The following is a 72089-nucleotide window of genomic DNA, read 5'->3' on the forward strand; positions in this document are numbered from 1 at the left end:
AATAAACTCGGTGAAGACAGTTCCACCAAAACCTCCACCCAGGTTGGATGATCCGGGTGAATTTATTGTTCCTTGTCTACTTAGTGATTGTGTCATTTATGATGCACTAGCAGATTTAGGTGCAAGTGTGAGTGTTATGCCTCTTTCATTATATAAGAGATTAGTGTAGGTGAGTTAAGTCCAACGAAAATGAGTGTTCGACTCTTTGATCAAACCATTAAGCACCCAGTTGGAATTGCTGACAATCTACCCATTCAAGTAGGTAATTTAACCTTTCTAGTCGAATTCATTGTCATTGACATAGAAGAGGACTCAAACATTCCTCTAATTTTAGGTCGACAATTCTTAGCGTCCAACGGGGCGTTATTTGATGTAAGAGAGGGTATAATGACACTTAGTAATGATGAAAAATCGATCAACTTTGTGAGTTAAAAGTCTAAATCTCCACCAACCAAAACCGTTGAACCAACAAAAACGATCGATAAGAACCATATTGTTTTACCAACTCCAACGGTAGTGCTTAACAATAATAAAACGCCTAAGTGTGGGGAAGATGAAGTAACACCTAATGATGACCTGATAACAAAGAACCCCGTTGTTGATACGAAATTAAACGACCCTGTTATTAATAGTTCAATGAAGAAACTTATTAAACGGATTCGTGATGCTAGAACCAAGGGGAACTTTAAGTTATGTAACCGGTAAGTATCCAATCTATCGCCTAAAGAAAAGGCAAAACTTGTTGAATTTGTGGATATTACACAGGAATCCGACCAATGGCTTAAAGCAAAAGTCACAGATATGCAAGTTGATTATGGTCCAAGAGAAATTGACAATGAAGTTAACCATAATTTCGACACCACAGTTACCTAAGTGTAGGGAGATTCAAATGTTTTAAGGAAAAAAATTATTGTCTAGAGTTAGTTGTTCTGTTCTCGTGTAGTTCCGAGAATAGAATCCGATTGGTCTTTTTCACTAGCAGACACTAAAGAACTAGTTTTCTCCCCCCATTCTGAATTTTTATTTTGTAGGTTTTATATGAAATTAATATGCATTTTTTAAATTTAAGTTTTGTGTGAATTTAAAAACAAAAAAATTACTTTATTTCATTAAGTTTAAAAATGATTTCTAAAATTCATCGTAAGTTGAAGACTAGGTCATGGAACCGAAATTGCTTTACCCGAAGGCGGGGCGAAAAATTTTGTTATCATTATTTTTAATTTTATTGATCTAAAGTATACCAAAAAAATTAAAAAACCCAAAAAAAAAAATCTTTGCTTTTAAAACAATCGCTTTAAAAACGATAAATTTTAAATTTTGTCGAGGGACAGACTAGGTAAACATACCGAAACTACCTAAAGTAAAAGGAAACAAAATTTTAAAAAAAAATTATTCATTTAAATTGTTTTAATAAATAAAGGTTTTTATAAATATATATATATATATATATATATATATATATATATATATATATATATATATATATATATTATATATATATATGTTTGTAGTTTATCTTATGTACAAAACAGGGTAAAACAGCGCACTTTCAAATACTGACATTAAGTTCAGCAAAATCTACTAATTTTAACGACAAAACGTAAAATATCAAATGTGATATAAAACAATATGTTTGCAAACTCGGTATTTTTAATCACTTTTCTACACTAATCACCCTCATGAATTTAAATTTTTACTGATTTCTTGCAAACGAGGGCATTGCAAGATCTCAAGTGTGGGGAATGGTTATAAATTCTCTCGGGCTTACACTTAATTTAATTTCCAAATTTTGTGAAAATTGAAAAATTTTCAACTAAAAGAATTCAAAATCATGTTTATACATATTTATGGACGATAAAACTAGGTTATAATACCGAAATTATTGTTAACTCGTAGAGAACATAAATGGAGAAACAACCCAAAACGCTAGAATTCATTTAAAATGGAATAAAAGAAAATAAAAAGGCAAAGAAAAGAATAAATAAAAGCTAAGTGTGGGAATAATTTACCAAGTTCTTCAAAACATATATTACATATTTGTACAAGATTATTGCAGGTACTTTTGCTTTGGACTAAACTAATCATTTTTACCCGATTTACTGTAATATATTTGAAAGAAAGATGGATCTACAAGATGAATCAATTCCATCATTAAAAGGAAGTAAAGTCTTCTGAAAAAGACACGCGCTTCTTGATTTAGGTCAGGAAGTTGTCGTCCAGACCAGTTGTAGAGTCTACGAAAAATCTTGAAAAGTTTTCTCGAAAATCAGCTGGAAATCGACGGACCACAGCATCAAACAGGGTCGCCATGTGGTCAGACTTATCCTAACCATGAAAGGATCTGTCTCGTAAAATGGGGAGGGCGCCGTACAAATTAGATTGATAAGACTAATGAATCAGACCCCCAGAAAGGATAATCTCCTTAAAAGATTGAAAATCAGCTTTTAAGCCTGATATTACTCAATCCTTGAGATTGACTTTAAAGATTGAGAATTGCAAACTCATGGAATTCAATGATATCTAAACTCGAGCTTGAACGAGAAAATATTTTGATCAAAATTACAAACCGATTTGATTTCTGAAAACTCATTTTCAATGCGTTCATTACCATTGAACGTAAAATCCTAAGAATTCACCAGGAATTCATTAGGTCACCTGAACCAAATCGGGTGTTAACCGTAAGAACGGTGGTTGAATAGCATGGTCGAAGACAGAACCTTGTGCCAGACCGAAAAACTATAGGGTGATCTTTACTATTGCTCCTACAAAGGATAGTAATTGCATCCAACATGTTATCGACCATAATCAAAAGCATGTCATTAGACATTGCCTTAACAGTTGCTTGTTCAACGCTTTCCTTTACAACCGGACGATAGTTTACTGAAAGGTAATATACAGAGCAAATATACTGGATGTGTGCTTTCCTAATACAAGGTTAGCAAGTGGGTGACACAAAACCGCAAGTTTTGAGCTAAAATTTTAAAATCTGAAACCCACAAAACCCACAAAAACGTTTTGTAAACACCGGTGAAGGGTTATTTCGGAAAACTTATCTAGGGTAAAAGCTAGAATGAATTTCCAAAAGATCAAATGTTTTCATAGAGATCCAATTTCCTTAAAGGATCTAAATTTTCATAGTCATGTGGGACTGTAAACCACATCGTTACTATCATTGTTTATACCGCTGTATCAAAATCACTAATGTATAAAGTGTGAAGAATAAAGAAGTGATTCGTGTGCTTTAATTTCAAGTTCTGTATTGCTTGAGGACAAGCAACACTCAAGTGTGGGGATATTTGATAGTGCTCCAAATGAACATATATTTAGGCACAATATCCTTCCAATATGTAAAGCTTTTAGTTGCAATTGTTCCATTTTTATGTAATATTTGTTTAAATAAATAAGTGCGAAGACAAAAGAAGAAAACGACGATTTGAAGATGCAAATGACCAAAAAGCTCAAATATACAAGATATAAATCAAGTGGTTCAATTTAATGATGAGAAACGTCTAAAAATTACAAGAGTGCGAGCCGCGGAACGCAAAGTACAAGATATCTCCGCGTACGAAAGGACGTTCGAAAATCTGGAATCGGAACCTAAGCGAACTATCAATGCGCGACGCAACGGACCTAAAATTACAAGTCAACTATGCACAAGAATATAATATAATATATATTATATATATTTAAATAAAACGTCGGCAAAACTAGAAAACAAAGTGATTGAGCTGGATCCAGCTGGCCATGCGATCGCATGGCCTGGCTGCCTTATTCCCATGCGATCGTATAGTAGGGAAAAGGTGGCCAGGTCCTATAAAAGCCAGCGAATTCGATGAGTTTTTAATATCTTTTTCTTTTCCTTCCTCTGATCAATGTAATATATATTTATATTTATAATATTAAGTTTAAATTAAGTTTAATAATAATTGGGTTATTGTAAGAAATGTTTTAAGGTTTTGTAAGTCGAAATTCTGTCCGTGCAATGCTACGCAATTAATCACCACTGTAAGCTATGTTCTTCCTTTTTAAATTAATGTCTCATAACTAAGTTATTATCATGCTTATTTGAGCCAAATTAATCGTGATGTTAGACTAAATATTAAGACGGGGTTATTGGATTTTGTACCATAATTAAGGTTTGGACAAAAGACCGACATTTGTGAACATTGGACTATTGACTATTAATAGGTAGGGGTATTGTCTAATTAAACGACAACTCATTGGAACCTGTCGAACCTGTCTTCAAATTAGTTAATCTAATAATTATTAAATTGATTACGAATGTCCTATTTAGTGACGTTTATTCGACATCGTTTACAATCATTTAATTAATTATTCGGGTTGGGTAATTGATTATTCATTCTGATCAAGTGGGTAAATTAATATTCATATCTCATTAAAACAGGGGAGGATTACATACAAGGATAATTGGTGTAATTGTTAACAAAGTATTAAAACCTTGGATTACACGCAGTCGATAACCTGGTGTAATTATTAAACAAAGTATTAAAATCTTGTTACAGTTCGAATCCCTAATTAGTTGGAATATTTGACTTCGGGAATAAGGTTAATTTGATGAGCATTTTATAATTATGACCGATGGACTATTATGGACAAAAACTAGATAGGTATCAAATAAACCAGGACAAAGGACAATTAACTCGGGTAACAATTAATTAAAATCAAAACGTCAAACATCATGATTACGGAAGTTTAAACAAGCATAATTCTTTTATTGTATTTCTCATCGTACTTTTAATTACTGTCATTTTATTATTCGCAATTTTATATTTCGTCATTGTTATTTATTTTACGCATTTTAATTATCGTCATTTATCTTTACGCTTTATTTAAAATCGACAAACCGGTCATTAAACGGTAAAAATCCCCTTTTATAATAATAATAATATTACTTATATATATATATATATATATATATATATATATATATATATATATATATATATATATATACATATATAGTTTAAAAATATAGCGTTAAACTTGGCTAGCTCCCTGCGGAATGAACCGGACTTACTAAAAACTACACTACTGTACGATTAGGTACACTGTCTATAAGTGTTGTAGCAAGGTTTAGGTATATCCACTCTATAAATAAATAAATAAAACTTGTGTAAATTGTATCGTATTTCGTAATAAAAATAATAGTATTTCGTACACCTCCGCTGCATCATCAGTTGTTAAACAGTGACGGATAAAAGTCTTAATATAAAAAAAATCTCATATTTTTAAATTAAATACATATATTCATTTTGGTCATAACATTTGTAAACCTGGTCATAAAATATAGTCCGTCACTAGTTCTCAGTCCCAAATAATATATGCAGAGTATTACAATTTAAAAATAGGTAGTAAATATATTTTTAACAAACCTTTAATATACATAATCTATTAACGGACCAACGTTTATTTTTATATCCTCAAAAGTTTATATTAAACTTGTTTAATAATAATTGAATTAACAAACGCGTGTTACAGTTACATAATAACTATATTCGATATACCTTATATATGGATAGATACATTTTAAATAACAAATTTTATTATATACCATATCTATTTACAAACAGTTATTCGTGAATAGTCATGAATAGTCAAAGGGTACATGAATGTGTAAACTAGTTCAAAAAGTTTCAAGACTCCACATAATAGGTTCGCTTATCGTGTCGGAAATATTTTATCCTGTAATTAATTTAATTAAAGCGGAATTTTCTGGGTCATCATAATTACCTTTCGGTAAACTACCGTCTGGTTGTAGAGGAAAGCGTTGAACAAGCAACTGCTAAGGCAATGTCTAATGACATGCATATGTTCATGGTCCACAACGTGTCGGATGCAATTACTATCCTTTGTAGGAGCAATAGTAAAGATCACCCTATAGTTTTTCGGTTTGGCACAAGGTCCTGTTTAGATATCATCAAATTCCATGAGTTTGAATTCTCAATCTTTAAGTTCAAACTCAAGGATTGAGTAATATCAGGCTTAAAAAGCTGATTTTTACTCTTTAAGGAGATTATCCTTTCTGAAGATCTGATTTATTAGTCTTATAAGCTAATTTTTACGGGGCCCCCCCATTGTACGAGACAGATCCTCTCATGGATAGGATAAGTCTGACCACTTGACGACCCTGTTTGATGCTAAGGTCCGTGGATTTCCAGCTGATTTTCGAGAAAACTTTTCAAGGTTTTTTGTAGACTCTAAAACTGGTCTGGACGACAACTTCCTGACCTAAATCAAGAAGCGCGTGTCTTTTTCTCGGAAGACTTTACTTCCTTTTAAATTTCATTTATATTGCAATAAACTGTGTAAACTGATTAATATCGTTCAAAACAAAAGTATCTTCAATTATTTGTACAAAAATATGTGATATATGTTTTAAATAACTTGGTAAATTTTTTCCACACTTGGCTTTTATTTTTCTTTCTTTGCCTTTTTATTCTCTTCTATTCCATTTTAAATGAATTCAAGTATTTTGGGTTGTTTCTAAATTTATGTCCTTTCCGAGGTAACAATAATTTCGGTGTTAGCACCTAGTTTTATCGTTCATAAATATGCATAAACATGATTTTGAGTTCATTTAGTTAAAAATTTTTAAAATTTTTACTAGAAGTGGGTAGTCAGTATATAAGACTAGGGCTGTTTTTTATTATCAGAGAGCACTAGATTCTAATACAACTACTACTTTACTAGTATTTTAACGGTGGATATTAAACCAAGTGTATAAGTCAAACCTTTAAAATCCAAAAGAATTTAATCCCTTCCCACACTTAAGATCTTGCAGTGCCCTCATTTGCAAGAAATCAGTAACAATTTAAATTATTGAGGGTGATTAGCGTAGTAAAATGATTACATCCATATTGTTGTTTGTTTGAATGATAAATGGTGCACATCATTTGTTCATTCCTGCAGTTGTTATATCACATTTATTTTGCATCTTGTCGTCAAAATTAGTTGCTTTTGCTGAACTTAATGCCCGTGTTTGAAAGTGCGCTGTTTTATCCTGTTTTGTACATGAGATAAACTACAAACATATATATACATATTTTTGAAGTTTGGAATATCGCCCCACGTTCAAAAATTATTAAAATCTAATAATAAAAGTTAGAAAATTATAAAAACTATTACAGTATCAAAAGAAGTATTAAAAGTATAAAATTACAAGTGACAAAATAAATAAAAATAGGAATAAAAGAAAATTACGGTTGATGAGGATGGTTCCAATAGGGATTCCATTCATAGCCGTAAGTGCTGTAGAATGCTTGAGCGGGGTTATATGTAGGGAACGGTGGTCGGGTCTGTATAGTCCAGGGAGGAAATATGGCCAGTTGAGTAGGAATGTAGTTTGTATTTATGTAGACACAATGGCTTATGATTTGGCTTTGATGATATTTCCAATCTACAAATGCTCGTTGTCTAGCCATTTCATACTCATTTTGGGCCAATAAAATTTGCATTTCTGTCATCTGATTCCTTCCTCCCGCATTACCTTGCTCTTGATCTCTTTCTACCTGTGGATGCGTGCCATCATATGGTACTGCAGCGTTATGTCGTTTCTTTAAAACCTTTGCACCATGATACACGCGTAAATCTATTCTATCACGGGGTTCTGGTACTGCAATTAATAATCCCCCTGACTTCTATCCACATTGAGATACTCAACAATTAAAGTAATAAAGATACCACCTCCTATTATACTATTAGGCCGCATACCCCTAACCATAACCGATAAGTAATAACCTACATAATAAGGTATACTCACAACGCTCTGTGGGTCTCGAATACACATGAGGTAAAATAAATCATTTTCATTCACCTTTTCTTTATTCCTACCTCGTTGTGTAATCGAGTTTACTAAATACCTATGGATCACTCTAAGCTCAGCTCTATTAATATCGGTATAAGAGTGAGTTCCCCCACGAAATCGGTTATGGCTAGTCATTCTACTCCATATTCTATTCATATCAAAATTTTCATCAACCCTTCTACCATTAATTATCAACCTTTGACAATCAGAAGATGCTAGTTCCTCAGGCGTATATATACACAAAGCCTGAGCCATATCTAGTAGAGACATATGGCGCATCATACCTCCTAACAAAAATCTAATAAAACTCTGATCGGTTAAGCTAGATACCCGATCATTTATTTCAACACTACTTAATAATTCTACACACCATTCTCTATATACAGGCCTACGTATGGTGAATAAACATTCCCAATCGTTAAAAGTAGAATTACCATACCTTTGGTAAAGTAATTCCTTGATTCGTTCGGCTAATCCTACTGTTTCTAACGGTTCCCAATCTAACACCCTGGGTACTTCAACATCCTTTGACTGAAGAATGTGTAAGTTCCTCTGATATTTTGGATAATCTATCCAATGTCTATCAAATCTTAAATTAGGGTGTAAATCTGCCAATTGTATATTTGAATATGAAATGAATTGATGCGGTAGATTTTGTCTGTATTGGTCGTTAATCTCCTGTTCGTCTGCATTCTCAGGAGGAGCATTGTGAGCCTGGGACGCGGATGAAGATTCACCCCTTTCAGTCTACAAAACACATTAAACACAATTTTTGTGCATCCAAATATGCATTAGTGTTAGCAAAATCATAGATTGAAACAATCATAATGACATGTTTAATTCAAATTAAACTTTATATGCATTTTTATAATATTAACAATTCTACATTTTTTTAATAAGCATATATGAAAATGTATACAAAGTTCATAAGCATTCTACTCAAATAACATGTCAAAATAATCATTACTAGCAATTAAACAAGTTTCAAATGGCATTCATATCAAAATAATCAAGTTCATGAATTTTAGACTTAAAAAGTCCACTTTAATGCTCAAAAATCATGTTTAGGATCAAAGTTTTGATCATTTAGAAACCTAAACATGTTACACTACTTAATTAAGCATGAACTAACAACAAAATTCGGCCATAACTTGTTTATATCAAAAAGCCCCAATTTTGCTCAAGTTCACAAACCCTAGATTGTTAAAAATTTGAAGTTTAAGGCTTCTAATCATGTTAAATAGCATCAATCTAGGTTATACAAGTATAATATACAAACAATTTAAGCACAATTAAACTAGAAATCATCAAAATCAAATTAGGTTAAAATATGCTCAAGAACACTTAAAATCCGAATTAAAGAGTGTTTGTGTGTAGAAATTACCGATCTTCTTGAAAAACTTCTTGGTAGGATTCTTCTCAACATGATTTTAACAAGAAATTTGATGATTAACGGTGAAAAATTGCGAATTTGAGAGTGTTTTTGTGGGTATTTTCGCAGAAAATTGTGTATGTGTGTTTGGGACTGGTCTGTCGACCAGTTTAACTAGTCTGGATTTTCATTGCTCCGCGACTGCGGATGTGGGGTCACAGAAACCTCTGCGACTGCGGATATTTTATATATATATATATATATATATATATATATATATATATATATATATATATATATATATTATAAATCCTTTAACTATTAAAACAATTAATTAATTAATTTTTAAAATTTTGTTTCCTTAGATTGAGGGGGTTTCGGTATGTTTACCTAGTTCGTCCCTCGACAAAATTTTAAAATTTGTCTTTTCAAAGTGTTGTTTTAAAAGCAAAGATTTTAGGATTTTTTTAATGTTTTTGGCATACTTTAGATCATTAAAATTAAAAATAATGATAATAAAATTTCTCGTCCCGCCCTCGGGTAAAGCAATTTCGGTTCAACGACCTAGTCTTCAACTCACGACGAATTTTAGAAATCAATTTTTTTTAACTTAATGGAATAAAGTAAATTTTTGTTTTTAAATTCACACCAAACTTAAATTTAAAATGCATAAAATTTCATATAAATATTAATAATATTTATATACATTAATTTTACAATCTTGCATTTGAAAATAATATAGTTATATATTTTAAAAACAAGGTAAAAATGAAATAAATTTTTTTTTGGTCTTTTATCCCACTTTAATCAATCAAATATTAAAAAAAATATACGTCCCTCTTTTGGGTAAAGTAATTTCAGCTATATTTCCTAGTTTTACTCCTGACGAATTTCTGAAATATGATTGATCGATTAAAGATATTTATAACTTATGAATAAACGGTAAATTTCGCAGTGATGCATTAAATTTGTGTAGGATATCAATAATTTCGGTTTATTATACTTAATTTTATTGAATATCAATTTAATACTTTATAGCGAACGATTCAGCATTTATTATCAAAAGGTTAAAAGCAATAAAATAAAATAAAAACTAAAAACTGTACATACTTACCTAAGAGATAAAATTCTCAGAGACCTGCTTTAGTCGACTCATAGGAGAGTCGTTCGATTTGGTTTTCCATTGCTACATAAGCGTAACCTCTAATTTTCAATAAATTTTCTTCTAAACATATGAACGGTCCTTCTCTGCATAAAGTAACGAATTCAGAATTGGAATGTGTTTGATTGTTCGAACATTTACCTTCGTGTGACCATTTTCCGCATTTATGACATCTTTCAAGGTGTCGTGCTCTTCTTTTTGTTGCGGATTTTGATTTTCCTTTACCAAAATGTGTCTTATTATGATTCTTCCTGAGTTCTTTCCTTACTTCGTCCATTTTTCCTCTTATGAATGATACCAGTTCACTCGGGAAAGTGTTATTATTACATTTAGTAATCATAGCGTGTATTAGTAAACCATGGTTCAGATCAAAGGAATTCTTCATCTCGTAAAACCTAAAAGAAATAAAAATTCAGAATGGAAGGAGAAGACTAGTTCTTTAGGGTCTGCTAGGGAAAGACCATTCGGATTCCATTTTCGAAAACTATACGAAAATAGAACATCTAACTCTAATAGAAATACAGGATCTTAAAACATTCGAATCTTCCCACACTTAGTTAGCTGTGGTGTCGAAATTGTGATTAACTTCATCTTCAACTTCCATTAGATTATCTATATAATGTTTAACTCTGTGACCATTAATCTTAAATTCAATCCCATTTGAATTTATTAACTCTACTGTTCCGTACGGGAAAACTCTTTTGACTATGAATGGTCCAGACCATCTTGATTTCAATTTTCCAGGAAATAGCTTGAATCATGAATTGAAAAGAAGAACTCGGTCTCCTTACTTGAATTCTTTTGAACTTCTGATTCTTTTATCATGCCATTTCTCCATTCTTTCCTTATAGATTAACAAATTTTCATATGCATCATGTCTTAATTCTTCTAATTCATTTAGTTGACTTAACCGTAGACGTCCGGCTTCATGTAAATCAAGATTACATGTCTTCAAAGCCCAAAATGCTTTGTGCTCAATTTCTACTGGAAGGTGGCATGCTTTTCCGTAAACAAGTTTAAAAGGTGTGGTTCCAATTGGAGTTTTGTAGGATGTTCTAAAAGCCCAGAGTGCATCCTCCAATTTCATGGACCATTCCTTTGGATTCGATCCTACAGTTTTCTCTAGAATATGTTTTAAAGCTCGGTTGGTATTTTCAACTTGTCCACTTGTTTGTGGATGATAAGCGGTTGAGATTTTATGAGTTACTCCATATCTTTTGAGAACTTTCTCAAGTTGATTATTACAGAAATGAGTACCCCGATCACTTATTAAAGCTTTCGGTGTTCCGAACCTTGCAAAAAGACGTTTTAAGAAGTTGACTACAACTCGTGCATCGTTAGTTGGGAGAGCTTGTGCTTCCGCCCATTTAGATACATAATCAATGGCAACGAGAATGTAGAGATTATTATGAGATTTTGGAAATGGAACCATACAGTTAATACCCCAAACGTCGAATACTTCACATACTTGAATGACATTTTGTGGCATTTTATCACGTTGACTTATTTTTCCGGCCCTTTGACAAGCATCACAGAATTTACAAAGAAGGTGTGCGTCTTTGAAAATTGTAGGCCAATAGAATCCAGCATCATAAACTTTTCTTGCGGTAAGCTGAGGCCCATAATGCCCTCCTATTGGTCATGTGTGACAATGGTTTAAGATTTGACTAGCTTCATCTCCAAATACGCATCGGCGTATTATTCCATCGGGACAACTTTTGAATAAATGTGGATCTTCCCAAAAATAGTGTTTTATATCACTAAAGAATTTCTTTCGTTTTTGGTACGACAACCCTTTTTCAAGGAATCCAAAGGAATGGTCGGCGCATTAGTGAGTTTTTCTTTAAGAATAATAAAAGATTTGATGCATTCATCTGAAAAGATGAATGGAGCATCCTTTTCTAGGAGTTTATTCATAGGAGTGGCAATTTTAGAAAAGTCTTTTCTGAAACGTCGGTAAAAACCGGCATGCCCTAGAAAACTCCTAACTCCTCTAACATTGGTGGGATGTGGAAGTTTAGCAATTACATCTACTTTAGCTCTATCCACTTCAATTCCTTCCTTTGAAATTTTATGACCAAGAACGATGCCTTCTTTAACCATGAAATGGCATTTCTCCCAATTAAGTATTAGATTTGATTGCTCGCATCTAATAAGCATTCGTTCAAGATTAACTAGACATGTTTCAAAAGTATCATTGAAGACTGAAAAGTCATCCATGAAAACTTCCATGAATTCTTCTATCATGTCGTGAAAAATCGCCATCATGCACCTTTGAAAGGTTGCAGGGGCGTTGCAAAGTCCAAATGGCATATGTTTGTATGCAAAAGTACCATAAGGGCACGTGAACATGGTTTTCTCTTGATCCTCGGGTGCTATTGGAATTTGAAAGTATCCAGAGAAACCGTCAAGAAAACAATAGTAACTGTTCCTAGCTAACCTTTTCAACATTTGATCAATGAAAGGTAAGGGAAAGTGATCTTTTCTGGTTGCGTCATTTAATTTTCTATAATCAATACAAACTCGTCATCCTGTTACAGTCCTAGTAGGAATAAGCTCATCTTTTTCATTTGTGATGACAGTCATGCCACCCTTCTTAGGTACGCATTGAACTGGGCTTACCCATGGACTATCAGAGATTGGATAAATTAAACCTGCATCGAGCAGTTTAATTATTTCTTTCTTAATAACATCTTGCATATTAGGATTTAGTCTTCGTTGGCGTTGCACATATGTTTTATGACCTTCTTCCATAAGGATTTTATGTGTGTAATACGAAGGACTTATTCCTTTAATGTCATGAATCTTCCATACAATAGCTGGTTTATGAGCTTTTAGTACAGAAATGAGTTGAGATTTTTCATTTTCTGTAAGAGAAGACGATATTATTACAGGTAATTCAGATTCACCATGTAAATAAGCGTATTCCAAATGGTTTGGAAGTGACTTTAACTCTAATATCGGTGGTTCTTCTATCGATGATTTATATCGATATCTGTCTTCATCTTTTAGCATTTGAAGTTCATCTGTTGTTGGTTCGTAATCATTAGCCATGAGTGTAGCTAACATTTCAGCTTCATCAATTGGTTCAGTTCCTTCTCCTAAAGAACATTCTCCTGTTCCTTGTAATTCTGGAAATTCTTCTAACAATTCTGCATGTGAATCTATAGTTTGAATATAATAACATGTATCATCTGCAGATTGTGGTTGTTGCATGGCTCTATCAATAGAAAAGGTAACACTCTCGTCCTCTATACTTAGGGTCAGTTTCTTACCAAACACGTCTATTATTGCTTTAGCCGTGTTTAAGAATGGTCTTCCTAATATGAGAGGAACTCGAGAATCTTCTTTCATGTGCAGAATAACAAAGTCTACTGGAAATACTAAAGTACCAACTTTAACTAGCATGTTCTCCATTATCCCTCTAGGATATTTTAGTGATCGGTCTGCTAGTAATATGCTTATTCGTGTTGGTTTTAATTCTCCAAGGTCTAGTTTAACGTATAATGAATACGTCATTAGATTTATACTAGCACCTAAGTCTGCCAATGCTTCTATTGAACTAAGACTACCCAGAAAATATGGAATTGTGAAACTTCCTGGATCTGATAATTTTTCTGTTAGTTTATTTAACAGCACTGCAGAACAATTAGCATTCATTGTAACAGCCGAGAGTTCTTTCATTTTCTTTCTATTTGTGATTAGATCTTTCAAAAATTTAGCATATCTTTGCATTCCTGAAATCACATCAATGAAAGGAAGATTGACATTTATTTGTTTAAACATATCCAAAAATTTGGATTGCTCGGCTTCAAGTCTTTCTTTTCTCATTTTACTCGGGTAAGGAAGCGGTGGTTGGTATGGTTTAACATAAGGCTTTGCCTTAACTGTGTTATCTTCATTAACCTTTTCAACTACCGGTTCTGGTTCCTTCTCTTGCTCAGGTTATGGTGCTTGTGGAGTAGGAATAGAGTCATCAGAAATTACAGGTATTTCAGGTGGTTTAAGTGTAATACCACTTCTTGTGGTAATGGCTTTAGCTGTTTCATTCCGGGGTTAGCATTTGTATCGCTAGGTAGACTCCCTGGTTTTCTTTCACCTATCAACCTTGCTAGGTTACTTACTTCTTATTCCAGATTTTGGATTGAAGCTTGTTGATTTCTAAATGCTTGAGCATTTTGTTCATTGGTTTGTTTCTGAGATGTGAAAAACTGCGTTTGAGATTCAACTAGCTTCAATATCATATCTTCTAAATTTGGCTTTTTATCATCGGTTTGTGGTGGTTTAATTGGAAAAATAGGTCTTTGCTTGGTTGTAAGTATTATTAGATACTTGTTGATTGCTAGGACCTTGTTGGTTGTTGTATGGAACATTTCAGTTATAATTCTGATTTTGATTGTAGTTTGGTCTTGGCGGTTGATAATTATTTTGATAATTATTTCCAGGCCTTTGGTTCATGTATGAAACATTCTCTCTTTGTTCCATTGTTTGTTCAATACTGAGATAATCTTTTGTCAAATGTGGTCCTCCACACTGTTCACAACTAATGCGTATTGCGTGAATATCTTTAGTCATCTTTTCTATTCGTATCTCGAAAGCATCTAACTTTGCGAAAATGGAATCAAAGTCATGGCTAAAATCGGCTCTAGCCGCTTTAGATGTTCTAACGATGTCTTTTTCTTGATGCCACTCATGTGAGTGGGAAGCTGTGTTATCAATAATTTTGTAAACTTCAGTTGCGGTTTTCTTCATAATGGAACCACCAGCTGCTATGTCGATGTCTTTTCGTATAGTAATGTCGCATCCTTGGTAGAATATTTGTACTATTTGATAAGTGTCTAAACCATGTTGAGGACATCCTCTCAACAACTTTCCAAATCTTGTCTACACCTCATATAATGTTTCATTTGGCTTTTGTGTGAACGTAACAATTTTTCCTTAAAGTCTCACGTCTTTAGATGCCGGAAAGAATCTTTTAAGAAATTTCTCAACTAAAACATCCCATGTATCAATCGCCCCTTCAGGTAACGATTGTAACCAATCTTTGGCTTCTCCCTTTAAACTCCAGGGAAATAACATGAGATAGATCTGTTCATCCTTAACTTCTCTGATTTTGAATAGAGTACAGATCCTATTAAAGGTACGAAGATGTTCGTTTGGATCTTCTTTTGGCGTACCACTAAATTGGCATTGATTATTTACCATGTGTAGGATTTTTCCTTTGATTTCATAATCTGGCACATTAATATCTGGTTGAGTAATTGCGTAACCTTGGCCAGTGCGTGTAGCTCTCATTCGGTCTTCCATGCTTAGAGGTTCCTGATTTTCCATGATTGAATTTGTTGAATCTGAATCACTAGGGGATTCTGATTTAATGGTTTCTTCCTCGACAATCTCTGGATGAGTAATTTGTGGTTCAGGAGGAATGATTAGTGGTTCAGGATCTCTGAATTGTCCCTGAATATCTTCCGGGTTCTCAATTGAGAGGTCGGGTTCAAAAAATGGATTATCGAAAATTTGAATTGGAGTACTTAGTCGACTAGATGACGATTCTAAAGAAAAATCAACGGCGACAATATTGGCTAGTTGTCTTGATCGAGTTACATGTGGTGAACATATGAAAGGTGGTGAACGTTTTGCTCGGTGCATTCACTGAATATCCTATTAGTTATAAAAATAAAAAAAATTATATAAGTTATCAAATTAATAGACTTTTCTAATTTTGCCCACGTTTCAAACAGCCAATAGATGCAGCAGGTGGCTCTCATTCGATCTTCCATACTTAGAGGTTCAGTTACTTCCATTATTGAATTTGTTGAATACGAATCACTAGAGGATTCTGTTTTAACGGTTTGTGGTTCAGGATCTTGAAATTGTCCTTGAATATCCTCCGGGTTTTCAATTGTGAAGTCGGGTTCAAAAAATAGATTATTGGAAACTTGAATTGGAGTACTTGTTCGACTAGATGATAATTCTAAAGAAAAATCAACGGCGACAATATTGGCTAGATGTCTTAATCGAGTTACAGGAGGTGAACGTATGAAAGGCGGTGAACGTTTTGCTCGGTGCATTCACTGAATATCCTATTAGTTATAAAGATAAAAATTATATAAGTTATCAAATTAATAGACTTTTCTGATTTTGCCCACGTTTCGAATAGCCAATAGATGCAGCAGGTAGCTAGGACCCTTTAAATCGGAAGCCCACAACTCGCCACTAACAAATCCAACTATTACTACGAACCAGAAAATTTTGGATGTCTATCAATTTAACCGCTTAAAATAATTTTTCGTCGAAATTTAAAGAAAATAAAGAAAATTCTATGTCCTAAAAACTAGAGCGTAGAAATGAGAAAGAAAAAGAGTGCGTCGAAAAATAAAAGGTCGAAAAATAAGCGTCGAAAAACAAACTAAATCTTGCGTCTAAAGGTATTAAAGCTTTGGCCAGTGCGTGTAGCACTCATTCGGTCTTCCATACTTAGAGGTTCCTGATTTTCCATGATTAAATTTGTTGAATCTGAATCACTAGGGGATTCTGATTTAATGGTTTCTTCCTCGACAATCTCTGGATGAGTAATTTGTGGTTCAGGAGGAATGATTAGTGGTTCAGTATCTCTGAATTGTCCCTGAATATCTTCCGGGTTCTCAATTGTGAGGTCGGGTTCAAAAAATAGATTATCGAAAATTTGAATTGAAATACTTAGTCGACTAGATGACGAATCTAAAGAAAAATCAACGGCGACAATATTGGCTAGATGTCTTGATCGAATTACAGGTGGTGAACGTATGAAAGGTGGTGAACGTTTTTCTCGGTGCATTCACTGAATATCCTATTAGTTATAAAAATAAAGAAAATTATATAAGTTATCAAATTAATAGACTTTACTGATTTTGCCCACGTTTCAAATAGCCAATAGATGCAGCAGGTAGCCAGGACCCTTTAAATCAGAAGCCCACAACTTGCCACTAACAAATCCAACTATTACTACGAACCAGAAAATTTTGGATGTCTATCAATTTAACCGCTTAAAATAATTTTTCGTCGAAATTTAAAGAAAATAAAGAAAATTCTATGTCCTAAAAACTAGAGCATAGAAATGAGAAAGAAAAAGAGTGCGTCGAAAAACGTCGAAAAATAAAAGGTCGAAAAATAAGCGTCGAAAAACAACCTAAATCTTGCGTCTAAAGGTATTAAAGCTTAAAGGAATTCTATATCCAAAACGGCAATAACTTAAATAGGCACTAAAATCTATTAAATATTAAAGCGATAAGTGACGTCGTAAAATTCTAAAGCGCCTAAATCTTAATCTAAAGAAAATGCACTTAAGGGATTTTACGGCAAAGCTTAAGAATCCAGAAATATAAAATTACTATGGCAAAATACTAAGTTTAAAACTTATTACGAAAAAAAATTATAAAAGTTACGAATTAAACGATTAAAATATACAATAATGATAAAATTACTTATTTTTATAAAAATATTATTTTTATATTATTATTTTATAAAAGTATTAATTTATATATTAATAAAACTAATTAAAACTTAAAAATACAAAATTAAATAAAACAAATACTAATTATTATTATATAAACCCATAATTAACTAATTATTAAATAATAATTATTATTAATCCGAACCCTAATTCGACAGTCAAAGGTTTCAGACCAGTCAAATCACCTCATACGACCGCATGAGGTTTCTTTGGTTTGGTCATGCGATCGCATGGCTTCGGGTTCCAGGCCAGAAGTTTGGGCTGCTACAGTACGGCCCGTATTCAGTTTTACTTATTTTTTTCCTGATTTTTAATTTATAAAAATAAAATAATTTAAATAAAAATTATAAATTAAAAAAAATAATTTACTTATTAGTTTTTATAACTTTTAACAATAAAAATATAAACTTTTTTTTAATTTAACTAAACTTTAAAAATATAGATATATATTTTTTTCTTTTTCTTGTTTTTATATTTTTGTTTTTTAATATTTAAAACTTATGTAAATATATTTTTACAAAAATAGCTTAAAAACTAAAAAATTTTATAGCGTTCTATGGCGTCCCCGGCAGCGGCGCCAAAAATACTTGATGTGTGCGAGGGGTAGTATGTAATACTATTAATTTTACTACGAAATACTATTAAATACGATACAAATTCACACAAGTTATTTATTTATTTATAGAATGGGATATACCTAAACCTTGCTACAACACTTATAGGCAGTGTACCTAATCGTAGAGTAGTGTAGTTTTTAGTAAGTCCGGTTCGTTCCACAGGGATATAGTTGAGTTTAACGCTATATTTATTTTAAACTATATTTGTATAAAAATATATATATAAGTAATATTATTATTATTATAAAAGGGTGGTTTTACCGTTTAATGACCGGTTTTTCGATTTTAAGTCTTAATGCAAAATATTAACTTAATTTAAAGCGTAAAGTAAATGACGATAAATAAAATTGCGATAAAATAAAAGTACGATAATTAAAAGTGCAATAATTTAAAGTACGATAAATAAAATGACGATAAATAAAAGTGCGATGAGATATAAATTAAGATAATTATGCTTATTTAAACTTCCGTAATCATGATGTTTGACGTGTTGATTTTAATTTATTACCATGGGTTAATTGTCCTTTATCCTGGATTATTCGATATGTCCATCTGGTTTTATCCATAATAGTCCATCGGTCATAATTATAAAGTGCGAGAGTCTTCGCCAATTTAACTTTATACCCGAATTCAAATATTCCAACTAATTGGGGACTTAAACTGCAACAAGGTCTTAATACTTTGTTTAATGAATACACCAGGTTATCGACTGAATGTAATCCAAGGTTTTAATACTTTGTTAACAATTACACCAATTACCCTTGAATGTAATCCACCCCTGTTTTAATGAGTCCAGTGACTATTAATCCATCCCCGTATCCGGTCAAATGAATAATTATTAGTATTTATAGATATCCCGCCCACCGTGCCCAGTCAAGCTTATGTGGTTATATATAAACACGTCAAATTATAAATCTCTATATTAAATCAACGAGATATCATTTAATTAATATAAAGCCCATTAATAGCCCATAGTCCAATTTCCACAAGTGTCGGTCTTTTGTCCAAACCCCAATTATGGTCCAAAGCCCAATAACCCCGTCTTAATATTTAGTCTAACATCACGATTACTTCGGCTTAAATAAGCATAATAATAACTTAGATACGAGACATTAATTTAAAAAGGTTGAACATAACTTACAATGAGTATTAATCGCGTAGTGTTACACGGACAGAGTTTCGACTTACAAACTTAAAACATTCGCCACTATAACCTTATTATTATTAACTTAATATTAAAATTATAATTATAAAATATAAATATATATATATATCGTATGTGATCAGAGAAAGGAAAAGAAAAAGGTGTAATGAAATCGGCAGAATGCGCAACCTTTTATAGGCCCACTATGAACTGTAGAGCTCCGCGACTGCGGTCATTTTGTTCCTCACAGCTCCGCGATTGCGGAGCTATGGATTCCAGCTCACCATAGTGAATTAAACGTGGGCTGCTGATAAATATAATATATAATAATATATATAATTAATTATATATTATATTATATTCTTGTGCATAGTTGACTTGTAATTTCAGCTCCGTTGAGTCGCACGTTGATAGTTGGTTCATGTCTCGATTCCAAATTTTTGAACGCCTTTTCGTATAATTTAATATCTTGTACTTTGCTTTTTGCAGCTTGTACTCTTGTCATTTTAGACGTTTCTCATCAATAATTTGAACCACTTGGATTGTACTTTGTACTTTTTAGCTTTTTGGTCATTTGCGTCTTCAAATCGACGAATCTGTCTTTTGTCTTCACCTTTTATTATTTAAACGATAATTACTTGAAATTAGAACAATTGCAACTAAAAGCTTGTCTTTCTTGAAGGATAATGCTATGAAATATATGTTCATTTTTAGCATTATCAACTTGCTGAGAGGCTAAGGCTTCAGGAAGAAGAAGCTAAGCTGGCTGCTGATAGAAAGCAAGAGACTGAGTCCTTCAAGTTAGTCAAAACTATTGTTAAGGAACAGGATAAAGCTTTTGATGAACTGGAAGCGGCTGAGAAAGCACCTGCTACTGCCCCTATAGAAACTGAAAGAACAATAGAGCTATCTGATCATTATTATAGGAGCAAGTATGGTGATGTGCTGACCAGAAGATCAAATCCCAGCAAGATCATCAAAGTGCACAGAGGCATAAAAAGAGCTTTCAGTATCAGCAGGGAAAATAACATTCAAGAGAGGATAGACTACACTGAATTAAGAACCTTAGGATTCAGTGAATGGATGGAGATATTGGAGTTCTTTATTGGTAAGGGTAAAAGTGGTATTAAAGATACATTGAAACCTGAACTCCAAGAACTCTTCAACAAAGCAACAAAATTTGAGAACGCACCAGTAGTGAGTGTAGAAGAAGTACTTTCTCAAAAGCCTAAAAGAAAGAAATCTACTGGTGAAGGCCCACACATAAGAGATCCCATCATTCTACCTCCTCATGTTCCAGTTTATGACCCTGCTGAGCTACATATCCTATTTCCTGAAGCATGGGCAGCTCTCAAAGTTAAAGAAGAAGAGCTATCTGAAGATGATCAAGATAAAGACAAAGATAAAGACAGATAGCCTTCTAGTGCTCAATTTGTATCTTTTGATTATTTCATATTTCATTATGATGTTTTGTAACTACTGTATATACTATGTTGTATTGAAAATGAAATGAGTTTATCTTCAAAATCATATCAAGTTATAAGATATAGATAACTCAGCAAAAGATCCCAAAATAAACTTAAAAGGGACAAATTTACTGCCTATTTTTATTAGGTCCCTTAGTACTGGCTTTAGTGTTTTCTCTTAATGTCATAGGTTTTGTCATCATCAAATATGGGGAGATTGTTGAGTTCCCAAAATAATTAAGGATTTAATTATGACAAAACTGTAATTTATTTGTACTAAAATGTTATGTGCAGCCAGCACAAGTTTGTTTATGTATAGACAGCAGATATTGATGTGTCGAGTGTTTAGTTTGATGCTTAGTCTACCAGCACAAGGTAGACAGTGTTCTTCAATCAGCACAGGATGTATACTCAGCAATTCAATAATATCAAGTGACTCAGCAATGAAGAACCAGCATAGCTGGAATGCAGCTTACTACACAAGACAGCTATGCTTCATTACAAGCATAGTAGTTTCCTGAGTGGTCTACATCAATTGTACTATTCAACAGAAGTCAAAGACAAAGTTGAACAGGAAAGGACACGTGTCTGCGGCTGACAAGTGACCTTACAAGACCACGTGGGAATGCAGAAGTTTAACGCATGTGCAGACATGTGCTATACTTTGTCAATGCCTAGGGAACACAACATTCTATTTGTTTAAACAAATAGTGGTGCCAAACCGAATTGGAGTGTTCCTACAAATAGCTACCAAAGAGAAAAGAGGAGAACACGCTCTCTGATGCAGTTGTCCCCACAAGTACAGACATCATATGTATCAGTAGACAATGGAACAATTACACGGATAAAAGGACTACAATAAATTGTTGTATCCACTATTGTAACAACTAGTGGTGTGGGTTTTATTATTTAGAGTCCAAAACGTGTAATAGCTTTAAGTTTATCCTCATAGCTATAATCTAGGTAAATCTGTATCAACCAACTATCATTCCGCCAAGGATATTTGTAATTCTTTATGATTTAATCAATAAAGAATAACCTTTGAAAAATTACGTTTGACTCTATTTAAATTACATGCTTGAATACTAAATTGTGTTTAACTGTAAGTTAATTAAAAGAAATTGTATTCACCCCCCTCTACAATACTCCTGTTATTTATCAAGGGACCAACAGTCACTAAAAATCCCGTAAATCACTCTAAAACGAAATATATAGGGATTAAATATCATTTCATTAGAGATTGCTATGAGAAAAAGCTGATAGATGTAGTGCAGATAGACACTACAACCCAACATGCCGATCTTTTCACTAAAGCTTTTGATAAACCACGCTTTGAGTTCTTGTTAAAAGAGATAGGTATTAAATTGCTGACTGACGTGGTTCCTGAAACTGAGGCTCCTAACACAGAGGAACCTCCCAAAGAGACTGAGTTGTGAATGCCTTAGGACTGCCTGTATTGTATGTGTATTTTTGCATAGTAGTTAGTAAGTCATTTACATTTTTAATTTTCATTTGCATGATAGATAATTCTTTTCTGATGGTACTGCATGCTAGTTTGTGTTTTTAGTTTGTTTTTATGTTTTTGTACCGATAAAATCAAAAGGCCATAAAAATTATAAAACCAGAAAAAGTTAAAAAATTGAAAAATTCAGAAAATGAGTTGCTTATTCTGACTGTTGGGAAGTGATTGCAATACTGAACTAACATGTATAAAGAATGATTGATAGTGTATTGGTAGACTTTATTGACATAATTCTAGATAGAGATGATCACAATAACAACGCGTAAATATCAAGATGAGGAAATCATGGAAATGTTTACATCGGTTGAGGGTAGTCACCTACTTATCTCTGAATATGTACTGAGAAATGATTGTTCAGAAACTCAACAGACGGTTGAGGTCTCCCCTACTACGATTTATACTCGGTAGCAAAGGATAATTTTGTGAGTCCCCAAGGTGAGCACACTTTGTCTAGGATGCATACTTGTTTCTATTTACCTTTATTGCTTGGACCGAAAGTCAACAACATACATGTCGGGCATCCAAAGGGAGGTGTTCTCTCTAGACGGGTTGAGAAGTGCAATTTTGTATCACAGACATAGAATAATTTGAACAATGCAACGTCATCGGGTTATAGACTACAACATCAAAAGATTGATTTTCTGTGAAGATACTAAAAAAGTCAAAGACAGTGGTGCATCATCATGAAAAGGTGTATTTATTTCATTTGTTTTATTTATGTTTTGTGATCTAGCATAAAAAAAAAATTGATGCACCATATTATTGCAAGAGAATCATGGATCAAGAATTGAACAAGTTTGAAGGATTCATACGTTATTTTCGTCTGAGACAGCAGATATTTCAATCCGAGAACTGTTTGGATGATTTAATTATCTACATCCGAGGGGGAGAAATGTATCAGATCATCAGATATAGAGAACTTAAATCATTCTGTGATATGGGATTGTACCTATTGGCCTGGATAGTAGGGGATATCGTCTGGAGGATACCTTAGCGTTCCATCACTCAAATATATATCACTACCATCCATCCAACATCATACGATTTCCGTTCAAGTATGGGGTTTATAGCGACCGGTATGCGTCTTTTCAAAGTATGCAATAAATTTGAGATAAACAATGTTATCTGAAACGAAAAGTGTGTTGGGATTTAACAAGTTTCAATATACTTAAAACATTTTATTAACAAATAAAGCGGAAGCATGTAAGTATTACCATTTTAGAACTTGTTATACTTTAACCAATTAAAGTTAAATCCCAATTAGGATCAAGTTGTGAAACATACTTACAAACTACAAGCAAGAAAAGAGTTTATACCTACTCCAAGCTTGTTGATAAGTGATGAAGATGATGATGATGATGAATGGAGCTCCAAAAGTATGAAACCTCAAGTAGTTATACCCCAAACTTGTGCACCAACACCCTAGCTTTGGTTAGGATTTTATGACACGTTAAATGAGATGGTAAAAAAAATAAAGAACCCTATCTTGTGCACCAAAAGGCCACGACCAGCAGCAAGCTCAAAGGAGAGTGCAAAATTTTTTTTCTTGAAGTATAATTGCATGTGTGTGTTTCTCAAAGAGTCATGTTACTTGTATATAGAAATGGGAAAGCATGGGTCAAGGAATCTAAGCCTAGAGCATGTGTATCTCATTCCCTATGCCACTTCCCCATTTGTTTTATAAAATTAGTTTTATATAAGTTAAATTTTATAAAACTCTTTTATAAAACTTCCATATACATTTGTTATGTACATTTATATATATAAAACCAAGTTTTTATAAAATGTAACATAACAAAGTCAATTATTTAACCTATAAATAATTTAACTCTTATTATATAAATTATTCCATAATTTATATATATACACATCAAGTAATATTTCAGAAAACCACTTTTCTTAAAGTTCAAGTGTCGCGTATTTAATCAACGATCCAATCGCTAAGATCAAATACGAATAAGGTGTCGGTAATTTTGTTATTGGGCATGACCCGACTTGGATCAAAACATATTAGCCACGTTAATTTAATATGTCTCTTGGGCATACAAAATACCTTCAATCTCCCACTTGCACGAGTAACATAAGAAATTAATGCAAGTGATGGATACCACCTAACGACCGTCCATCACCCCCAATATGTTATGACTTTGTGCCATTCAATAACATCATCCTTTTCGAGTTCCCATCTCGAATATGAATAGGTGAATCTTTCATCACATCCTTTTGTCCTAGATGTCATGTTTAATCCAAGAGACACAGAGTGATCACTCTCTTCTAGATTTAACTTTATCAGGCCTTAGACATCTGACTCTCAACGAATAAGAGGGACAAATTCCATCTTGACTACATACGTCCTAAATATATACCTTGCATTATACCTGAGCTCTTCCTTATGAACTACCATATTTCAGAATAGCGAAGGAAAGAATCAAGGTACAATACTTGGTAAATATCTGAACCCAATATGTATCTCATGTCAGAGGATATAATGATATTCGCCTTTACTCAAGATTACATGTGATCAACCACAAAGGCTCCATTTAGTAAATCTCGAGGGCGGGTCTTCCAATATTTGTATCCCACAAATATCTATGAACCTTGGTTACAACCTTGGCCCACATTCATCCTGTGAATGTATACCAATCCAAGTTCATAATAGTCTAAACCTCACGCTTGCTCCCACAAATGTGATCGATTATGGAATTTAGAATAATTTCTTATTCATGGATAAAATATGCAAAATAGGAACTTGACTCAAAATAAATTAATACCATAATTATATTAATGAGTTTGAACAATTTCGTTCCATTACAATACTTAAAACAGATCATGACCAATCACTAGAATATCGAAGCCCTAATGCACAAACATGTCCTGCATGTTTTGCTCCATGTAAGAGCTTCGTGAGAGGATCCGCTATATTAAGATCTGTGTGAACTTTGCGAATACATATCTTTCCCTTTTCAACTTCATCCCTTATGTAGTTGAATCTTCGCTCAATGTAACGGGTCTTTTGGTGAGCACGAGGTTCCTTGATTTGAGCAATCGCACCCTCGTTGTCACAAAAGATCTCAAGAGGGTCCTGAATGGAAGGGACAACTCCTAAGTCGTCGATGAATTTCTTCATCCATGCAGCTTCCTGAGCTGCCAATGAGGCGGCAATGTACTCCGACTCTGTAGTGGATAATGCAACAACATCCTGTTTTGAACTCTTCCAAGAGACCGCACCTCCATTTAACGTGAAGACATAACCGGACTGTGATCGAGAATCATCTCAATTAGTTTGGAAACTTGCGTCCACGTAACCTTTTACAGCGAGTTCCTCCTCACCAGACCCATATATTAGAAACATATCCTTAGTCCTCCTAAGGTATTTCAATATACATTTAACCGCAATCCAGTGACTGTTTCCTGGGTTATTCTGGTATCAACTTGTCAAGCTAAGAGCGCATGACACATCCGGTCTAGTGCATATCATTGCATACATGATTGACCCAATAGCAGATGCGTACGGGACTTTCTTCATTCTCTCTTATTCATCTTTCGTGGTAGGGCACTGAGAGGAACTGAGAAGCGTTCCTCTTTGAATAGGTACCAAACCATTCTTAGAGTTCTCCATCTTGAACCTTTTCAAGATGTTTTTAATGTATGCACTTTGATTCAAACCTATCAGCTTCTTGGATGTATCCCTGTAGATCCCAATCCCCAAAATGTATTATGCTTCTTCAAGATCCTTAATGGAGAAGCATTTACTTAGCCAAGTTTTAACACCTTGCATTGCCGGAATATCATTTCCAAATAACAATATATCATCCACATATAGTACAAGGAACATGATAGTGCTCCCATTAGCTTTCTTGTATACACAAGCTTCATCACCATTTTTAATGAAGCCAAATTTCTTGGCCTCCTTATTAAAATGATGATTCCACATTCTAGATGCTTGTTTCAATTCGTAGATTGACCTTTTTAACTTGCATACCTTTTTAGGATATTTAGGATCAACAAAACCTTCAGGCTGAACCATATAGACAACTTCCTCAAGATGTCCATTTAGGAAAGCGGTCTTAACATCCATTTGCCATATTTCATAATCATAATGAGCAGCAATGGCAAGTAATATCCTAATAGACTTTAGCATTGCTACAGGCGAAAAAGTTTCATCATAGTCAACCCCTTGAGTTTGAGTGAAACCTTTTGCTACAAGTCTAGTTTTATATGTATCCAAGTTTCCATGTATGTCGGTTTTCATTTTGAAAAGCCATTTACAATCAACTAGCCTTGAGCCAGTAGGTTGTGCAACAAGTTCCCAAACTTGGTTGTCTTACATGGATTGCATCTCAGCGTTCATGGCTTCCTGCCATTTATCTTTATCAATCCTTGATAAAGCATCTTGGTAGTTTATTGGTTCATCCAAATCAATCACATAGCAACCATCCATGAGAAACCCATATCTCTCAGGAGGATTACTAATCCTACCAGATCTGCGAACGTCTTGTACACTTTGATCATCCATTTGATCATTCTCAACATTTTCATGTTGAGTGCTAGTGTTAACCAATTGTGTGTCATCTACTTGATCTTGAACCTCTTCAAGATCTATCTTCCTTTCACTATTTCCTTCCATTAGGAACTTAGTTTCAAAGAATTCCGCCTTCCGAGAAACAAATACATTTTGCTTGGATGGATCATAGAAATAGTATCCCATATCATTCTTGGGATATCCTATGAAGATACTCTTCGTGGATCGAGCATTCAACTTATTAGGGACGTAACGCTTAGGGTAAGCTTCATATCCCTATACCTTTACGTATGATAGAGATGGAGGTTTTCCAAACCACATCTCATGAGGTGTTCGTTCCACTTTCTTGGTTGGGGCCATATTTAAAATACGAGCCGCAGAGCATAGACAATAACCCCAAAATGATAGAGGTAACGAGCTTCTTGCCATCATAGATCAAACCATATCCATTAGGGTTCAGTTCCTCCTTTCGGAAACTCCATTAAGTTGGGGTGTTCCAGGAGGAGTAAGTTGCGAGATAATCCCACAACTTTTAAGATGATCTTGGAAAGCATCGCTTAGGTATTCACCTCCTCTATCGGTACGAAGTACCTTGATTATCTTGTTGAGTTGATTTTGTACTTCGTTTTGATATTCTTTGAATGCTTCAAAAGTTTCGTCCTTGTGCCTCAATAAATAGACATATCCGAAACGACTGAAGTCATCAATGAAAGTGATGAATTATCTTTCACCTTTCCTAGTCATGGGCTTGAAGGGTCCACATACATCCGAATGTATTAATCCCAATAAGTCTTTAGCCCTTTCATAGGTCCCTTTGAAAGGTGCTTTAGTCATTTTGCCTTGTAAACAAGATTCACATACATCAAATGAGTCTAGCTTACTTGATTTCAAAAGGCCATTCTTTTGAAGTGTATGCATTCGGTTCTTGTTTATGTGACCAAGGCGACAATGCCATAAGTAGGAATCACTCAAATCCCTTTTGAGTTTATTGGTGTTTGCATGGAACATTGAGCTATTGTATGATGTGTCATCATGAACCAATTCATAAATACCATTCGAAGATGAAGCCTTAAAATAGAACACATTATCTAAAGAAACATGGATATCATCATCAATGAAATTGAAATCAAAACCACATTGTCTTAAACGAGAAATAGAAATAATGTTTCGAGTCAAATCATGAGCATACAAAACATTTTTCAAAACAAGCTCCAACCCAGTTTGTAGCTTTAAAACAAAGTCTCCTTTAGCTTCTACATGCACCTTTGCACCATTTCCCATGAAGAGACTTGTTGTTCCCGCTCCTTGTTTACTTCTTTTAAACCCCTGCAAAGAATTGCAAATATGAGTTCCACATCTTGTGTCTAATACCCATGTATTAGAAGAAGTAATACTAAGCTCAATGTATACCATATATACATTACCTGAGGTTTACCCTGCATCCCTCTTTTCTTTCAACTCCTTAAGGTAGATCGGGCAGTTGCGTTTCCAGTGACCCATCTCACCGCAACCAAAGCACGGATCTTCTTTGGGGTTTGCTTTACCAGCAACCTTTTGCTTCTTTTTATTATTGTTTGGGGTAACCATCTTCCCGTTTCCCTTGCCCTTGACTTGATAGGCGGGTCCTTTCCTCTTAGCCACCTTTGGCTTAGAAGTGTTATTGTTTTTGGACCCGCCTTCATTGATCATAAACACGGGTGAAGCCCTTTTACCCATGCTTGCTTTGGCCGTCTTAAGCATGGCATGTAATTCGCCAATGCTTTTATCCCAACCATTCATGTTATAATTTAACACGAATGTGTCAAACCTTTTTGATAATGAGTTAAGGATAAGGTCCGTGGCTAATTCGTTAGACACGTTGCAATTTAGATGGTTCGCTCGATCAATTAGGCTTTTCATCTTAAGGACATAAGATGAAACGGATTGGGTGTCATCCATACGACATGCATGAAGTGCTCGAACCGTTTTGAAGTGCTCGACACGAGCTTGTTGAAGGAACATCTCCTTCAATTGTGTGATCATGTCATATACACTATGATGCTCGAAGTCCTTTTGGAGTTCGGGTATCATAGTCCCAAGCATAAGGCAAGCGACTTGCACCGAATCAGTGCAATACTTATCCCAATAAGCCATGCCTTCCGTATCATCCTCGTCGGGTTGATCGGGAATGGGGTCTTCCAACACATACGCCCTATCCTCAAGTTTGAGGACAATTCTTTAATTGCGAAACCAATCCATGAAATTCGTATGGTTGAGTTTTTCATTTTATAGGATTGACCTCAACGATAGGTTGTTAAAGTTGATTGGTGCGTTTGGAATGTTGTTGTTATTGACGACCATCTACAAAATTTAACAAAGTTGTTTAAGTATCAATTTTAATTTGACAATCAATACCCTTTAAATCCAATTGATATTTATTAAATTTTAGAATCTAACGGTAAACCAAATTTCGGTTAGGTGACCTTTATCCTGTCATTTGATTTAGCTAGGTAGTCATTATATGACAATTGCAATCCTTTTGCAACTTCTAAGTTATGGAATCATGAAATCCTTTTGCATGGCATATTTATTCCATCAACACCTATTTGTTCCTCATGCTTCGGTGACCGTAAGTTCATGATTCCCAAATCAAGTCGTCCTACTTGTGTAAACGTGTAAATTTAACATACAAGTGGTTAGGTGACCTTTATCCCACAAGTGTGCGAAATTCACCTTAATCATATTAGTTTGCTCATAACGGTTAGATGACCTTTATCCCATTATGAGTTCCCTAATTATTTTTAAGTGTCACACAAAAGGATGGCGTTTAACTTGTTTGCCTTGTTAATAAGGGATTTTAAGTTTTCATTATTTCTAGTTTAAGAAAACTTTTATACCATACACCAACATGCATTTAGTGTATGGTTTATTTGAAAATCCGTTTTTCATGTTATGTAATAAAGCCAATTTCATTACATTGATATAAACCATTTTATATGTGTTTTAATAACCAATTATTATAATCCTTTTAGCCATTTTCAATTTAACTAATTAAATAGTCATTTTGCATGTCGTTAATAATGTCTAATTTAACCAATTAATTTGTCATTTTACTTGTTGTTAATTTGTGATTTACTTGTAGCAACCAAACATATAAACACAATAAACAACCATGCATGCAAAACAAATATGTTCACAATTAAGTCATTTTGGTAGACATTTGTTTAGCTGAAAACAAATGCCACCGGTTAAGGGGTTAGAACACAAAGTAGGAGATTTTAAATCTCTCACTTAATATTGCATCCAAATGCTTCTTCTTGTGTTCTTCCAAGTTTTCATCTTGTATCTTCATCGTTTTACAAAATATATCCTAATACATTTTGTCTAAAAAATGAAATTACAACCTAATCTATTTTACATACCAAATATAAAATAAATTACATAACTAAAGTAATATTATTACAAACCAATTGAATAAATATTATTACAAACCAAATTAATGAATAATAAATCAAACATGCAACCATTCAAACACAAGGTCAAGGCTTAGATTGTGAACATTATCATACAACCAAATATGAACAACATGGAACAACCCAAAATCCATTTAGGGACCCCATGAAATTCGGCCAAAATTTGGAACCCACCCAAAACTTTAATTTTTGCATTTTACTTTCATGCATGTACATAAAATGCAAAATATATAGTGAGTATAATAACCATCTCGAAGCATATTTTAACAACTTCGGCTCTAGATACCATTGTTGGGATTTAACAAGTTTCAATATACTTAAAACATTTTATTAACAAATAAAGCGGAAGCATGTAAGTATTACCATTTTAGAACTTGTTATACTTTAACCAATTAAAGTTAAATCCCAATTAGGATCAAGTTGTGAAACATACTTACAAACTACAAGCAAGAAAATAGTTTATACCTACTCCAAGCTTGTTGATAAGTGATGAAGATGATGATGATGAATGGAGCTCCAAAAGTATGAAACCTCAAGTAGTGATACGCCAAACTTGTGCACCAACACCATAGCTTTGGTTAGGATTTTATGACACTTGAAATGAGCTTGTAAAAAAAAAAAGAAGCCTCCCTTGTGCACCAAAAGGCCACGGCCAGCAGCAAGCTCAAAGGAGAGTGCAGAATTTTTTTCTTGAAGTATAATTGCATGTCTGTGTTTCTCAAAGAGTCATGTTACTTGTATATGGAAATGGAAAAGCATGGGTCAAGGAATCTAAGCCTAGAGCATGTGTATCTCATTCCCTATGCCACTTCCCCATTTGTTTTATAAAATTTTATTTTATATAAGTTAAATTTTATAAAACTCTTTTATAAAACTTCCATATACATTTGTTATGTACATTTATATATATAAAACCAAGTTTTTATAAAATGTAATATAACAAAGTCAATTATTTAACCTATAAATAATTAAACTCTTATTATATAAATTATTCCATAATTTATATATATACACATCAAGTAATATTTCAGAAAACCATTTTTCTTAAAGTTCAAGTGTCGCGTATTTAATCAACGATCCAATCGCTAAGATCAAATATGAATAAGGTGTTGGTAAGTTTTTTATTCAGTATAACCCAACTTGGATCAAAACATATTAGCCACGTTAATTTAATATGTCTCTTGGGCATACGAAATACCTTCAAAGTGTAAGTTTAAGATAGAAGCTCATGGCTGACAGGGTTGCTAGAAACATCGTGAGATGGTTCTGTTTAATCAAATTGAAAGTACATTGATGTGATAAGAGGAAAGCGTCAATAGATTTGTGCTCAATTGTTCTACCTGAAATATCGTGTGATCTCAAATGAGGACTGACTTTGTGATCAAATCTAACATTGAAAAATGTTAAAGTAATTAATCTAACGTGATCATCAAAGTCTAGGGTGAAAGTTGGTAAATGTTTATTGATATATTTGAAAGATGTTCTGTTTATACTATGAAAATGAATGAATCATGTCGACATAGTTCAGTTCGGATCCTCGAAATTAAATGATTAAATTAATTTGGTATGTCAACTCACAAAAATATGTGTCATGTTCTTCTTAGTGTTGTTCATGAAAAACGATATCATTTATTGATCGATGAAACTGATGTTAAAAGCTGAATGATTGCAGACATGTAAGGTTTCATATTTACTGAATATGCTTGCTATAATATTGTTTATCATGACACACTGGATCGTGTATAATTTTCTTGCTTTGTAACTTAGCATGTGCTTATATATCTGAAAAACTCAAAAATATTTGCATCATTATTTAGTTGCATGTGCATTTAAGATTTTAGTTATTGAGCATAGCAACTCAGTTCTTTGAAGGGTTCATTGTGAAAGAAATTCTATGTTTTTCTTTAAACCTGAAAATAAGTTGTTTTGAGCTTAATGGAACAAAGCGTGTTTAATTTTATAATGTTGAGATCAGTCCCAGGGGGAGTGAACTAGGAAGGGTTTGTGGAATTTAAATTAAAATTTTCTAAGTTTTAAACCCTAAAGACAGTCGACCGAGTGAGTGTACACACACGACCGCCTGAGTTACTCACACGAAAGACTGAGTGTAAAACAGAATGAGATGTGTTTTGAACACACTCGGCCGAGTGAGTCACACTCACGGTTGAGTGAGTGACACACTCGACCGAGTGTGTCTGAGGGTATAAAAAGGCTTGACCGACGAATGGATCAAAACACTTGGTTGTTTTTAGAGCGAATTTTACCTTGATTTTTCGAAGTTGAAGAAAGAGTTTTTGATCTCGCGTTTTAGATACATCTTTTCCTTGTGATTACAGTGCCACCATCAAGGTATCCTAACTCGTATTCGTTTGTCCTGAATCATTGATTTTATGTTCGAATATAAAATTCTTAATCGAGTGCTTTTAGGACTTGATCTGATTAAATTGATGATATACGTCTGTTTATCGGCCTTGTTAGAGGCTTATGTGACCAGGACTTGAACTAAAAATAACGAATTTGATCGATTTACAAAAAATGGGTGAACTCAGATCTGAAGAACACACTCGACCGAGTGTGTGACACACTCGACCGAGTGAGTTCACACACTTAACCGTTTGTCTACACACACGACCGTGTGTGTATACACACTCAACCTAGTGTACTAAAACCCTAATTTCTGATTCTTGTTGCTTTTAGTTGTTTTGATTGAATTCATGCCATATTATACTGAATGTTTTGTATAGTCTTGCTCTAAGTATGTCAGGTAGTGGGTTAGTTGGAACTTGGGGATTTGATCTTGACCGTAGGAGAGTTTTGGCTAAACATAGACCTATTCAAGTGGAATCCAAAGGTGTTGCCACTCAGACCACTCACGAATAATGGAAGGGTCTAGATTGCTTAACATTCCTTAAGATAGGAGACTATTACTGAAGCATCCCGTTCATATCGAATATAAACGTCACGTACTCATTGGTGTCATTGCGAGGTATTGACCTCTATATGTGACATTTTTCAAAATCTGCATACGTTTTTATAATACAAACCATAACCTTTATTATAATCAAAGGTTCAAACAGCATAATAATGATTATCGTTTAGCGATAATCTTAGTTTTACAAACTTTACATTTGATAATAACAATACGATTTCCAACATATTTCACATTACAAATCTTCCGATATGCAGTTTTATTTTTGACACAAATATGCATAATCCAAATCCTGCTTAAATTCGGCATAATGCAGCGGAAGCTTTTAATTATCACCTGAGAATAAACATGCTTAAAACGTCAACATAAAGTTGGTGAGATATAGGTTTAATGCTAGCAGCGTTATAAATATAGACCACAAGATTTCATATACATAAACGTTTTAATGAAAATATTCTAAGTGGTTGAGCACTTGATAACCATACTTAACATTTAATCAACGTCGCATATTCCCTTTATTATGAAATCTCACTACACCGTACCAAGTATAGATACCGAAACGAAGTACTGTGCAACCGTTGAATACTGGTCGTCCAGTCCGGTTGGGGTTGTCAGGCCCGATAGATCTATCAACAGGATTTGCGTTTACAATACCTCATGTAAATAGTAGTTACCAAGTTACAGGGAAGTATGCCAGTGGTACAACTCAACGTAGAATATATATTTTTAATCACTTGTGTCCATAACGTAAATCATAAAATGCATGTATTCTCATCCCGAAATATTTAGAGTTTAAAAGTGGGACTATATACTCACTTTTGCTTTGAAGATATTTAACACGACTTGGTCTCTGATAGATATCACGAACCTAACCATATATATAATATATTAACATATTTTCCTTTCAAATAATCATTACATATATACTTTTAATACTTTTAATATCTATTAGTCCGTAGTTAGCAGTCCGATGTTAGTGGTCCACAATTAGTTGCTCAATAAAATAAATAAAGACCCCATCGTATTCGTATTGATCAGAATTAATCTTGACCCATGGTACCATGTTGTCAAATGACGTGTTGCGTACATAAAGTACCGTGTTGTCAAATGACGTGTTGCGTACAATCATGAGGTCTTATAATTAATCTTCTCGTGTTGTTTACGGGTGGTCCTGAAATATATAAAATCAAATCATAAGTAAATATATATAAAATATCATATTAATTAGCAAAGATATGATTAGTTTAGTTTTACTCCAATTAATTTCGTAGTTAAACTAGCTTCGGATACCCAATTTTGTTTTAGCCGTAGTTTCTTCAATATAACTCCGTTTTTGTTGGTTCAACTTGCCACTTCCTTGGATCAAGTCATTATTTATGAATATGAACTGTAAATACCTTAGTTTTCATTCAAAATCACAGGTTATAGGTCAAACTTTGGTGAATCTTATGAAAGTGATCATTTCCGTTGTAAAAACAACATCTAGATGATCATTTTTACAAAAATACTTACACTTTGAGTTACACCATGAGATTTTTATATATTAACATATTCATAAGAAATATCATTTTTCCAGAATATAAACTTCCAATTTAAAGTTTAAGATGGTTTTTAATTATCCAACCCAAAACAGCCCCCGGTTGCACTCCAACGATGTAGATTCAGTTTTAAGGTGTTCTTTGTAAAATCAAGTTGTATCTTGTTAAGTTAGCATATCATTATGATATATTACAGGTCTTGAAGTGTTTTAAAAGTCAAGTTAGAAGGATCTATTTAGTTTGCAAACAAGTTTGAAATCATTCAAACTATGTTCTTGTTGTTATGATTTGTATATTCTTTATAAGATAGTTATAATTGAACAAGATGATGAACAAAGGTTATACCTCAAGTATGATGAAGAAAGTTACTGAATAAATAAGATATGAACTTGTTCTTGATGACTTGGAAGATTAAGAAGTAAAATCATGAAAGAAACAAAGGTTGTAAGTAAGTTTATATCTTGATTTAAGATAATTAACTTACATGAATTGAATCAAAGTTTAAACATAGTTTTACCTTGATTATGGAGCTAGAAACTTATGAAGACCTTGAAGAACTCTTGAAGGTTGAAGATAAGAGAGTTTAGAAGATAATCTAGCTTGAAGAAAATTGATATGGAAGTGTATGTATATGTATATATGGCGTGATATATCATGTATATATATAGATTTTATGTTTTGATTTTTAGTTCATAAGTCTTGATTAATGACAAAGGATGGTTCCCACAAGTTGCTATCATGTCTTTTAATCATTCATGGCTGATCATTGGTATTTTCTATTGGTATATACCAATAGTAAATACATCTAGAAGCTGCGTATAATACGGCTACATATACCCTAAGTATACGTGTAGAAATCTTGAGGAAACGGAATGAGAATTCAAATATAACTATCTTTTGTGAATATACTTATATTGTTTTATGTATTTAAGCCCTTTAAAATTGATTAAATATGTATTCATACGATACTTGTATAAGCATTATAGGTTATAGGTATATATGTCAAAGAATGTTACGTATAGTTACCGTTTTGAAAACTTAAGTTAGTAGTTTCAAAGTATACTTATAACTCATTGTTATTAGTACACAATGATATGTTAAACCATCCTTAGATCATATTAAATATGTATAAATACATATATGTACACAATCGTATAATTATCGTATGTTATATAGTTCGTGATATCATCGATCAAATTGGACGGTCAAACGTTGTATAAAACTCTTTTCAAAAACACAAGACTCAACAATTTGGATTGCTTATCATGTTGGTAATGTTTAATTTATGTAAATATTAATCTCATATGTATAAAACGATCAGAAAAATCCGGGTCGTTACAGTACCGACCCGTTAAATAAATTTCGTCCCGAAATTTTAAAGTTGTACCTATTTTGCGTTCTCGGGAAACAAATGTGGGTACTTTTGTTTCATCTGATCCTCTCATTCCCAAGTAAACTCGGGACCCCTTTGAGCATTTCAACGAACCTTAACGATTGGTATGTTGCTCTGCTTGAGTTGTTTAACTTCACGGTCCATGATTTCGACTGGTTCTTCTATGAATTGTAGTTTCTCGTCGACTTGGATTTCTTCAAGAGGAATGGTGAGGTCTTCCTTTGCAAGACACTTCTTAAGATTTGAAACGTGAAACGTATTATGTACTCCGGCGAGTTGTTGTGGTAACTCGAGTCGATAAGCTACCGATCCAATGCGTTCGATGATCTTGAACGGGCCTACATACCTTAGGTTCAGTTTACCCCTTTTTGCCGAAATGTATTACACCTTTCCAAGGTGACACCTTTAGCATAACCATGTCACCGATCTGAAACTCTAATGGTTTCCTTCGGACATTGGCGTAGCTCTTTTGGCGACTACGGGCTGTTTTCAATCTCTCCTTTATTTGTACTATCTTCTCAGTAGTTTCGTGTATGATCTCGGGACCAGTTAATTGTCGATCCCCTACTTCATTCCAACATATAAGGGATCTACACTTCCTTCCATACAGTGCTTCAAATGGTGCAGCTTTAATGCTCGCATGATAACTATTATTATACGAGAATTCTGCTAATGGTAGATATTTATCCCATCCGTTTTCAAAATCGATCACACATGCCCTGAGCATGTCTTCAAGAGTCTGAATTGTTCTTTCACTCTGCCCGTCAGTTTGCGGATGATATGCGGTGCTCATATCCAAACGAGTTCCTAGGGCCTCCTGTAGTGATTTCCAGAACTTTGATGTAAATCTACTATCACGATCGGATATAATGGAAATAGGTATTCCATGCCTTGAAACAATTTCCTTTATGTATAATCGTAATAGTTTCTCCATTTTATCCATTTCCTTTATAGGCAAGAAATGTGCAGATTTGGTGAGACGATCAACTATTACCCAAATGGTGTCATAACCCCATGCAGTCCTGGGTAACTTCGTGATAAAATCCATGGTAATACCGTCCCATTTCCATTCTGGGATTTCTGGTTGTTGAAGTAACCCTGACGGCTTCTAGTGTTCTGCTTTGACTTTGGAACAAGTTAAACATTCCCCGACATATGTTGTAACGTCTGTCTTTAAATTAGGCCACCAATAATGTGTCTTAAGATCTTGATACATCTTTCCAACTCCAGGATGTATCGAGTATCTTGTCTTATGTGCCTCATTCAATATCAACTTCCTTAATCCACCCAACTTTGGTACCCAAATACGTTTTGCAAAATATCGAATTCCATCTTCCCGTATAACGAGTTACTTCTCATACTTCTTCATTATTTCATTTCCTATGTTTTTCTTAGTAAGAGCTTCTCGTTGAGCCTCTTTGATTTGTGAGTTGAGATTCATGCGATTTTTATGTTCATTGCTCGTACTCGAATTGGCTCTCCTTCCTTTCTGCTTAGAGCATCGGCCACCACATTCGCTTTCCAGGGATGATAGCGAATCTCACAATCATAGTCATTTATCAGCTCGACCCACCTACGTTGCCTCATGTTCAGCTGTTTCTGATCGAAAATATGTTGAAGGCTTTTATAATCGGTAAACACTGTGCATTTAACCCCATATAAGTAGTGTCTCCATATCTTCAATGCAAACACTACTGCTCCCAGTTCTAGATCATGCGTCGTATAATTTCGCTCGTGAATCTTCAATTGTCGGGATGCGTACGCAATAACTTTCTTTCGTTGCATAAGGACGCAGCCAAAACCTTGTCGCGAAGCGTCACAATATATCTCAAAATCATCGTTCCCTTCAGGTAACGATAAAATAGGCGCCGTAGTCAACTTCTTCTTCAGTAATTGAAATGCACTCTCCTGCTCAGAGGTCCATTCGTACTTCTTCCCTTTTTGTGTTAACGCTGTCAATGGTTTAGCTATTCGGGAAAAATCTTGAATAAACCTTCTATAATAACCGGCTAGGCCCAAAAATTGACGTATTTGTGTTGGTGTCTTAGGAGTCTCCCATTTTTCAATGGCCTCAATTTTAGCTGGATCAACCTGAATTCCTTTGCTACTAACAACGTGGCCAAGAAATTGCACTTCTTTCAACCAAAAAGCACATTTAGAAAATTTGGCGTATAACTGTTCTTTTCTTAACAATTCTAATACCAACCTTAAATGCTGCTCATGCACTTGCTCATTTTTGGAATAGATGAGAATATCGTCAATGAAAACGATAACAAACTTATCTAAATACGGACTACAAACTCGATTCATGAGGTCCATGAATACAGCTGGCGCATTCGCCAATCCAAACGGCATGACCAAAAATTCGTAATGACCGTAGCGTGTCTAGAAAGCAGTTTTCGGAATATCTTCTTCTTTGACGCGTAGTTGATGATAGCCCGATCTTAGGTCAATTTTCGAGTAAATACATGATCCTTGCAGTTGATCAAATAAGTCTTCAATTCTCGGTAGTGGATACCGATTCTTGATAGTTAACTTATTTAATTCTCGGTAATCTATACACATCCTAAAAGATCCATCTTTCTTTTTAACAAATAAAATTGGAGCTCCCCACGGTGAAGTGCTCGGTCGAATGAATCCGCGGTCCAGTAATTCTTGTAACTGGCTTTGTAACTCTTTCATTTCAGACGGAGCAAGTCTGTATGGAGCAAGAGTCACTGGTGCAGCTCCTGGTACTAGATTTATTTGAAATTCTACAGATCTAAATGGAGGTAATCCCGGCAACTCTTCCGGAAAGACTTCAGGAAAATCTCTTGCCACAGGCACGTCGTTGATGCACTTCTCTTTTTCTTTCGTTTCGACTTTATTAATGTGACAACCCGGAAATTTCCAACCAAATTTAAACTTTAATCTTTATATGTTTCTGACACGATAAGCAATATTTGTTAAGTTAAATTTCAAGAATTTTAAACTATGTTCATACATTCATTCAACCTCGACCAAGTTCCAACGATTCACGAACCATTAAACGAATATGATTATATATGTATATGTGTATATATATTATAACTTGAAACGTAAACAAAATATTAGATTAAATACTTTATATGATTGTATCTGTTTCAAAATGTTTATCAATGGAATTAGAAGATAAGATCAAATGATTGAATTATCAGATATATTGAATTATGATTACAAGTCTCTGTTGAAAGGCCCACGTTGATTTGAGAAATTTTTCCATTTTAACAATATTCGGAAAATGGTAAAGTGATTTATAAATAAGAACAAATTGTCAATCATTGAGAACTAGATAAAGGATAGTGGAAGATTGAATCTCATAAAGACTCGATTGATCTATTTAGTTTTAAACGTACAAAAACGTTTTCAGTTTAAAAAGAACTTTATTATTAAAACGTATATAACTTTTATAAATATCTAGAACCACTTTTGACAACTCATTACTTAACTAGTATGATAAAGATAACGATATTTATATTTTATTTTATATATATAACGATTTAAATTAATATTATATATATTTATACGCGTATTATACGTACATAGTTTTATACTTTTACTATACTTAAACTTTACCTTTACTTTATTTTTACTTTACTTTAACTTTAATAATTCACTTTAATAATTCATACTTTAATAATTCACTTTAATAATTCATACTTTAATAATTCACTTTAATAATTCATACTTTAATAATTCACTTTAATAATTCAAAAATCTATTATAAATAGAATTCAATAGGTTTCATTATTTCATAGAAACTTGAAAATATTTTTCTCTAAACTCTCTCAATCGATTTACATATATATATTTACTCCGTATTATTTCAAGATATTATTAGTATACATAAAATATTACGACGGAGTGCTGTCCGAGTGATTTCGAAATTTTTTTTCGAGTGGGATAGGATTAAGGAAATTATGGGTTATAGCTATGGAGGTGATTGAGTATGGTTCATGGGTATGCTCGTGAGGTCAATATAGTGTTTATCATTTCCGTTGCGTCTACGTACCTTTCCTGCAATATTGAATCTCAATATTGATACGTGAGTACTCATAATTTAACTTTTACATACTAATAGTGTATCCCTGACTAGTGCTCGAGTATTTAGGATTATGCATGCTTGTACTTTTAATATTGCCCTTAGACAGGTTAGGTTGAATGTTGAATTAGTTACACTTGCGGTTGAGATAAGGTATAAGATATGCATGTCCTTGGAAAGCTAGCGAAAAATTAAGAACTTTTCCTTTAGATATCGAATAGTTTCGATGAACAGATTAGAAGTTATAATCAATTGAATTTTCGATATTTTTATTAAAAATGATTATTATTATTATCGTCGTTTTTATTGTCGTTCTAGTTTTATCTTATTATTATGATTATTATTATCTTTATCAATAAAAGGGATTTATCATTAAAAATTGTTATTTTTTTTATTATTACTATCGTTATTATCGTTAAAGTTATAATTAGTATTATTATTATTATCCAATTATTATTATTATTATTATTATTATTATTATTATTATTATTATTATTAGTATTATTATTATTATTATCGTTATTAATATATATATCATTATTTAAAAATGGTTATTGTTATTGTTATTATTATTATTACTATATTATCATTAAGATAATTATTAGTATTATCGTTAATAATGTTATAGTAACTATCATTATTAATATTAGTGTATTTAAAACAAATATTTGTAACACCTAATTATTTTGATTACTATTATTATCATTATTATGAACACGATATAAAAGACGATTAAAAGCTATTAAACGAAACGATTAGGAAATAATGAGTAAGAGTATCATGATGAAATTAAAATATTATAAGATATTGATTTAGATAAAATTATCGTTCTTATTATTTTTATCATTACTATTATTATTAAAAGTATTGTTAGTATTAAAACTATCATTTTAACAAAAATTATCATTTTAATAGAAATGTCATGTTACTATAAAATATCATTATTATTATCATTTTAAATAGAATTATTATTTTAAAGATAATATTAAAAATTATCGTAAATATTAAAGTTATCATAATTAGAATTATCGTTTTATCATAATGTCATCTTAGTAATTATAAATATTGATATTTTTATAATAATAATTATTATTACAAAATAATACAACTTTTACTTACTATCATTATAGATATTATTTTATTAAATAAATATGTGATACAAACATATTTTACTACGTGTAATAACTTACTTTAATAATACCTATCATATTATCTTTATGATATTAAATGAACCCTATAAATTTTATTACTTAATATATATAAAAGTATATTTTATTATATAAATTTAATATAAAATTTTATTTATTAATAAATAAATTATATTATTTACTCTAATAAATCTTTTAAAAATATAAAATGACGATATTTAAACTATATATTAATCATGTATAGATTTTTGGAAATTATTTTGAGTCAAATTTACTTTTGTTGACTTTTGCATATTAGTCTCGAGCATTAGGATTGTGGTACACTATGACTTAACCTAATTTGTTAGACAAATATTGACCAACACATAAATATATATAATTAATTTAGGTTCGTGAATCCGAGGTCAACCTTGCACTTGTTCAATGACGTTATATGTATTTTTACTACGAAATACAGTATGGTGAGTTTCATTTACCTTTTTACCCTTTATATTTTTTGGACTGAGAATACATGCGCTTTTATAAATGTTTGACGAAATAGACACAAGTAATTGAAACTACATTCTATGGTTGAATTATCGAAATCGAATATGCCCCTTTTTATTAAAGTCTTGTAATCTAAGAATTAGGGAACAGACACCCTAATTGACGCGAATCCTAAAGATAGATCTATTGGGCCTAACAAACCCCATCCAAAGTACCGGATGATTTAGTACTTCGAAATTTATATCATGTCCGAAGGAGGATCCCGGAATGATAGGGGATATTCTTATATGTATCTAGTTAATGTCGGTTACCAGGTGTTCACCATATGAATGATTATTTTTGTCTCTATGCATGGGACGTATATTTATGAGAACTGGAAATGAAATTCTTGTGGTCTATTAAAATGATGGAAATAAATGATTATGATAAACTAATGAACTCACCAACCTTTTGGTTGACACTTTAAAGCATGTTTATTCTCAGGTGTTAAAGAAATCTTCCGCTGTGCATTTGCTCATTTTAAAGATATTACTTGGAGTCTTTCATAGCATATTTCGAAGTACGTTGCATTCGAGTCATTGAGTTCATCAAAGATTATTATTAAATCAATTTATAGTTGGATAGTGGATATTATGAAATGGTATGCATGCATGTCAATTTTCGATGTAAAGAAATATTGTCTTTTAAAAACGAATGCAATGTTTGTAAAATGTATCATATAGAGGTCAAATACCTCGCAATGTAATCAACTATTGTGAATCGTTTATAATGTATATGAACGGGTCCTTTCAGTTGGTATCAGAGCGATGGTCTTAGTGAACCAGGTCTGCATTAGTGTGTCTAACTGATAAGTCGATAGGATGCATTAGTGAGTCTGGACTTCGACCGTGTCTGCATGTCAAAAGTTTTGCTTATCATTTTGTGTCGAAAATTAACTACTTATCATCCTCAGGAAATTACATGCTTATCATTTTTAGTCTAAGACACGTCTTGCTGCATTGATTGCATGAATAGTGTATAGACAAAAATTCATATCTTAGCATATCTGCTAAATCATATCTTATCGTATCTGTTACTTTAAACTTTGCCTGACATATCCCGCAAAGTCCTCCGTAATCTACGAAATCTTTTGATCTATATATATATATATATATATATATATATATATATATATATATATATATATATATATATATATATAATTAGAATACCATCCATTAGCCAAAATCATTTCATATCGAAAAAAAAAAATCCTTTATCCAATCGTACGAAATGGAATTCGTCATAAGTTCAAGTCACTCAGATTCCAAAATGGAATCCCATTCAAGCTCCGAAAGCAGTGTGACCGGAATAGATCAACCAATCAGTCATCACCTATTCTGGATGAATTGGGGATGGGTTCGTAGCCTCCTCAATCATCGGAAACAAGAAGAAGGTGATCCCTTCCATCCACCACATTGCCCCCTTGACGAAGAACCTGAAGCACTTACCGGCGAACCTGTCCGAAACACCATTTTCTCGCTCATTTCCAGAGTATCTCGTCACGATTATATATTACATCAAATTTTAGATTTTATTTATCCGCTCGTCCGAACCGACAATCACCCCGGTGTAATAGAAGAAGTCAACGAGCTTCGCGCTCGGGTAGTGGCTTTGGAGAATATGGTGCAGAGATTACAAACACCAGCAGCAGCATCAGCAGCATAACCAGTACCACCATCATCAACGCCAATAGTACCATTACCACCTCCAACCACAACCGCGTCGTAAACCTCAACTTCACAATCTGTCCCACGAGCATCAACATCATACGCACCATAGATACCAAGGAGTACCAATAACAATAACTGATGAAGTATTAATTCATAACTTCATTGGAGAAACATTCTGCGGCGATTATGTAATCTCTAAAGTCTTAAAGATTATCTAATCTAGCCCTAACCATAAATCAGTTAAGCGAACCAAAATGATAGAAGGAAGAGTAGAAACCCTGACAAAAATGGTGTGTGATTAACAAGCTAAACTTGCTTTACCAACAGCATCAACAGTACCATCAGCGTTACCAGCATCGTCAGTACAGTCAACATCCGAATCAACAACACAGATAACATCACAAACTCCGTCAGTTCAAGAATCACTGTGGACATCATTACGAATCAATAACGTGTATATTGTATCAACGAGTTATGAAGAATTAACTCATTCCCTCTCAAGAAATTATATGTATATTATATATATATATATATATATATATATATATATATATATATATATATATATATATATATATATATATATATATATATATCTATATATATATATATATATATATATATATATATATTGAAATAAATCTTTCCGTGCTAAACTATTGTGTGTGAATCTTAACTACTCGGTTAATTCATATTACAAATATGCAATAATGTACGTCCTTCGGCCGCAACTTAACAAGCGTTAACTACAATCTCTGTCGCAATTCAACAAATTCCAATTCATAATAAATCAAGTATATATTTAATTTTACACTTTCATCATCGATGCACCCGAAACTTTTCAGATAACATCATTCGTACTTTGCAAAATTCACAAGAATTCCACGAACCGAACATCATACATCAACAAATAACGAAGTATTGATTCATAATTTCAATGTCATTAAAGAAATACTGCGTAAAAGTTATGTACTTTTTAAAGACTTTAGGGATTATTAAATTCTAGTTTCAACCGTAAATCAAATGAGTTTAATTTAACATTAACTCATTAAATCTATGTTACATCTGAAGAAAATATACATATATATATTTTCATAAAGACTGTAATACAATTCCTTTGTACAAAATATTAATTGTGAAATTTTTTTTTAACGGGTAGGTAATACCCGAGAGATATATAAATTCACAATTAATATGTTACATTCTTCGAATCTAATTCAGCAAATTATCCATTATACTCCCTACTTTCACAACAATATACATTCTTTTATAGAAATCAAAACAACCATACTCATTCAAAATTTAATTACATATTCTGATTTTGAAATCTCAAAATTCAACTCGAGATATGACCAAAATCATCACTCTTAGATCCTTACATCTTTCACAAGCTATATTTTGACTTCAAAACTGTGTTAGAACATCAAATGTATGTTAACGATTACAATCTGTGTTCAAACCCTTCGAAAATATTTGAAGACACTTCGAATGATGAGCAATCGAGATGATGATCCAACCACATGTTACCCACAGTTATGTACCCGAAAAACTCTTGAAACCAAAGTAAAAGTTTAAACAACGTATCCGCGTCAGATTCTTTGGCATTTATTAGCAAAAATAACTTTGCGACTCCTATTCAAAGTAGCCAGTTTTGTCACAGCTCCAGCAAGTCAACTTCGACTTTTCAGTCAAACTAACCTTATTATAACCTTGAGATATACACCATCGTTACCAGAGAACCTTTTACATTCCACCACATTATTAGCAGATGTACCAACAACTTCATTACCCTTTGACTTTAGCCTCTCCAAAAAGTCATTATAATTATTTATTGAAACCCCATCATTTACTCATTCGCATCTTGTAATGAGAATTGCCATACGAATCATTGGGAATTAGCAATCAGTATTTTGAAATCTCGCAGCATGTCTACGCCAACAGTTATATGTGTATATATAACGTCTATCTTCTGGACTTAATTTGAATGTGAAGTTTCTGAAAAACACTCCGAACTAAGAATTGGTTCTCCGAAAATGGAAAAAATGCTGATGAAGCAGCAAAAACTAAAAACGACTTTAAACGGTAAAAGCTGAATGATAATGATGAAGTGTGCTGGCAAAGCGCAGAAAAAGAGAAGTTTTGGAACTGGAAAATGGATTGAGCAAAGTAGGAAGGAGGCTTTGGACAAATTACAAAGACTGAACCTGAATTCAAAGGATCCAAATGATTCAGTACCTGCTGAAGTCATTAACGAATACCTTGCTCCTGACTCTAAACCCCTGCGGACAATATTCTTCATCATCCTCTGATATTATAAATTCTAAAATATCATCATATCTTTCATTATAAATATCCTCCATATTTCTGAAGATATTTTCTTAATTTTTCTTATTTGAAATCATTTATCTCTTTGCGCTATCTGTATTACATCATAAAAGAAAGTATTTTAGTTTCTAAATTCTGAAACATTCAAGTTTAAAATAGGAATATTTTGAAGTAGTGTTGAGAACTGAAACATGAATTAGTATAATATAATGACACTTGATCAACGTGATTATATTACAGTAAGTCATGCTGAGTTTCTAAATGGAACGTGATGATTCACAGATCATAATATCATCATGTGCCATGTTATACGACTCTTGTATTCTATTTAACCTCTAAAATATCAAGAAAATATTTCTTGATGATTCGGCCTTTTCCAAGGTATTCTAGTAATTTGACAAGTCAAGATCGTGCCATCACAATTTCCTTCCTAGAACATTAACAATGTTCATTCTGAAATTCATATCTGTGAATTCTGGACCATTACAAGCGGTGCTTAATCGCAAGAAGAAGAAACAAAAGGACAAAACTCCGAAGTAAAAATTGGGGTATAAATTGCAGCAAATAAAAGAGAGCATTAACTGTTAATGATAATGATTATAGAAGACAGAAGCAGAGACTTTGAAATATAAGGGAACATATAAAGCCCAACGATAAACTAGAAATTATAAACTATATATATCGATGCATATAGCAATATAAAGACACGGGAGAACTAGAAACACTATAAACCCAAGAGTATAGTAGAAGTAAATAGATTCTTTAGGCGGTAGATGAAAAAGAAGAATGATCGATATGAAAGTTAGAAGTATATCGAGAATCAGAACTGGATGGAGCATATTTATGAATACTTTAAAATATGAGTTGAGGGGGAAAGAATAGAAGGTGATGAAACATGACTAGGAACTTATAAATCAACAGATTTAACTCACACAATGGCGGAATAAGTGAATCAAACCCTCTAGTGAATAGGTTATTTTTTTTTGATTAATTTAGTCAAACCACAACTAAATCAAGTGTGATTAGATCAACACCTAGACCTATTATTCACCACCTGGGTGATTTGGACTGAGAGAAAATTGGAGGAGCTCACTAGATCTGAGTGTGTGTAACAAATGAGAGGCTTAACCTAAAATTGAAGAACATAAGACTTTATATACCCCTGTTGTTGACTCACCCATACGATTCATTCATCACACGTACGAGTTGGCTTCATCAGCCGTACGGGTGATCACTTACTCGTGTCTTCTTATTTAGGTTGTAATTGTGACTTAGCTCAGCATCAGCCGTACGTATGAGCCTGTCAGCTGTACTAGTGAGGCTTCACTCATACGTCTAACTAAGTCTAACATAGTCAAACATCTAAATCTCGTTCCTGCAGTTCCTGTAACTACATACAAACACGTATAGGATAATAACGAGCAATCATGGTGGCCTGTAAACTGTTGTACCTGCAATGGACGTGGGTAGATGTCTAGGGACTTGCATAAAATGTATCAACAGAAGGTGTGAGTTGTAAGGAAACGAAGGAGGTGAATTTATAAGAAAATCTCCGACAGAACAATTAAAATGGACGATCGCATTTAAAGCGGATCCTAATTCCCTTGATTACCGGAGAGTCAAATCTTATTAAGAAGATTTTCTTCAAATCCCTTGAAATCTGGGAATCAATCATATCTACGTCAAATGATAAGATGAATCTACACTTACTCATTTCACTCTTCTATGTCAGCTTCATTCGTACTCTTCATATAAATGGATTGTTTATCCAAATTATTCGCTGATGATAAAACTCTAATTTTCGGCCCGCATGCATCATAAAAACATACTTATTATCATTCACGACCTTTCCACTAAAATTTTGGGACAAAATTTCTTTAACGGGTAGGTACTGTGACAACCCGGAAATTTCCAACCAAATTTAAACTTTAATCTTTATATGTTTCCGACACGATAAGCAATATTTGTTAAGTTAAATTTCAAGAATTTTAAACTATGTTCATACATTCATTCAACCTCGACCAAGTTCCAACGATTCACGAACCATTAAACGAATATGATTATATATGTATATGTGTATATATATTATAACTTGAAACGTAAACAAAATATTAGATTAAATACTTTATATGATTGTATCTGTTTCAAAATGTTTATCAATGGAATTAGAAGATAAGATCAAATGATTGAATTATCAGATATATTGAATTATGATTACAAGTCTCTGTTGAAAGGCCCACGTTGATTTGAGAAATCTTTCCATTTTAACAATATTCAGAAAATGGTAAAGTGATTTATAAATAAGAACAAATTGTCAATCATTGAGAACTAGACAAAGGATAGTGGAAGATTGAATCTCATAAAGACTCGATTGATCTATTTAGTTTTAAACGTACAAAAACGTTTTCAGTTTAAAAAGAACTTTATTATTAAAACGTATATAACTTTTATAAATATCTAGAACCACTTTTGACAACTCATTACTTAACTAGTATGATAAAGATAACGATATTTATATTTTATTTTATATATATAATGATTTAAATTAATATTATATATATTTATATGCGTATTATACGTACATAGTTTTATACTTTTACTATACTTAAACTTTACATTTACTTTATTTTTACTTTACTTTAACTTTAATAATTCACTTTAATAATTCATACTTTAATAATTCACTTTAATAATTCATACTTTAATAATTCACTTTAATAATTCATACTTTAATAATTCACTTTAATAATTCAAAAATCTATTATAAATAGAATTCAATAGGTTTCATTATTTCATAGAAACTTGAAAATATTTTTCTCTAAACTCTCTCAATCGATTTACATATATATATTTACTCCGTATTATTTCAAGATATTATTAGTATACATAAAATATTACGACGGAGTGCTGTCCGAGTGATTTCAAAATTGTTTTTCGAGTGGGATAGGATTAAGGAAATTATGGGTTATAGCTATGGAGGTGATTGAGTATGGTTCATGGGTATACTCGTGAGGTCAATATAGTGTTTATCATTTCCGTTGCGTCTACGTACCTTTCCTGCAATATTGAATCTCAATATTGATACGTGAGTACTCATAATTTAACTTTTACATACTAATAGTGTATCCCTGACTAGTGCTCGAGTATTTAGGATTATGCATGCTTGTACTTTTAATATTGCCCTTAGACAGGTTAAGTTGAATGTTGAATTAGTTACACTTGCGGTTGAGATAAGGTATAAGATATGCATGTCCTTGGAAAGCTAGCGAAAAATTAAGAACTTTTCCTTTAGATATCGAATGGTTTCGATGAACGGATTAGAAGTTATAATCAATTGAATTTTTGATATTTTTATTAAAAATGATTATTATTATCGTCGTTTTTATCGTCGTTCTAGTTTATCTTATTATTATGATTATTATTATCTTTATCAATAAAAGGGATTTATCATTAAAAATTGTTATTTTTTTTATTATTACTATCGTTATTATCGTTAAAGTTATAATTAGTATTATTATTATTATCCAATTATTATTATTATTATTATTAGTATTATTATTATTATTATTATTATTATCATTATTAATATATATATCATTATTTAAAAATGGTTATTGTTATTGTTATTATTATTATTACTATATTATCATTAAGATAATTATTAGTATTATCGTTAATAATGTTATAGTAACTATCATTATTAATATTAGTGTATTTAAAACAAATATTTGTAACACCTAATTATTTTGATTACTATTATTATCATTATTATGAACACGATATAAAAGACGATTAAAAGCTATTAAATGAAACGATTAGGAAATAATGAGTAAGAGTATCATGATGAAATTAAAATATTATAAGATATTGATTTAGATAAAATTATCGTTCTTATTATTTTTATCATTACTATTATTATTAAAAGTATCGTTAGTATTAAAACTATCATTTTAACAAAAATTATCATTTTAATAGAAATGTCATTGTTACTATAAAATATCATTATTATTATTATTTTAAATAGAATTATTATTTTAAAGATAATATTAAAAATTATCGTAAATATTAAAGTTATCATAATTAGAATTATCGTTTTATCATAATGTCATCTTAGTAATTATAAATATTGATATTTTTATAATAATAATTATTATTACAAAATAATACAACTTTTACTTACTATCATTATAGATATTATTTTATCAAATAAATATGTGATACAAACATATTTTACTACGTGTAATAACTTACTTTAATAATACCTATCATATTATCTTTATGATATTAAAGGAACCCTATAAATTTTATTACTTAATATATATAAAAGTACATTTTATTATATATATTTAATATAAAATTTTATTTATTTATTAATAAATAAATTATATTATTTACTCTAATAAATCTTTTAAAAATATTTAAAAATATAAAACGACGATATTTAAACTATATATTAATCATGTATAGATTTTTGGAAATTATTTTGAGTCAAATTTACTTTTGTTGACTTTTGCATATTAGTCTCGAGCATTAGGATTGTGGTACACTATGACTTAACCTAATTTGTTAGACAAATATTGACCAACACATAAATATATATAATTAATTTAGGTTCGTGAATTCGAGGTCAACCTTGCACTTGTTCAATGACGTTATATGTATTTTTACTACGAAATACAGTATGGTGAGTTTCATTTGCCTTTTTACCCTTTATATTTTTGGGACTGAGAATACATGCGCTTTTATAAATGTTTGACGAAATAGACACAAGTAATTGAAACTACATTCTATGGTGGAATTATCGAAATCGAATATGCCCCTTTTTATTAAAGTCTGGTAATCTAAGAATTAGGGAACAGACACCCTTATTGACGCGAATCCTAAAGATAGATCTATTGGGCCTAACAAACCCCATCCAAAGTACCGGATGCTTTAGTACTTCGAAATTTATATCATGTCCGAAGGAGGATCCCAGAATGATAGGGGATATTCTTATATGTATCTAGTTAATGTCGGTTACCAGGTGTTCACCATATGAATGATTATTTTTGTCTCTATACATGGGACGTATATTTATGAGAACTGGAAATAAAATTCTTGTGGTCTATTAAAATGATGGAAATAAATGATTATGATAAACTAATGAACTCACCAACCTTTTGGTTGACACTTTAAAGCATGTTTATTCTCAGGTGTTACAGAAATCTTCCGCTGTGCATTTGCTCATTTTAAAGATATTACTTGGAGTCTTTCATAGCATATTTTGAAGAACGTTGCATTCGAGTCATTGAGTTCATCAAAGATTATTATTAAATCAATTTATAGTTGAATAGTGGATATTATGAAATGGTATGCATGCCTTTCAATTTTCGATGTAAAGAAAGATTGTCTTTTAAAAACAAATGCAATGTTTGTAAAATGTATCATATAGAGGTCAAATACCTCGCAATGTAATCAACTATTGTGAATCGTTTATAATGTATATGAACGGGTCCTTTCAATTAACATGTGCTAGGATAGCATAGCACCCTTTCTTCAAGTACTTTTGAGCTTTCAAACAGCTAATGAGTTTTAACTTTGAGTTACTCTTCTCTCCATAAATCATTACTGGCATTTTATCCTTACGAGGAATGCAAATTGCCTTCTTGGCACACACAACTTCAGCTCCTATTTTGGACATCCAGTCCATGCCGACTATTACGTCAAAACTTCCTAATTCTACGGGTATCAAATCAATTTTAAACGTTTCTTCGGCTAAATTTATTTTACAATCACGGCAAATTTTATCGGCTTTAATTAGTTTACCATTAGTTAACACAATAATGTACTTAGCATCTAGAGGTAATGATGAACAATTCAATTTAGTGTAAAAGTCTCTACACACGTAACTTCTATCGGCACCAGTATCAAATATAATAGATGCTGATAAGTTATTAATGGTAAACGTACCCGTAACAAGCTCCGGGTCTTCACACGCCTCTCTAGCATTAATAATAAATGCTCTTCCACGTGCAGATCCGTTATTCTTCTCTGAATTCAGGCACAGGCTCTTATAATGACCCTGTTTCCCACACCCATAACAAGTAACAGTGGCCAAGGCAGTTCTATTTGCATTGGTGGCAGGAGTCTTGGTGCCATTGGTATTTGTAACAGGAATCCTACAATCTTCAGCAAGATGACCCCTTCGATTACAATTATCGCACACCACATTACAATAACCGGAGTGATGTTTGTGGCATCTGTTACATAAAGGATTTCGTCCTTTATAACCTGAGCTTGAACCACTACCCGCACCTTGCGTGGTTTCTTGTTTCTTGTTGGATTGTTGATGATTACCTTCCCACTTTCTTTTATTTTCCGATGTCTTGACATCGGTGTTCTTATCCAGAATAATCTGGTCCATCAACTCGTTTGCCATAGTGATGGCTTCATGAATAGTCTTGGGTTTTGATGCTGTAACATTTGCCTTGACATTTTTAGGCAAACCATCTTTGTAAAGTTCTATCTTCCGTTCTTCGGTTGGTACCAATTCGGGACATAGCAAAGCTAATTCCATGAATCGCTGATTGTAGTTGGTGAGTTCAGTACCAACAACTTTCAGACTTCGTAATTCAGCTTCCAACTTCCTAACCTCGTTCCTTGAACAATACTCGTTGATTAGCATTGTTTTGAATTCTTCCCATGGAGTATCATAAGCTACATCTCCTCCTACGGCCTTCACATAGTTTTTCCACCACGTAAGTGCACTATCTTGTAAGGTGCACGATGCATACTTGGTCATGTCCTTCTCAATACAACCACTGATTTTAAACACAGACTCAATCTTTTCGATCCACCGGGTTAAACCGACCGGTCCTTCTGTTCCACTGAATGATGAGGGCTTGCAACCTTGAAAAGTTTTGTAAGTACATCTCACATGAGGATTTGGGTTAACTGCAGCACCTCTTGCAGCCTCGACCTATAACATTCTGTCGTTCACTCGCTGATTGATGAGTTCCTCGATTTCTTGTTTCGTCATTCGGTTTAATCGCGCCATATTCTTCAATAAGAATGAAAAAAATAATTATTCACATGGAATATTATAGATGTGGTGTGTATTTACAGTACATCGTAGCTTATTAATAATATGAACTAGTTATTATTATAAAAGCCTTTTCTTCTTATTAGCGTTTTATAATTATATCTAGGGTAGTACCTACCCGTTAAAGTTCATACTTAATAGTTTAGTACAGAAATTAATTACTACTATCCAAATAATACTCCACCATGGAAAATTATTGCATTTCACACTTCACTATTTTACATATGCTTATCTTACATCAAACATTAAGCAAACCATACTAGTAATATTATGCAAAACGTTATATGATCCCATGGTTTAAAACAACAGCGCATCATTTAACCCAAAACGTTTGTGTTCAAAGAAATCGCTTAAAGCTTATCCTGGTTGTCTCCCTGCATTTTGGCTGAGGGGCCGAAGAACTGGATGTCGTGATAGAACTAATAGGAATAGCGGGAATAGGGGTGGAGGTGTCTGGTGGAGTTGGTGCCATAACATCCTCACTAAACTCGGGATTTGGATTTTCCAATTCAGTAGCCTTTCGTTTCTTTCCTCGTTCGAACTTGTCTTTCGTAATTTCCTGTATTTCTTCCTCCTCAGGATCACTTTCCGGTTCCTCTTCAATTGATTCATCCGGAAATTGTGAGTCTTCCCCAAAGGTGTCGTTTTCATCGTCGGATAGGTTAATGACTGGAACACTATCTGAGGATTCTGGTTCGGAGTTGCTAAATGTGATAACAAGTTCTAAGCCAGACATCTATCACACAACAACTAGTACGTTAGTACCACATATTATTTACGTATTAATTTTTAACCAACAAGGATAAGCAATAGTTTTCGAAATCAAACATGGTCAAAGTCCAGACTCACTAATGCATCCTAACAAACTCGATAAGACACACTAATACAAATTTTCTGGTTCTCTAAGACCAACGCTCTGATACCACCTGAAGCATCCCTTTCATATCGAATATAAACGTCACGTACTCATTGGTGTCATTGCGAGGTATTGACCTCTATATGTGACATTTTTCAAAATCTGCATACGTTTTTATAATACAAACCATAACCTTTATTATAATGAAAGGTTCAAACAGCATAATAATGATTATCATTTAGCGATAATCTTAGTTTTACAAACTTTACATTTGATAATAACAATACGATTTCCAACATATTTCACATTACAAATCTTCCGATATGCAGTTTTATTTTTGACACAAATATGCATACTCCAAATCCTGCTTAAATTCGGCATAATGCAGCGGAAGCTTTTAATTATCACCTGAGAATAAACATGCTTAAAACATCTACATAAAGTTGGTGAGATATAGGTTTAATGCTAGCAGCGTTATAAATATAGACCACAAGATTTCATATACATAAACGTTTTAATGAAAATATTCTAAGTGGTTGAGCACTTGATAACCATACTTAACATTTAATCAACGTCGCATATTCCCTTTATTATGAAATCTCACTACACCGTACCAAGTATAGTTACCAAAATGAAGTACTGTGCAACCGTTGAATACTTGTCGTCCAGTCCAGTTGGGGTTGTCAGGCCCGATAGATCTATCAACAGGATTCGCGTTTACAATACCTCATGTAAATAGTAGTTACCAAGTTACAGGGAAGTATGCCAGTGGTACAACTCAATGTAGAATATATATTTTTAATCACTTGTGTCCATAACGTAAATCATAAAATGCATGTATTCTCATCCAGAAATATTTAGAGTTTAAAAGTGGGACAATATACTCACTTTTGCTTTGAAGATATTTAACACGACTTGGTCTCCGATAGATATCACGAACCTAACCATATATATAATATATTAACATATTTTCCTTTCAAATAATCGTTACATATATACTTTTAATACTTTTAATATCTATTAGTCCGTAGTTAGCAGTCCGATGTTAGTGGTCCACAATTAGTTGCTCAATAAAATAAATAAAGACCTCATCGTATTCGTATTGATCAGAATTAATCTCGACCCATGGTACCATGTTGTCAAATGACGTGTTGCGTACATAAAGTACCGTGTAGTCAAATGACGTGTTGAGTACAATCATGAGGTCTTATAATTAATCTTCTCGTGTTGTTTACAGGTGGACCTGAAATATATAAAATCAAATCATAAGTAAATATATATAAAATATCATATTAATTAGCAAAGATATGATTAGTTTAGTTTTACTCCAATTAATTTCGTAGCTAAACTAGCTTCGGATACCCAATTTTGTTTTAGCCGTAGTTTCTTCAATATAACTCCGTTTTTGTTGGTTCAACTTGCCACTTCCTTGGATCGAGTCATTATTTATGAATATGAACTGTAAATACCTTAGTTTGCATTCAAAATAACAGGTTATAGGTCAAACTTTGGTGAATCTTATGAAAGTGATCATTTCCGTTGTAAAAACAACACCTAGATGATCATTTTTACAAAAATACTTACACTTTGAGTTACACCATGAGATTTTTATATATTAACATATTCGTAAGAAATATCATTTTTCCAGAATATAAACTTCCAATTTAAAGTTTAAGATGGTTTTTAATTATCCAACCCAAAACAGCCCCCGGTTGCACTCCAACGATGTAGATTCAGTTTTAAGGTGTTCTTTGTAAAATCAAGTTGTATCTTGTTAAGTTAGGATATCATTATGATATATTACAGGTCTTGAAGTGTTTTAAAAGTCAAGTTAGAAGGATCTATTTAGTTTGCAAACAAGTTTGAAATCATTCAAACTATGTTCTTGTTGTTATGATTTGTATATTCTTAATAAGATAGTTATAATCGAACAAGATGATGAACAAAGGTTATACCTCAAGTATGATGAAGAAAGTTACTGAATAAACAAGATATGAACTTGTTCTTGATGACTTGGAAGATTAAGAAGTGAAATCATGAAAGAAACAAAGGTTGTAAGTAAGTTTATATCTTGATTTAAGATAATTAACTTACATGAATTGAATCAAAGTTTAAACATAGTTTTACCTTGATTATGGAGCTAGAAACTTATGAAGTGAAATGTCCCGTTCTTATTGATTAAAAATGTTCCATATTAATTGATTTCGTTGCGAGGTTTTGACCTCTATATGAGACATTTTTCAAAGACTGCATTCATTTTTAAAACAAACCATAACCTTTATCTCATAAATAAAGGTTTAAAAAGCTTTACGTAGATTATCAAATAATGATAATCTAAAATATCCTATTTACACACGACCATTACATAATAATTTACAATACAAATATGTTATATCGAAATCAGTTTCTTGAATGCAGTTTTTACACAATATCATACAAACATTGACTCCAAATCTTGTCCTTATTTTAGTATGCAACAGCGGAAGCTCTTAGTATTTACCTGAGAATAAACATGCTTTAAACGTCAACAAAAATGTTGGTGAGTTATAGGTTTAACCTATATATATCAAATCGTAACAATAGACCACAAGATTTCATATTTCAATACACATCCCATACATAGAGATAAAAATCATTCATATGGTGAACACCTGGTAACCGACATTAACAAGATGCATATATAAGAATATCCCCATCATTCCGGGACACCCTTCGGATATGATATAAATTTCGAAGTACTAAAGCATCCGGTACTTTGGATGGGGTTTGTTAGGCCCAATAGATCTATCTTTAGGATTCGCGTCAATTAGGGTGTCTGTTCCCTAATTCTTAGATTACCAGACTTAATAAAAAGGGGCATATTCGATTTCGATAATTCAACCATAGAATGTAGTTTCACGTACTTGTGTCTATTTTGTAAATCATTTATAAAACCTGCATGTATTCTCATCCCAAAAATATTAGATTCTAAAAGTGGGACTATAACTCACTTTCACAGATTTTTACTTCGTCGGGAAGTAAGACTTGGCCACTGGTTGATTCACGAACCTATAACAATATATACATATATATCAAAGTATTTTCAAAATATATTTACAACACTTTTAATATATTTTGATGTTTTAAGTTTATTAAGTCAGCTGTCCTCGTTAGTAACATACAACTAGTTGTCCACAGTTAGATATACAGAAATAAATCGATAAATATTATCTTGAATCAATCCACGACCCAGTGTATACATATCTCAGTATTGATCACAACTCAAACTATATATATTTTGGAATCAACCTCAACCCTGTATAGCTAACTCCAACATTCACATATAGAGTGTCTATGGTTGTTCCGAAATATATATAGATGTGTCGACATGATAGGTCGAAACATTGTATACGTGTCTATGGTATCTCAAGATTACATAATATACAATACAAGTTGATTAAGTTATGGTTGGAATAGATTTGTTACCAATTTTCACGTAGCTAAAATGAGAAAAATTATCCAATCTTGTTTTACCCATAACTTCTTCATTTTAAATCTGTTTTGAGTGAATCAAATTGCTATGGTTTCATATTGAACTCTATTTTATGAATCTAAACAGAAAAAGTATAGGTTTATAGTTGGAAAAATAAGTTACAAGTCGTTTTTGTAAAGGTAGTCATTTCAGTCGAAAGAACGACGTCTAGATGACCATTTTAGAAAACATACTTCCACTTTGAGTTTAACCATAATTTTTGGATATAGTTTCATGTTCTTAATAAAAATCATTTTCCCAGAATAACAACTTTTAAATCAAAGTTTATCATAGGTTTTAATTAACTAACCCAAAACAGCCCGCGGTGTTACTACGACGGCGTAAATCCGGTTTTACGGTGTTTTTCGTGTTTCCAGGTTTTAAATCATTAAGTTAGCATATCATATAGATATAGAACACGTGTTTAGTTGATTTTAAAAGTCAAGTTAGAAGGATTAACTTTTGTTTGCGAACAAGTTTAGAATTAACTAAACTATGTTCTAGTGATTACAAGTTTAAACCTTCGAATAAGATAGCTTTATATGTATGAATCGAATGATGTTATGAACATCATTACTACCTTAAGTTCCTTGGATAAACTTACTGGAAAAGAGAAAAATGGATCTAGCTTCAACGGATCCTTGGATGGCTCGAAGTTCTTGAAGCAGAATCATGACACGAAAACAAGTTCAAGTAAGATCATCACTTGAAATAAGATTGTTATAGTTATAAAAATTGAACCAAAGTTTGAATATGATTATTACCTTGTATTAGAATAATAACCTACTGTAAGAAACAAAGATTTCTTGAGGTTGGATGATCACCTTACAAGATTGGAAGTGAGCTAGCAAACTTGAAAGTATTCTTGATTTTATGTAACTAGAACTTGTAGAATATATGAAGAACACTTAGAACTTGAAGATAGAACTTGAGAGAGATCAATTAGATGAATAAAATTGAAGAATGAAAGTGTTTGTAGATGTTTTTGTTCGTTGGTGTATGGATTAGATATAAAGGATATGTAATTTTGTTTTCATGTAAATAAGTCATGAATGATTACTCATATTTTTGTAATTTTATGAGATATTTCATGCTAGTTGCCAAATGATGGTTCCCACATGTGTTAGGTGACTCACATAGGCTGCTAAGAGCTGATCATTAGAGTGTATATTCCAATAGTACATACATCTAAAAGCTGTGTATTGTACGAGTACGAATACGGGTGTATACGAGTAGAATTGTTGATGAAACTAAACGAGGATGTAATTGTAAGAATTTTTGTTAAGTAGAAGTATTTTGATAAGTGTATTGAAGTCTTTCAAAAGTGTATAAATACATATTAAAACACTACATGTATATACATTTTAACTGAGTCGTTAAGTCATTGTTAGTCGTTACATGTAAGTGTTGTTTTGAAACCTTTAGGTTAACGATCTTGTTAAATGTTGTTAACCCAATGTTTATAATATCAAATGAGATTTTAAATTATTATATTATCATGATATTATCATGTATGAATATCTCTTAATATGATATATATACATTAAATGTCTTTACAACGATAATCGTTACATATATGTCTCGTTTAAAAATCATTAAGTTAGTAGTCTTGTTTTTACATATGTAGTTCATTGTTAATATACTTAATGATATGTTTACTTATCATAGTATCATGTTAACTATATATATATCCATATATATGTCATCATATAGTTTTTACAAGTTTTAACGTTCGTGAATCACCGGTCAACTTGGGTGGTCAATTGTCTATATGAAACATATTTCAATTAATCAAGTCTTAACAAGTTTGATTGCTTAACATGTTGGAAACATTTAATCATGTAAATATCAATCTCAATTAATATATATAAACATGGAAAAGTTCGGGTCACTACAGTACCTACCCGTTAAATAAATTTCGTCCCGAAATTTTAAGCTGTTGAAGGTGTTGACGAATCTTCTGAAAATAGATGCGGGTATTTCTTCTTCATCTGATCTTCACGCTCCCAGGTGAACTCGGGTCCTCTACGAGCATTCCATCGAACCTTAACAATCGGTATCTTGTTTTGTTTAAGTCTCTTAACCTCACGATCCATTATTTCGACGGGTTCTTCAATGAATTGAAGTCTTTCATTGATTTGGATTTCGTCCAATGGAATAGTGAGATCTTCTTTAGCAAAACATTTCTTCAAATTTGAGACGTGGAAAGTGTTATGTACAGCCGCAAGTTGTTGAGGTAGCTCCAGTTGGTAAGCTACTGGTCCGATACGATCTATAATCTTGAATGGTCCAATGTACCTTGGATTTAGTTTTCCCCGTTTACCAAATCGAACAACGCCTTTCCAAGGTGAAACCTTATGCATGACCATTTCTCCAATTTCAAACTCTATATCTTTTCTTTTACTGTCCGCGTAGCTCTTTTGTTGACTCTGGGCGGTTTTCAATCTTTGTTGAATTTGGATGATTTTCTCGGTAGTTTCTTGTATTATCTCTGGACCTGTAATCTGTCTATCCCCCACTTCACTCCAACAAATCAGAGACCTGCACTTTCTACCATTAAGTGCTTCAAACGGCACCATCTCAATGCTTGAGTGGTAGCTGTTGTTGTAGGAAAATTCTGCTAACGGTAGATGTCGATCCCAACTGTTTCCAAAATCAATAACACAAGCTCGTAACATGTCTTCAAGTGTTTGTATCGTCCTTTCGTTCTGCCCATTAGTTTGTGGATGATAGGCAGTACTCATGTCTAGACGAGTTCCCAATGCTTGCTGTAATGTCTGCCAGAATCTTGAAATAAATCTGCCATCCCTATCAGAGATAATAGAGATTGGTATTCCATGTCTGGAGACGACTTCCTTCAAATACAGTCGTGCTAACTTCTCCATCTTGTCATCTTCTCTTATTGGCAGGAAGTGTGCTGATTTGGTGAGACGATCAAATATTACCCAAATAGTATCAAAACCACTTGCAGTCCTTGGCAATTTAGTGATGAAATCCATGGTAATGTTTTCCCGCTTCCATTCTGGGATTTCGGGTTGTTGAAGTAGACCTGATGGTTTCTGATGCTCAGCTTTGACCTTAGAACACGTCAAACATTCTCCTACGTATTTAGCAACATCGGCTTTCATACCCGGCCACCAAAAATGTTTCTTGAGATCCTTGTACATCTTCCCCGTTCCAGGATGCATTGAGTATCTGGTTTTATGAGCTTCTCTAAGTACCATTTCTCTCATATCTCCAAATTTTGGTACCCAAATCCTTTCAGCCCTATACCGGGTTCCGTCATCTCGAATATTAAGATGCTTCTCCGATCCTTTGGGTATTTCATCCTTTAAATTTCCCTCTTTTAAAACTCCTTGTTGCGCCTCCTTTATTTGAGTAGTAAGGTTATTATGAATCATTATATTCATAGATTTTACTCGAATGGGTTCTCTATCCTTCCTGCTCAAGGCATCGCTACCACATTTGCCTTCCCCGGGTGGTAACGAATCTCAAAGTCGTAATCATTCAATAATTCAATCCACCTATGCTGCCTCATATTCAGTTGTTTCTGATTAAATATGTGTTGAAGACTTTTGTGGTCGGTATATATAATACTTTTGACCCCATATAAGTAGTGCCTCCAAGTCTTTAATGCAAAAACAACCGCGCCTAATTCCAAATCATGCATCGTATAATTTTGTTCGTGAATCTTCAATTGTCTAGACGCATAAGCAATCACCTTCGTTCGTTGCATTAATACACAACCGTGACCTTGCTTTGATGCATCACAATAAATCACAAAATCATCATTCCCTTCAGGCAATGACAATATAGGTGCCGTAGTTAGCTTTTTCTTCAATAACTGAAACGCTTTCTCTTGTTCATCATTCCATTCAAATATCTTCCCTTTATGCGTTAATGCAGTCAAGGGTTTTGCTATTCTGGAAAAGTCTTGGATGAACCTTCTGTAGTAACCAGCTAGTCCTAAAAACGGTCGTATGTGTTTCAGAGTTTTCAGGGTTTCCCACTTTTCAACAGTTTCTATCTTTGCCGGATCCACCTTAATACCTTCTTTGTTCACTATGTGACCGAGGAATTGAACTTCTTCCAACCAAAATGCACACTTTGAAAACTTAGCGTACAATTCTTCCTTCCTCAATACTTCTAACACCTTTCTCAAATGTTCACCGTGTTCTTGGTCATTCTTTGAGTAAATAAGTATGTCATCAATGAAAACAATGACAAACTTGTCAAGGTATGGTCCACACACTCGGTTCATAAGGTCCATGAACACAGCTGGTGCATTAGTTAAACCAAACGGCATGACCATAAACTCGTAATGACCGTAACGTGTTCTGAAAGCAGTCTTTGGAATATCATCTTCTTTCACCCGCATTTGATGATACCCGGAACGTAAGTCAATCTTTGAATAAACATACGAGCCTTGTAGTTGATCAAATAAGTCGTCGATTCTCGGTAGTGGGTAGCGGTTCTTGATGGTAAGTTTGTTCAACTCTCGGTAGTCTATACACAACCTGAGTGTACCATCTTTCTTTCTGACAAACAAAACAGGAGCTCCCCACGGTGATGTGCTTGGTCGAATAAAACCACGCTCTAAAAGTTCTTGTAATTGGCTTTGCAGTTCTTTCATCTCGCTGGGTGCGAGTCTATAAGGAGCACGAGCTATTGGTGCAGCTCCTAGTACAAGATCTATTTGAAATTCAACAGATCGATGTGGAGGTAGTCCCGGTAATTCTTTCGGAAATACATCGGGAAATTCTTTTGCGACGGGAACATCATTGATGCTCTTTTCTTCAGTTTGTACTTTCTCGACGTGTGCTAGAACAGCATAGCAACCTTTTCTTATTAGTTTTTTATGCCTTCAAATTACTAATAAGATGTAGCTTCGTGTTGCCCTTTTCTCCGTACACCATTAAGGGTTTTCCTTTTTCTCGTATAATGCGAATTGCATTTTTGTAACAAACGATCTCTGCTTTCACTTCTTTCAAACAGTCCATACCGATTATCACATCAAAACTCCCTAACTCTACTGGTATCAAATCAATCTTAAATGTTTCGCTAACCAGTTTAATTTCTCAATTCTGACATATATTATCTGCTGAAATTAATTTACCATTTACTAATTCGAGTAAAAATTTACTATCCAAAGGCGTCAATGGACAACTTAATTTAGCACAAAAATCTCTACTCATATAACTTCTATCCGCACCCGAATTAAATAAAACGTAAGCAGATTTATTGTCAATAAGAAACGTACCCGTAACAAGCTCCGGGTCTTCCTGTGCCTCTGCCGCATTAATATTGAAAACTCTTCCGCGGCCTTGTCCATTCGTGTTCTCCTGGTTCGGGCAATTTCTAATAATGTGGCCCGGTTTTCCATATTTATAACAAACTACATTGGCATAACTTGCTCCGACACTACTTGCTCCGCCATTACTCATTCCGACACCATTTTTTCCTTTCGTTCTATTAACTCCTGGTCCATAGACCTCACACTTCGCCGCGCTATGACCATTTCTTTTACACTTGTTGCAAAATTTGGTGCAGAACCCCGAGTGATACTTTTCACACCTTTGGCATAGCTGCTTCTGATTGTTGTTGTTGTTGCGGTTATTATTGTTGTTGGGATGATTGTTGTAGTTGCTGTTGTTGTTGTTGTTGTTGTTGGGCCGTTTGTTGTAGTTGCGATTGATGTTGCGATTGTTGGGATAATTGTTGCGATTATTGTTGTAATTGTTGTTGTTGTTGTATTGGTGATTCTTATCACCGTTTTCCTCCCACTTTCTTTTGACTTGCTTCACATTGGCCTCTTCAGCAGTCTGTTCTTTAATTCTTTCTTCAATCTGGTTCACTAGTTTGTGAGCGATTCTACATGCCTGTTGTATGGAGGCGGGCTCGTGTGAACTTATATCTTCTTGGATTCTTTCCGGTAATCCTTTCACAAACGCGTCGATCTTCTCTTCCTCATCTTCGAACGCTCCCGGACACAATAGGCACAATTCTGTGAATCGTCTTTCGTACGTGGTAATATCAAATCCTTGGGTTCGTAACCCTCTAAGTTCTGTCTTGAGCTTATTGATCTCGGTTCTGGGACAGTACTTCTCGTTCATCAAGTGCTTGAATGCTGACCACGGTAGTGCGTACGCATCATCTTGTCCCACTTGCTCTAGATAGGTATTCCACCATGTTAACGCAGAACCTGTGAAGGTATGCGTAGCGTACTTCACTTTGTCCTCTTCAGTACACTTACTTATGGCAAACACCGATTCGACCTTCTCGGTTCACCGTTTCAATCCGATCGGTCCTTCAGTTCCATCAAATTCCAAAGGTTTGCAGGCAGTGAATTCTTTGTAGGTGCATCCTACACGATTTCCTGTACTGCTAGATCCAAGGTTATTGTTGGTATGTAGCGCAGCCTGTACTGCGGCTATGTTTGAAGCTAGAAAAGTACGGAATTCCTCTTCATTCATATTCACGGTGTGTCGAGTAGTCGGTGCCATTTCCTTCAAAATAGTCAAATGGAACAAGTTAATCATACAGAATATTAAGAGTAGTTAATAGTATTTCGTAGCATAATATGAACTCATTTATAAAAGCTTTTTCTTCATATTAGAATTTTATAAGTTTAAATTCGGGTAGTACCTACCCGTTAAGTTCATACTTAGTAGCTAATATACAATTCAACTACTACAATTCTATATGAAAAACTGATTATAATAATATTTCGCGTTCAAACTTTTATACAATATTTTACAAACTTACAATACCGCTTATTTTACATAAAGCATGAAATATAGCACACAATAACTTTGATACAAGATAGTTGTGAAGATAATTCTAGCTAGTACACAAGTCGTTCAGCAAAGGCAATAAAGACACGTAATTCATACGTCCAGAAACAAGTCATGCATTCTGGTTTTACTAGGACTACTTCCCATCCTTGGTCTTGTGGAACATAACCGTTATGGCCATTGATAAGACAGCGTGTTGTAACGTCGTCAAAGGGACGAGGGTTACGTAATGACCAACAGTCTCGTAATAACCTAAAAACCTCATTTCTTACCCCAATTACCGACTCCGTCACTTGTAGGAACGTTTTATTTAATAGTTGTAGCCCGATGTTCTTTTTCTCACTTTGGTGAGAAGCGAACATTACTAACCCGTAAGCATAGCATGCTTCTTTATGTTGCATGTTAGTCGCTTTTTCTAAATCATGAAGTCCTATATTCGGATACATTGAGTCAAAATAATTTCTTAACCCGTTGCGTAAAATAGCATTTGGGTTCCCCGCAATATATGCGTCAAAGTAAACATATCGTAACTTATGGGTTTCCCAATGTGATATCCCCCATCTTTCAAACGAAAGTCTCTTATAAACCAAGACATTCTTGGAACGTTCTTCGAATGTCTTACAAACTGATTTTGCCGTAAATAGTTGTGCCGAAGAATTCTGACCTACTCTAGACAAGATTTCATCAATCATGTCTCCGGGTAGGTCTCTTAAAATATTAGGTTGCCTATCCATTTTGTGTTTTTATACTGTAAAATAGACAAGAGTTAGATTCATAAAAAAAATACTTATTAATACTAGCAATTTTTACATATATCATAAAGCATAAGCACACTATATTACATATATTACACCACACGAATACAACTATCTTATTCCGACTCGCTCGTTTCTTCTTCTTCGGTTTTGGTTCGTTTTGCCAAGTTTCTAGGGATATATGATGTTCCCCTAATACGAGATGTCTTTTTCTACAACGGTTTAGAAAAACCTGGTGGTTTAGAGGTTCCCGGGTCATTGTTACAACTTAAGGGATTCGGGGGTTGACGATACATATAAAGTTCATCGGGGTTGGAATTAGATTTCTCTATTTTTATGCCCTTTCCCTTATTATTTTCTTTTACCTTTTTAAATTCAGTTGGGGTAATTTCTATAACATCATCGGAATTCTCATCGGAATCCGATTCATCGGAGAATTGGTAATCCTCCCAATATTTTGCTTCCTTGGTGGAAACACCATTGACCATAATTAACCTTGGTCGGTTGGTTGAGGATTTTATTTTACTTAACCGTTTTATTATTTCCCCCACCGGTTCTATTTCCTCCTCCGGTTCCTCCTCTTCCGGTTCTGATTCTTCTTCCGGTTCTGATTCTTCTTCCGGTTCTTCTTCGGGAACTTGTGAATCAGTCCAATATATATTCGACTCTTCGCTATTATTAGGTGAGTCAATGGGATTTGTGCTAGAGGAAGACATCTATCACACAATATCAAACATGTTAAGAGATTAATATATCACATAATATATACATGTTAATAATATATAGTTTCCAACAAAAATGTTAAGCAATCATTTTTAAAGAAAACACGGTCGAAGTCCAGACTCACTAATGCATCCTAACAAACTCGATAAGACACACTAATGCAAATTTTATGGTTCTCTAAGACCAACGCTCGGATACCAACTGAAATGTCCCGTTCTTATTGATTAAAAATGTTCCATATTAATTGATTTCGTTGCGAGGTTTTGACCTCTATATGAGATGTTTTTCAAAGACTGCATTCATTTTTAAAACAAACCATAACCTTTATTTCATAAATAAAGGTTTAAAAAGCTTTACGTAGATTATCAAATAATGATAATCTAAAATATCATGTTTACACACGACCATTACATAATGATTTACAATACAAATATGTTATATCGAAATCAGTTTCTTGAATGCAGTTTTTACACAATATCATACAAACATGGACTCCAAATCTTGTCCTTATTTTAGTATGCAATAGCGGAAGCTCTTAGTATTTACCTGAGAATAAACATGCTTTAAACGTCAACAAAAATGTTGGTGAGTTATAGGTTTAACCTATATATATCAAATCGTAACAATAGACCACAAGATTTAATATTTCAATACACATCCCATACATAGAGATAAAAATCATTCATATGGTGAACACCTGGTAACCGACATTAACAAGATGCATATATAAGAATATCCCCATCATTCCGGGACACCCTTCGGATATGATATAAATTTTGAAGTACTAAAGCATCCGGTACTTTGGATGGGGTTTGTTAGGCCCAATAGATCTATCTTTAGGATTCACGTCAATTAGGGTGTCTGTTCCCTAATTCTTAGATTACCAGACTTAATAAAAAGGGGCATATTCGATTTCGATAATTCAACCATAGAATGTAGTTTCACGTACTTGTGTCTATTTTGTAAATCATTTATAAAACCTGCATATATTCTCATCCCAAAAATATTAGATTCTAAAAGTGGGACTATAACTCACTTTCACAGATTTTTACTTCGTCGGGAAGTAAGACTTGGCCACTGGTTGATTCACGAACCTATAACAATATATACATATATATCAAAGTATTTTCAAAATATATTTACAACACTTTTAATATATTTTGATGTTTTAAGTTTATTAAGTCAGCTGTCCTCGTTAGTAACCTACAACTAGTTGTCCACAGTTAGATGTACAGAAATAAATCGATAAATATTATCTTGAATCAATCCACGACCCAGTGTATACGTATCTCAGTATTGATCACAACTCAAACTATATATATTTTGGAATCAACCTCAACCCTGTATAGCTAACTCCAACATTCACATATAGAGTGTCTATGGTTGTTCCGAAATATATATAGATGTGTCGACATGATAGGTCGAAACATTGTATACGTGTCTATGGTATCTCAAGATTACATAATATACAATACAAGTTGATTAAGTTATGGTTGGAATAGATTTGTTACCAATTTTCACGTAGCTAAAATGAGAAAAATTATTCAATCTTGTTTTACCCATAACTTCTTCATTTTAAATCCGTTTTGAGTGAATCAAATTGTTATGATTTCATATTGAACTCTATTGTATGAATCTAAACAGAAAAAGTATAGGTTTATAGTCGGAAAAATAAGTTACAAGTCGTTTTTGTAAAGGTAGTCATTTCAGTCGAAAGAACGACGTCTAGATGACCATTTTAGAAAACATACTTCCACTTTGAGTTTAACCATAATTTTTGAATATAGTTTCATGTTCTTAATAAAAATCATTTTCCCAGAATAACAACTTTTAAATCAAAGTTTATCATAGTTTTTAATTAACTAACCCAAAACAGCCCGCGGTGTTACTACGACGGCGTAAACCCGTTTTTACGGTGTTTTTCGTGTTTCCAGGTTTTAAATCATTAAGTTAGCATATCATATAGATATATAACATGTGTTTAGTTGATTTTAAAAGTCAAGTTAGAAGGATTAACTTTTGTTTGCGAACAAGTTTAGAATTAACTAAACTATGTTCTAGTGATTACAAGTTTAAACCTTCGAATAAGATAGCTTTATATGTATGAATCAAATGATGTTATGAACATCATTACTACCTTAAGTTCCTTGGATAAACCTACTGGAAAAGAGAAATATGGATCTAGCTTCAACGGATCCTTGGATGGCTCGAAGTTCTTGAAGCAGAATCATGACACGAAAACAAGTTCAAGTAAGATCATCACTTGAAATAAGATTGTTATAGTTATAGAAATTGAACCAAAGTTTGAATATGATTATTACCTTGTATTAGAATAATAACCTACTGTAAGAAACAAAGATTTCTTGAGGTTGGATGATCACCTTACAAGATTGGAAGTGAGCTAGCAAACTTGAAAGTATTCTTGATTTTATGTAACTAGAACTTGTAGAATATATGAAGAACACTTAGAACTTGAAGATAGAACTTGAGAGAGATCAATTAGATGAAGAAAATTGAAGAATTAAAGTGTTTTTAGGTGTTTTTGGTCGTTGGTGTATGGATTAGATATAAAGGATATGTAATTTTGTTTTCATGTAAATAAGTCATGAATGATTACTCATATTTTTGTAATTTTATGAGATATTTCATGCTAGTTGCCAAATGATGGTTCCCACATGTGTTAGGTGACTCACATGGGCTGCTAAGAGCTGATAATTGGAGTGTATATACCAATAGTACATACATCTAAAAGCTGTGTATTGTACGAGTACGAATACGGGTGCATACGAGTAGAATTGTTGATGAAACTGAACGAGGATGTAATTGTAAGAATTTTTGTTAAGTAGAAGTATTTTGATAAGTGTATTGAAGTCTTTAAAAAGTGTATAAATACATATTAAAACACTACATGTATATACATTTTAACTGAGTCGTTAAGTCATCGTTAGTCGTTACATGTAAGTGTTGTTTTGAAACCTTTAGGTTAACGATCTTGTTAAATGTTGTTAACCCAATGTTTATAATATCAAATGAGATTTTAAATTATTATATTATCATGATATTATCATGTATGAATATCTCTTAATATGATATATATACATTAAATGTCTTTACAACGATAATCGTTACATATATGTCTCGTTTAAAAATCATTAAGTTAGTAGTCTTGTTTTTACATATGTAGTTCATTGTTAGTATACTTAATGATATGTTTACTTATCATAGTATCATGTTAACTATATATATATCCATATATATGTCATCATATAGTTTTTACAAGTTTTAACGTTCGTGAATCACCGGTCAACTTGGGTGGTCAATTGTCTATATGAAACATATTTCAATTAATCAAGTCTTAACAAGTTTGATTGCTTAACATGTTGGAAACATTTAATCATGTAAATATCAATCTCAATTAATATATATAAACATGGAAAAGTTCGGGTCACTACATGAAGACCTTGAAGAACTCTTGAAGGTTGAAGATAAGAGAGTTTAAAAGATAATCTAGCTTGAAGAAAATTGATATGGAAGTGTATGTATATGTATATATGGCGTGATATATCATGTATATATATATATATTTTATATTTTGATTTTTAGTTCATAAGTCTTGATTAATGACAAAGGATGGTTCCCACAAGTTGCTATCATGTCTTTTAATCATTCATGGCTGATCATTGGTATTTTCTATTGGTATATACCAAAAGTAAATACATCTAGAAGCTGCGTATAATACGGGTACATATACCCTAAGTATACGTGTAGAAATCTTGAGGAAACGGAATGAGAATTCAAATATAACTATCTTTTGTGAATATACTTATATTGTTTTATGTATTTAAGCCCTTTAAAAGTGATTAAATACATATTCATACGATACTTGTATAAGCATTATAGGTTATAAGTATATATGTCAAAGAATGTTACGTATAGTTACCGTTTTGAAAACTTAAGTTAGTAGTTTCAAAGTATACTTATAACTCATTGTTATTAGTACATAATGATATGTTAAACCATCCTTAGATCATGTTAAATATGTATAAATAAATATATGTACACAATCGTATAATTATCGTATGTTATATAGTTCGTGATATCATCGATCAAATTGGACGGTCAAACGTTGTATAAAACTCTTTTCAAAAACACAAGACTCAACAATTTGGATTGCTTATCATGTTGGTAATGTTTAATTTATGTAAATATTAATCTCATATGTATAAAATGATCGAAAAAATCCGGGTCGTTACAATTACTGTCCCAAGCTTATTCAAGAATTCTATACTTGTGTGGCCTTAGAAGAGGGTAAAAAGAAGTATGTTCATGCTAATTTCTTTGGTAAAGCATATAAGTAGACCCTAGATGAGTTTGCTGATCATTTACTATTATCGTACTAGGGAACCAAGATCTATTGTCCTAGCAATGATCTTAGGAAGATTCCTAGCAAGTTTGACGCTTGAGGGGTGGCTTCTCACATCACTAAGCCAGGGTATGTTATGGGTACCAATAGAATCGAGGTTAGAGACAGTGATGTTAGGAATGATTTGATACCTAACATGAGGATAATCAAAAGAAATGTGGTGTTTAGAGATCCAAATGATGATTTGCTTTCTGGTACTGAAGTTGTTCAATTATATTGTCTTACAGAATGAATTAAAGTGAATTTTGGTCAGATTGTCATTAATATCATGAAGGATATCATGGATACTGAGGGAAAACCATTTCCCTATGCCGTTCTTTTGAATCATTTGTTTGATAAGCTAGATCTGTTTGAGAACAAGCATTACAATATGAAGTCAGTTCCAGAGGATGTTATTGTGGGATAATTCTATTGTTTATGTTTCTGTGTGTTTATGCTTAGTCATGTGTAATGTATAATTCGATAAGGCTAGTCTGTTAGCCTTTAAACTATGGTTTGTAATAAACGGTAACCTCTGAACGATGTAATTGTGCGTTTATTAGTTAATGTGTTTATCGTGTTTGTTTATCCACTGATTCTTATAATTAACTTGAGACCCCATGATTCATGGTGGTAAATGTTTAACAGTTGTATTGTTTTGAGTTTCTTACAGATTATACGAGATGTCTCAAGAACAACCACATACATCAGAGGAGACAGTACATGAAGAGCAACAGATCCCGTTATCTTCTGAATTACCCGGTCTCATTAGACATGAAGACACAAATGTGTTGGTTTGTGTTGATGACACTGGAACTGAAGCTCAAAGGGGAAAGTTTGGTCCTATTATTTCATTTCTGAAGCAATCTAGAACCTTCAAGGTGATTACGATTGAGAGTACTCCATACTATTCGCATCAGAGAAAGTTCTGGGAGGTTGCTAGAGTCGTTATTGAGAATAATAAGCCAGTGATACTGAGTTCAGTCAACAATACCATAGTTCGAATCTCTTTTCAAACTATCAGGGAAGATATTGGGTTTCCTGATGATGATACAATGCCAACTTCGTTAGCTGCGCTGAAGGTAAGAAGGTGTTTGAAGCGTTGCGGTTATGCAGGAGACATAATCAAGGCAGTAAAGCGTACAAAGTTCAGTAGTCAATACAGATACTTCACATATGTACTTTTGTAACACCGGCAGTTTTTTTTTTTAAACACAGCGAAAGACTTTATTAACAAACACACTATAAGTCGCGTCATTACATTAATCTGAGTAATTAAGTTTAAGTTTACACAACGGTGTTACGTTATTACAAAACATAATTTAAACAAAAGTCCACATCAGAGTAGGGTTGTCAAACATGTGATAGGTCAGATCATGTTGAGATTGAGAGAAATGATAAGATAAAGAGAGATTCGGTATGTAAGGATGAGACTCGGTATTAGAGAGAATCGGTATAATTACATTCCACAGCTTCTAGAACTCAGTTACAATGCAATGGCTATCTAATTAGGACTACTTAGGTTCCTTATATAGCCCTCTTCTAAGGAACCTTCAATTAAGCTTATTTCACATTAACACTATACAACTTCGGGGTCCTAACAATCTCCTACTTAGTGTTAAATGTGAACTTTACAACATAATCATATTTTGTAATCTTGAGAGGTCCAAACGTTAGTTTCCATCGTGTGCCATCTGGTTTTGAAACTTCTACTTGATTTTCTGAAATTTGCTTAGAAGGTTTCCAGACACCCCACGCTTTTCTTAGATCTCCCTCATATAATGGATATTCATCCATTTCCT

This window comes from Rutidosis leptorrhynchoides, chromosome 2, assembly GCF_046630445.1.
Source record: "Rutidosis leptorrhynchoides isolate AG116_Rl617_1_P2 chromosome 2, CSIRO_AGI_Rlap_v1, whole genome shotgun sequence".
NCBI lineage: Eukaryota > Viridiplantae > Streptophyta > Magnoliopsida > Asterales > Asteraceae > Rutidosis > Rutidosis leptorrhynchoides.